The following is a 70,031-nucleotide window of genomic DNA, read 5'->3' on the forward strand; positions in this document are numbered from 1 at the left end:
AATATGTCACATCACTGATGACATCACTGCTCCCTAATGTCCCTAGGAGGCTGATGGCATGATATTTGCCCAGGTCAACCAGAGTAAAAACAATATTCCCCCATCTTCCCGACCATACAGGTATGGCTCTTCCCCCAGACACAACCACCCACACCCACCCAACACTCTACTGACCCTTACATCAACATCCAGACACACCCACTTACCGGAATCTACTGCCTCTCTTACATCAACATCGACACACCCACCCACCAGAATCTACTGCCTCTCTTACATCAACATCGACACACCCACCCACCAGAATCTACTGCCTCTCTTACATCAACATCGACACACCCACCCACCAGAATCTACTGCCTCTCTTACATCAACATCGACACACCCACCCACCAGAATCTACTGCCTCTCTTACATCAACATCGACACACCCACCCACCAGAATCTACTGCCTCTCTTACATCAACATCGACACACCCACCCACCAGAATCTACTGCCTCTCTTACATCAACATCGACACACCCACCCACCAGAATCTACTGCCTCTCTTACATCAACATCGACACACCCACCCACCAGAATCTACTGCCTCTCTTACATCAACATCGACACACCCACCCACCAGAATCTACTGCCTCTCTTACATCAACATCGACACACCCACCCACCAGAATCTACTGCCTCTTACCTCAACAGCTCAGCTGCCTGTTACATCAACAGCTTATAAGTTAAAGCCCTCTAAGCCCAGGGCAGAACAGCAACAGTCAAACATCTCAGTCTCTGGGTTTTAAGGAAGCTGCTGTCTCTCTCCCCAGCTCACTCAGACTGGGCAGATCTTCAAACAGGGGGTATGGACTGGACAGGAGTTTTGGAGACCATCTCCATCTTGCACCAAACGTTGAAGCGCAGGTTGCCCACGTGTTTGGCCTCGTCTATCAGAGCTCCTGAGACCAGTTGTGGTTCCTTTGGCAGGGCGTCCAGGGGGACTCCGGATGACAGAGCTGCTATGTCTCTGCTCAGACCTTCAATCTTCTCCCTCATCACCAGACTCTTCCGCTCCTTTTCCTCCATCAGTGCAGCCAACCTGGCCTCCTCTTCCTTTTGGAGAAACTGCTGAAGCTTCCTAAACTCCTCATTAATCTTCCTCTCTGTGTGTCGGGCCTGGTCCTTAACGTGTTCTGCTGTTTGATCACAGTTTCCTTTAACTTTATTCAACAGCTCCACTTTTTCCTTTAAGAGCTTCAGTGATTCCTGAAGTTCCTGCCGTTCAGTTTCATTGATGGATCCTTTAACTTTAAAGAGCTCCACTTTCTCCTTAAGTTCCTCCTTGTGATGCCATTCCGTTTCATTGACGGGTCCTTTAACTTTACTAAAGAGCCCCACTTTCTCCTTAAGTTCCTGCTTGTGATGTCGTTCAGCTTCATTGATGGGTCCTTTAACTTTACTAAAGAGCCCCACTTTCTCCTTAAGTTCCTGCTTGTGATGTCGTTCAGCTTCATTGATGGGTCCTTTAACTTTACTAAAGAGCTCCACTTTCTCCTTAAGTTCCTGCTTGTGATGTTGTTCAGCTTCATTGATGGGTCCTTTAACATTACTAAAGAGCCCCACTTTCTCCTTAAGTTCCTGCTTGTGATGTCGTTCAGCTTCATTGATGGGTCCTTTAACTTTACTAAAGAGCCCCACTTTCTCCTTAAGTTCCTGCTTGTGATGTCGTTCAGCTTCATTGATGGGTCCTTTAACTTTACTAAAGAGCTCCACCTTCTCCTTAAGTTCCTGCTTGTGATGTCGTGCAGCTTCATTGATGGGTCTGAAACTGTGGTTGGTGTGTGTTCTTGAAAGTACATAGAAAACACATACTGGCACACAAGCCACAACCAGACACACACACAGCACTACCAAGAGCTTGAGTCTCTTCTTCTTTGAGTGCAGACTGCTGAGGAGCTCAGATCCTGCTGAAGCTTTCTGATCGCTCTCCCGTAAGAGAGAGCCACAAAGGTTGTTGAAGACCATGTCTGGAGTGTGACAGCAAGAGTCATCCTTTTATAAACCAATAAGCAGGGAAGGATTTATGACATCACTCATCACTATTCAGTCTATGACATCACTGATGATGTATGGCATCATCAGTGGTTATGACATCGTCAGTGACACATTATTATGGATCACACGCCTCGTCTAGGTAAGACCCGGCTATTCTGCCTCTGATTGTGTTGGATTTAGGCACGAGGAGGTTGGGTTTAGGCATCACTGATGACATCACTCAGTGATAACATCATCACCGATGACATCACAATTTTTCGAGTGACATCACTGATTACATCACAATTGCTCAAATATGTAGAATACATCCCCACATTATGACATCGTTTGTGATTCATTCATAGTAGTGACCTAGCCACCAGGCCGCCATTTATGGCCTCATCACTGTCTATGAAATCATCAGTAATCTATGACATCATCGGTGAGTAGTGACCAGGCCTAGCTGTCTAGAACTGTATGACATCATCGACGACCTGGCCTCTTTTTTTTTTTTTTTTTCTTTCTTTCTTTTTTTCTTTCTTTCTTTCTTTCTTTCTTTCTTTCTTTCTTTCTTTCTTTCTTTCTTTCTTTCTTTCTTTCTTCTTATGTAAGTATCCAGATGGGAGACATGTGTAACCTTTTAGCAAGCTTTATTTACCACTCTGTATTACTTCCGGTCCATTCTCCTATATGTTCCCCACATCATCCATACATTACACATGTCCCTACACATATGACACCACTACATCTCCCTCCTTTAGTTGAGTGTCAGGGGCCGGTTGCACAAAGCACCTTAAGTTAAGATTTTCCGTAGAGTACAAGTTAAGGTGTCCATAAAATAAAATCGGCTGCACAAAACACCCTTAAACCTTGTGCTTATGTTTTCTTGAAAATGTTTAACCTTAAAGGGATAGTTTGGTTTGTTTGAAGTGGGGTCCTATCAGTCTGGACCCTGGGCGCAGCGTGTTACGAGACCCGGTAGCTACTCAGAGCAGCAGCCAAACCAGCTTTTTCTCTGTAAGTACGTGGGGTCAACAACTAAAACGTAATTTAGCCACCTAAAACAACGCCCACCTAAACAAATCGATATCTGTGTACATGCACGCTCTATTTTGACAATTTTCAGCGCTTTACTTTTCCGCCAAACAGCAGTTTCATTCGGCACTGCTTTTTCTCCCAACCGTACAACTATACCGTATTCCTCCGCTAAAAGCCTGCTGGATTATTCCGCAGATCAGCTGTTATTTTGGGTTATTTTATTTCTCCCAGCTTGTTATTGAAGACACAACAAATAGAATACACGAATGAAAATATGAGTGATTTTGATAGCGAGGATGATATGCCATTCACCTTGGTGACAAGAGGATACAATTATGAACCAGAGAGATACAGAAGAGGAACTTTTGCAGAGAGTGAACAGGCGGCACGGCGAGACAGATACGAGGAACTGCGCATATGCTGCCTAAATGCCGGGGTGCCCTGCAGACCTTTTTCACCATTCCCAGGATAAATTGGGGAAAACGTCCCAGTAAGTCACTGTTTTGTCTCTCTTCTAAGCCTTCCTGTTTTGTAAACCGCGGCTCTGTGGTCTGTGCAGGCTTTTAGCGGAGGAATACGGTAGTTGTACGGTTATGCCGTTATGTATGTCGTTAATATTATGTATGTCGTTATGTAGTTGTACGGTTATGACTGTTATGTAGCTAGTGTATCGAACTAGCTTCAAACAAACCGAACTATCCCTTTAACCCTAGAACACTAACGTCGGGTGATTTTCACCCGGACAATTGAATTCACGTGATTTTCATTGTCTTGCTGCTGTCTGAGGTGGGCGGGTCCTTAGGTACCTTCAGGATACTCACTGATGTCATTGAATGTAGGTTTGTTTCCCTGCTCCCATTCATGTTTTTTTCTACCGGCTACGTGTTCGGGTGATTTTCACCCGACGTTAGTGATAGAGGGTAAAATATCTTCGGGTTATGGTTAATGGTATTGTGGTGACTTTTTTTTTTTTCACCACACAAGTCCCATGAATGGGTGGACCCAAGGAGAAGTTGGGAGCTCCTGTTTTTTTTATTTTATTCTTTTTTTATTTTTTTTAGACGATTACCTAATTTTTCCCGAATTTGACATATTTTTATAGTGTTGCCCATAATAAACTTTTTTGTGTTTTTTGTGATATTTCACATTTAAAAACAAAAGAAGAGTACCTCAATTTGCCATGTATTGTTGTACTTTAAGATATTTTGATGAGAAGTATGTTTTATGGGGTATATTGCATCGGGTGAAATACACCCGACGTTAGTGATGGTGTGACTTTAAATCACGTTAGTGTTCTAGGGCTAAGGAGAAGATTTAAGGGTATTTTGCGCAACCAATTTTATTTTTTGCACACCTTAAATCGGACTCTAAGGAGAATCTTAACTTAAGGTGCTTTGTGCAACCGGCCCCAGACTTTCTTAAAATAGCTTATTTTGTTTTTACTGTAGGCTACTTGCAACTAAACCTGAACAATAAATGTGAATAGTAAACAGCGTTTAGCCATAGCATCTTTCTTCAGCTTAATTCTGTACTCTCCGTTCAGGCAACCCAGCCCTGTGGAGACTCTGGGCTACTACAACCTCTTCACGTCAGCCTCCAGCTCCATAACACTGTCAACTGGATAGAGAAGCCCGAGTGAAAGCCAAGCAGAGAAGTACCTATTGTATACTGGTTGTGTCCTGTCCTTGTATGGCTCCATTGAACTGACCTTTCACCTTCAGAGGTTTGCCGCTGGGCCCACACAATGGTTTCGTGGCTCTGGTGAGAGGCCCATGCTGTTCGCGGTTACTGGAATCACTGTCGCGTCCGCCCCTGTATCCAACTTGAAGGTTATGTCGTGGCCATTCACTTTCAGTGTCTTTTTAGGCTCATCTCCTGTGGTCACCGCTCCCAGGAAAAGAGCATCGTCGTCAGGGCTGGACTGGGACCAAAAAAGCTGCCATGTGTCAGACAGGCCCACAATTTCGAATCGGCCCAATTTTTCAAGCTCGCGCTCGCTTCGCTCACGCTCGCGTGGGTTGGGGATTTACTTATAAAGCCACATGTTATGACCCGGTCTAGGGGTTTTAGGTGTAATCATGGGTCGCGGAACCGCCCGGGCCACATGGGCCCGGGCCTGGGTACATTTCAGTCCCCCCCATTTTTTTTTTTTTTTTTTTTTCCAAATACATAATACATACTTTTTCACCAACCTGACCGGCCCACTAGCGAGCGGCCCACCGGCCATTGCACCGGTAGAATTACATTGCAGTCCAGCCCTGATCGTCGTCCTCTTCCTGTTCCTGTTCGAGAACCACTCTGCCTGATCGACAGACAACTGCAAGTGTGAGTGTAAATGTAAATGTGTAATCTCAGTCTATAAATTTCCACAATCTGTAAGCCTATTTAGACCATAGATTTAGAAACGCATGCTCAATGAATAATGATCTCTATCACTCATTATGTGTGTGGTTGCACTGATCGAATAATTCATATATAAAATAATGATAGCCTAATATAAAAGAGAAAACTGCTGAACTGAATTGAGACGATGCGGGCATAGTTTTCATTGATAAAAACTAGCCTATTTTTGCTCATATATTGGCATACAGCCTACAGGACACAGTTCCAGCTGAAACATGCAAGAGTAGCCTGCATATTTAGTATTGGGGCTATCCCATATTTATCCTATATCTATATTATATGTATAGGCTTTTCTGGCATGTAGGAGAATATCACCCTCACTCCATTTGAGGCTCCGTTTATGATATGCGCTGCGGTGATTAATAGTGATCATATTTCTCCACGCATCGTTGAGCTGTTAAGACAAAGTGGTAAGTAGGCTTAATTTAATTATGTAGCCTACAGAGCCACAAATGTTTTTCTTGTTCTATTCTCAGTTGACTGCAATCTATTTTTCATATGGCGATCTTATATGAATGGTGAGTGATGGTGAGTGACTCCAGAGAGCCGATTATATGGGACTGTCATGGATTTTGATCTTATCCTCTGAAGCTAACCTGGTCGGGACCAGGTTAGCTTTGCAGCGTAGGTTGCCATGGTGATTGAACTAGGTTAGAACTTAACTTGCTTTGTAGTAAGGCTAAACCAGGTTCAAACTCAAACTTACTCAGATAAAGCATTAATCTAGCTACGTAGTACAGGCCTCAGATTGATCCATAAGTAACAACATGACGGACTATTTTCTTCATGGGTTTCAGACACATCTAAAAACATCTAAAAGCTGAAAATCTTATCAGATGGGAGACCGTGGTCTAATTTGTGTTAGTGTAGGGGTCCTTGAGGTGAAAGAGTTTGAGAACCACTGCTGTATGGTATCTCACACACACACACACACACACACACACACACACACACACACACACACACACACACACACACACACACACACACACACACACACACACCACATAGAACAGTGAGGCAGGAAATCTATGGAGACGTCCAGGGATTTTGTGGGGATTGCACAATGCTTCTCGTAGTCTTGTTGTTTGTCTGAACCTGTGATTTTCATGTGATTTCATATATTTTTTGCACTGGAATGTTTGTAATGCATTTTTATATAGCTTGTGCTTTACTCATTGCGTCCTTGAAAAAGACTCTCAATTTCAATTGAAGGGGCTTTATTAGCATGACAGTTCACTAAACAATATTGCATATAACAGCAGATTAACCATCAATTAAATTATGAAAACATTAAATTAAAGTAACAGAAAAACAAATTCAATCCTCCCATGTACTGTGTATGTGCGCATGTGCTCTTGTATGTGTGTGTGTGTGTGTGTGTGTGTGTGTGTGTGTGTGTGTGTGTGTGTGTGTGTGTGTGTGTGTTGCTGCTGTGCCTCCACTGTCTCTCTCTCTCCCTCTCTCTCTCTGGCTGCGTCTCTCGCCCAACCCTCATGGCAGACCCTTATTCTATCATGGCAGCTGTGATGCTGTCGTCTTCCTCCACGTCCACACGGACCTTCTTGCCCACCAGGTGATGCATCTCTTCTGGAGCGATGCCCCTCGGCTCGCCCACCTTCACCGCAAACATGTCCAGGCTCAGCACCGAGCCTTTGGTGATGGCCACCTTGGCAACCACTGACTTGCCCAGCTGGAAAAGAAATGGAGAAGAGAGAACCAAAACCACCGATGGTTTAATAACTAATATTTGTTTGGCAGAGCGAAATGGTTTATGGCAGCTGTAAACCGTTGCTAGGCAGAGCGAAACGGTTTACGGCCATAGCAACAGACCCAAAACAGCTTTCCTCGCTACTTCAAGGGGCTTTCTACTCTCGCAAACCTCTCTCGTTATATTCTAATAGTTTGTTTGGAAGCAATTTTGTGGTTATGGCCGAAGTGGCTGCCGTAAACCGTTTTGTTTCACTTCCGGATCTGCCCGGCCCGCACACAGACTCTATAATCATCAAGACAGCACTCGTCCATTCACTCGGCTTTGGTCTCATCTACTATTATAGGTAAGATGTGAGACGTCAATGTTAAATTTAGACTGTTTAATAACAATCGAAAATCTTGCTCCGAGTTGCTTTAATATGAATCATATAATTAATATATTATGACTGGAAGTCCCTGGAACTGCTTCTCAGCTTAATATTAATAATATCAATAATATTTACCTCACTAGTGTTTAGACAAGGGACTGTGGAGGCTAACTGATAACTCCACTCAGAAATCCCATTGACTGCCCGACAAGGGAACCAGAAAGTGCATCACTTCTGGGTTAATTGGCCTACAAAACTACATCATCCCTGCTCTCTTGCCCGACCGGCTGGGAGAATGTGAGCAGGCGCAGGGGGACAGTTTGATATAGTAACACAAAATGTAATGAAATACTAAAGTGGACCCACCTTGTCATGGCAGGTCTTCTCACAGGGTAGCATCAGCTTGGTGGGCGTTCCCATCGCGGTCTCCACCAGCCGGATGGATCGGACCAGCTCAGCCAGCTCCGCGGGCTCCAGGGACGCCTCGTGGTCATTTCCCTTCCAGGTCTTGTCCAAAGTTACGTGGCGCTCGACGACCTTTGCCCCCATCGCCACAGCGGCCACCGATATGTAGATTCCCCGCTCGTGTCCAGAATATCCGATGGGGATGTCCGGGAATTCCCTCTGGTATTCCTTTGGGAGAAGAGAGAGTGGGTAAAAAATAAACTATTGCTCACTATTGCTTGTCTGTGGTGTGTGTTTTCGGTGCGGTCTATCCGTCTGTTGGATTGTTCCGATTTTTATGAAACTTGGTGGAAGTTAGCATAGCAGGGGCCAAGGAATAACCCATTTATTAGAACCCAATTTATCATAGGCCATAGTGAGAACTGCTGAGAACTGAAGCCAGGCCTCCAAACTGATATAAGATATGTGAAACATAAAGCAGATGCTTTGGATGCTTTGGAAGCTCTTAATGCTGCATATGAAGTAGTAAGCTCCATACAAGCAGAAAAAAACGGGGAAGCACGGGCCTTTTTTCTGCTTGTATGGAGCTTACTACTTCATATGCAGCATTAAGAGCTTCCAAAGCATCTGCTTTATGTTTCACATATCTTCTATGTAATAATAGTTGTATTTGTTTCCTATAGTACTGTTTCGTGGTGTATTTGGAAATAAACGTTTTGCTTAATTTGTTGGCTTAATTGATTGTTTCCGGATGCTACCTGTATATAATTGTGATTTCCGCCTTATGCATCACAACGCTTAAGAAGGCCTGTTGGCTGAAACGTCCGTTGTAAGGTCTCGATGACGGAATAAAACCTTGAAAGGACATTCATTGCGTGCTGGCGTTCCTTGTTTATTGACTATTACTTTTGTTCGTGCACCTGAATTTTTATTCTTATTTGGTGAGTGTGCTCACTACCTTTGCGAGCTCCGCTAGCAAGCAGTGTGTTTGGACTGTAAATACTGTATTTGTCATGCCCTGACATATAGTTGTTGGTGCCTTCTTGGCCAGGTCAGCATTGTAAAAGAGAGTTCTATCTCAATGCTTTTTATCTGGTTAAATAAAGGTAAAAAAGAAAAATAGTGAGATTGACCACTGGTTAGGGGCAGCGGCAATGTGTTGGACTGTGTTGGTGAATGGTGAAGAGACTGGACTGGATTGGTTTGCATTTGATATACTGTATATAGTGTTTTTATGCAAAGCACTTTACTGGCCTACATTCACCCATTCACACACAGCTGAGCCACACAGCTTGATTTATTGGGTCTTTTTGCAGCCCTCATAATGGTCATATGGAAAGAAGGCGATCATGTGAGGAGGTGAGGAGCTCAGTGATCTGGCGCAAATTTGGAGTTAAGCTAACTGCTCCTCCACATTTAGAGGAGTCAGTTGAGGCGGTTCAGGTGATCCCAAGCCCCTCACTTTTGCAGGTGACACATTCTATTCAATTCTATTCTATTCATCTCACCGTGATAACTTTGAGGTTGACATGCTCAGGGTCCAGGGGATAGGTGCTGGTACACTGCAGGATGGTGAAGTTCTGGTTGTGCTGCTTCACCATCTGGTAGACCCGACGCATCGTCTCCATGGACTGCATCCCGCTGGACACGACCATGGGACGGCCTGCCCCAGACAGACGGAAAGAAAGAAAGAAAGGAGGGGGCAGATAGAGAGCAGGAAGAGGAGAAATAGAAGGAGCCAACAGAGAGAGAGAAGAAGCAAAGGTGTTTTCAAAATGGGGGCCACCAAAGGAAGAAGAAAGAAAACGCTGCAAACTTCTGTCCGATAAAAACACTTGTGTCGTGTTCAAAGTTGGACACCCACTGTATGTTATCAAAAGTCCACTTGTCATTATTTAATATCTTGTCAGTCATTAGGAATTTTGTGACAAAGCCCTAATTTGAAAGAATGGATGAATATTACGATGGATATCTACAAGATGGAAAAACTAACTGCATTTGTCAACGATAGATTATAACAATTTACCTCAAGATGGGAATACTGGGTTCAATATATAACACCCATTAGATTTTACTTTTTTGGATGGCTGTTGTGGTTTTGTCTTTTCTTTTCTTCGTATATACTCTTTTCAAAACAAAATTCTATGACAGTATATCAAGAGTAAACGACAATGTATAAGTAATCCTGAGAGTTAATATATGCAATGTCTGGATACTCTGGATACACAATGCAAATATTTGATAATCTGTCAATAAAAAGTAAAAAAAAAAAAATAGTGACTAAGCAGGCAGCAGTGGTGAACGATATTTGATGCAGGGACTTTGTCATAGCCTATAGGTTGTACTGAATTTGCGTGCCAAGTTTTCAACATCATTATGACAGAAGTTATTGTAATAAATTATTATTATTACTTATTGGGCATAGGCAATATTTTCACACTGGGAAAGGAAAGGCATCCATGTATTGGATGTACATTGGGTGACATTTACAACAATGATGGTCTCAAATCATTTCAGGACCTTAAAGGCAGCTATGACCTACCGGACACTTCATTTTTCTTTTAGTTACAGCTTAGGGCATCCCTCAAAGCTCATGGTGGACACTTTCAAAACAACCCTCGAGACCCACCTCTTCACCATTAGTTACTTTTAGTTTAGTTACTTTAGCCATCCCTTGTTTTGTTTTGTTTGTTTTTGCCCCTCCTTTAATCCGATTGGATTAGAGGACACTTTTGATTGTGCCATACCGTGGAATTTAGTGTTCAAGTTATTATATAAAACAACACACATTTCTAATATATTTTTAGTTCAAAATAAGTTCATAATTTTTATCAACTAGAAAAATGTTAAAGATTTGGGGTATTGCTCAGACAGATGAATGTTGTTTTTGTTGTGCAGAATCTGAGTCAACAGAACACCTTTTTTGGTATTGTCATGTTGTGTCGGCTTTCCGGAGTGAGAACTAACTGAGCTGTCCACTGCTCTGCTCTCCACTGCTCTGCTCTCTACTGCTCTGCTCTGCTCGCTACTGCTCTGCTCTGCTGTCCACTGCTCTGTTCTGCTCTCTACTGCTCTGCTCTGCTCTCCACTGCATTGCAAGCCATTTTGAAGGGGAACCTGAGGAGGAATGCCGTTCCCCTCTTGTTATTACTGTTCCCTCTCAATGTTTACTCTAACTCCGTTCCCACCCGTTCCCCACATTTCCACCACTGGTTCAAAATACTTTGTAAAAAAAAGAACAAAGAAAAAAACCATTAAATTAACAATGTGAAGGTACATATGAAATCAAATATAATAGCCTACAAAAAAGCACAATGCCAGCAAAAACTCTCAATTGAGTTTATTGTCACCCAATACATTCAATGCTATATTTTTATTGCAAACAAATCTGTGTTCTTCTTGGTTTTGTTTTGTCAGACAAATAAGCAGTAAAGACTTGACTAGGAATGATTAAGGTTAGGGTAAGAATCATATATATATACGTATATATATATATATATATATATATATATATATATATATATATATATATATATATATATATATATATATATATATATATATATTGCTTCCATTTTATTTCCCAAAATTGTAGTTTGAGTGGTTCAACTATATGTAGTTAAACTACATGTAGTTCACTACTCCTCAACACTGCCTACTCCTCACCTCGCCTACTTTACTCACCACGCCTACAGTGGGTGTGTCTATGCACCCAAGCATCACCGAACCCAAGACTCCCTATTTAGTCTGCCGTCTGGTCTCAATTGTTTTCAGGAGAACAAAAACTCTCAGAAGCAGTTTCGCATTTTTTATTATTTCAAACGACACAATACTTTTCCAGCAACCGGTGTAACTGAAGGTAAGTTCAGCTACTTTTATACTCCTATATGTGTTGTCAAATAGTTTGTGCCCTAATTGTAGAGTAAAGTAGAATCAATGCACTAAAAAAATAGGACTATTGGTTGGGATACTTCTACAGAATATATTTTTGAAATTTCCTCCAAGAGGATTAAGAAATTATTTATTTTCCAAAGGAAAAAAACGATGTAACTTTCATAAAGAATGGAATAATGATTGAAGCATTGATACATGGTGTCTCATACCTTTTTTTGCAGTTCTCTCAAGATAGGGGAAGTTGTTGGCATCACAGGAGGCAACTTTGAAGAAAGGCACATCGAGCTCATCGAGAAACTCCATGGCCATCTGTGGGAATTATGGAATAACACACACACACACACACACACACACACACACACACACACACACACACACACACACACACACACACACACACACACACACACACACACATATATATATATACACTGTAGTATTGCTGTTCCATTAATCTTTTAGAAGAATGCAATGAAGTATTCTTTCTTGCTTAAAAAAAATAAAAAATAAAAAATAAAAAATCTGTCTTACCTCGTCCATCCCAGAGGCAGTGAGGGAAATGCCAATCTCATTTGCATACTTTTGCATCTCCCTGTACTGCTCATGGCTGAACTCCAAATGGCGCTTGTGGTCCCCGTAGTTTTTCCCCCAGGAGTGTTTGGAGTTGTAGGGCCGCTCCAGGGCTCGCCTGCTGAACTTGTGCTCCAGTTCACTCTTCTGGAACTTGGCACAGTCAGCACCACAGTCCTGAGATGATACAGAACACATGAGAGGAGAGGATCAGATAGGAGAGGTGAGGAAAAGGTGGTGAAACAACAGCACTGGTATAGCTTCTAAACAGACACCTCTCTCTCCCCTCCACCAGCTTACCTTTGCCATCTTGATCATTTTCTTGGCAATCTCAATGTCTCCTTGGTGGTTCTGTCCAATTTCAGCAATGATGAAGCACGGGTGGGAGCCGCCAATCATTCTACCAGGACACAGTTCAAATTGCAGAGGCATCCTGGTGATGTAGGACGTGAAGTGCCGAGTGAAATAAGAGAGTTGGTGCAAAAGTCTAAAGACCTGTGGGGTTAAATGGAGATGGAGATGTGGAGATGAAACTGGAGATGTCACAGGTGGAATGTCACAGGTGGAAGAGGCTTGAGTCATGTCACCGCTCCGTTTTTATACAGCCTCACCCCACACACACACACACACACACACACACACACACACACATACACACAATCTAGTGTTGGAAGATTGTCATCACATGGCGGAGCACTGCACTGAACAGGTTTTACATGTAGGACCCGCAGAGCCAGATTAACACCCCCAGGGGCCCCTGGGCACTGAAGCTCCCAGGGCCCCCCCCCCCCCTATACTGTTATTATGTAATTATTCAGTTTCTCAGATTCCGTTTCTCACTCACTCATAGGCGATTCAAGGCTTTGCCAACAGGGGTGGCACCATGCAGGATAAAAATATTAGTCTGACTGGGGGGTTTCTAGGGGGGGCTGTGCTGGACAAAGAAATGTTGTACATTTTAAAGTAAAATGCATGAATCTGATGCACTCTGAGAGCAAAATGAAGAGGCTAATCTTCACATTAATATCCTCTTCACTGTGCTGTGGCTTTACAATCATGAACAAATAATTGTCTAATAAACACAGGTGCAAGCAAAACACTAATGAGGGTTTCCAAATTCTAATCGTGGAAATGTGAAGCCCTCATTAGTGTTTTGCTTGCACCTGTGTTAACCCTGCCTTTTCGACAAAAAAGACCCCGTGAGAAGGGTCTACCATCCCAACTTAGTCTAGGGAATCTGTGAGAAAAAATGACCCAACCTTAAACAAATTGCAACAGAAATTATTTGTGTTGCATTCAGCTCTTGAAACCTTCCAATTTAACATACTGAAAATCCCAGAAAATCCCAGTAGTGGAACATTCTCAAAATTGGCATTGTCTCCACAAAGGAGGTGATGTTTTCGGTGCCGTTTGTCTGACCGTTTGTCTGTTAGCAGGAGGATTACGGCAAAACTACTGGGCCGATTTTCATGAAACTTGGTAGAAGGGTGTAGCGTGGGCCAAGGAAGAACCCATTACATTTTGGAGCGGATCTGATCCGGGTCGGCTCAATGGAGGGGGCGGGGCTAGGGAAAAGAGTCCGCTGATAGGGATAGGAAAGTCAGTAGAGAGTCTGGATTCGAGAGGTGGGTAGGGGGCATGGACAGGTGTATCGGGGGGAGTGTATGTGGGAGGTGGGAGGGGGTGTGGTCAGGAAAGGGGTGGGGCTAGGGAAAAGCTCTACCTACAAACATACTGTAACATAACAAAACAAAACATAAAAAATGTAAGTGTGGCTAATATGTTCTAATAGTTAGTGGAAAAGGGTGAGTTTTCATGCACATCTTGTTCCCTCAGACAGCCATCGCAAACCATAACTTCATAGTCATGTCATTCACGAGTCTCGCATTGGAGGCAATTTGATTTCGGCAAGGCACAGCGCAAGTTGTAGCTCAAACATGCAGACGAGTGGACAGGTAAGTCTCCATATCCGAAGGTTATGGGTAAGTTGACCGCCATTTATTGTCTGTTACCAATGACAGTCATTGTCTGTTACCATTCAAAGTAGGCTAGCTTAATAAGCACTTACCTATAATAGGTATAGCTTAATAATAGCTTATTAAGATACTTGTACTATCTGTTATTCATTTTCTTTTTGCAAATAAACAATAAACAAACATAAATAAACAATAAACACTTACTCTGGAGATGATGTAGCCTACCACTTGTGCTCTTCTCCCTACTTTTCTCCAACCACTTATAAAGCCTCAGCCAGGCGGTAATGCAACATAAAGGATGCCAACTGCCATAAAGCGCCACAGAAGGATTTATTACATCACTGATGACATCACAATTGCTCAAATGACATCACTGATGACATCACAATTGCTCAAGTGACATCACTGATGACATCACTGATACCTTACAATCGTGACATCACAATCGTGGCACACACACCCCCCGCCCACTTATTGGACCAACATCAGAACCATTGATGGCCACAACATATTCCATGTTATGGGCATTATAGCTGGAGTTACACCAGAGAGCCAAACCAGTACCTCTGATAGCTGTGACATAGCAGCAGTTGGACACATCAATATCCGAAATCAGAGACCCCCTGGCCTTTCATCCATGTCCTATGGGAGGATTGAGAATGCCACAGGTGTGTGATTCTCATGAACATGGTACAACTTATAGCAAAACTCAAAGATATCAAGTAGGATCTTAATCCACTAGGCATCATGCACGCTACGCGAGTTCGCCTGCCTTGCAGCTTGCTGAGCTAGCCCTGCAGCTCGCATAAGCAGCTGCTTTGCATTGGAGGCAATTTGATTTTGGCAAGGCACAGCGCAAGTTGTAGCTCAAACATGCAGACGAGTGGACAGGTAGGCTAAGTATTCTCCATATCCGAAGGTTATGGATAAGTTGACCGCCATTTATCGTCTGTTACCAATGACAGTCTTTGTGTGTTACCATTCAAAGTAGGCTAGCTTAATAAGCACTCAGCTAATAGCTTACTAATAGGTATAGCTTAATAATAGCTTATTAAGATACTTTCTAAGGTACTATCTGTTGTTATTCATTTTCTTTGTGCAAATAAACAATAAACAAACATAAATAAACAATTATAGCTGCTGCGCAGCAATGGGACGTGGCCGGGCAAGTCTCAAGGCTTTGAGCTAGAGTCCCCGAGTCAAGGCTGAAGTCTTTTAGCTATGATCCTCCAAGTCAAGTCTCACGTCTTTGGTCACAAGTCCAAGTCAAGTCTCAAGTCTCTTATGGATGAGCGTTCTATCATCTGCTTCTGCTGCATGCCATCCAGTCTGCTTACAACATTGCATAGCTAAAACTAAGGGATTCAAAGCAGGTTCAGGTTTCTTTGCAGCATGTAGCTTTTTCATCATCTGATTCCGTTTTTTGTTGCGAGGCATCTCACACCAATACAAGTAGGAATCAGTATATTCACAAACAAAAGTAGTAGTTACTTGCCTCACTGTTGTAGAGTGGATGAGGTACTGGCGGAGTTGATGTTAGATGGAGAGGGAGGCTGAGTGATTAATAGCCACCTGGGGAGTTTGTATCTCTTCGGTCCTACGCTGCAGGTCTGTGGGGTCACACAACTGATATACTGTACCAGCAGGAGCTGCTTTTTCCTCTTATGGACAGACTGGATACTTGCTGGTGGTGTTTTATGGGACTGGATGCTTGCGTGTAAAAACACACACTGCTTCCACTTATATAGGGTGAGCCAGGAAGTATTTATGACATCACTGATTACATCACGCTCGAGTGACATCACTGATGGCATCACAATTGCTCGAGTGACTGATGACATCACAAATACAACCTATTAAGATGCTCTTTAGGCTATACATTCAACATTTTGATGCACTGTGGGCTAAATTTTTGATCAATCGAAAATCTGTTTGAAACTTTTGTGTAGGACAGTCTAACGATGCAGATGCTTAAGTTTGGTGTGGTTTGAAGAAAAAATGTGGGAGTAGGGTTTAATTAGTTTGACAGTTTTTGCAGTTTTGCAGTCTTTAGACTTCATAATTGGCCATAGGTTGCAGTGTACAAAAGTGTCTCCTCACTTGGGCCCACATTTCGTTGAAAGTTGCAAAGTCGTAGCACATAGGCCTGATTTGTTATGAATTTTCAAAATTTTAAACTTTAGACGGTCGCTGTAGCGCCACCATCAGGACTATTGGCACCAAATTCGCGTCAACGAAGTTTGGCATGGGCCTGGACCTTTGTGCAAATTTGGTTTATTTTCATACATGGGAAGTCCAACTTCCTGGGAGAAGAAGAAGACTAATAATAGGGGCAAACACAATAAGTGGCCTTGCCGCTTCGCTGGCCCAGCCACTAATAAACACTTACTCTGGAGATGATGTAGCCTACCACTTGTGCTCTTCTCCCTACTTATACTCCAACCACTTATAAAGCCTCAGCCAGGCGGTAATGCAACATAAAGGATGCCAACTGCCATAAAACACCACAGAAGAAGGATTTATTACATCACTGATGACATCACAATTGCTCGAGTGAAATCACTGATGACATCACAATTGCTCATGTGACATCACTGATGACATCACAATTGCTCAAGTGACATCACTGATGACATCACTGATACATGACAATCGTGACATCCCAATCGTGGCACACACGCCGCCCGCCCACTTATGTTTCCTTTTAGGACAAGGCATCAATCAGTCTGCCAGAAAGCCATTAGAAGAAGAAGAAGAAGACTTTCAGAAAAGACCAACAGAAGAGGAGAGGGGATCGGGTGTTACAGAATGTAGGGAAACAGTGGATTGATAAATTCAGAAGGAGGAGGTAATGCAACATAAAGGATGCCAACTGCCATAAAACACCACAGAGGAAGAAGACCTTCAAGATTAATTTGCCCAAGATCTTCATGGTGCAGATGCCATATATCTGTAGCAAAAAACAAATACCTCAGACCTTTGATGAAGAACATGGTTGTCCAAAGAAAAAGAGCAGACAGCTATTTAGAACAGAATGATGATGAGCAAATTGCACTTGGAGACCTAACTGTGAAAACTTAACAATAGCTTGAAGTGATGATCAAATAATCATTACAGAAATCAATGGCAAACCAGAAGGGGTTACATTGAAGCCGAAGGCCTCAAATATTCTGAGTGCATGTTTGCATGCATCTAAGAAGGACAATAATGATGTTGATGAAGAAAAAGTGTGTCTTGTGAAAACCGCTGCCAGACTGGTAAAGACTGACATAAAAGATATCAAGATTCCCAGAGATGCATATCCCTCAAAATATATCATCTGCCAAAGGAAACGTGGAAACTCTTCAGCTTCTCCTCAAATAACTGTTTGCTGGCAAGAACTGTGAGTTAAACATAGCTGCAATAGGACAGGCCATGCGGGCAGCAAGGGCAAGGGTTCTCATCACACCATTACAGATAGGACTGACAAATGCATCACCAATTTGGATCTAGATTTTTGGTGAAAACACTTGGTAACCTTCGATTCTGTTCCTCATTTCGGGAGGTGAAAAAGTTGAGTCAAGTGCAGCTGCTTCTCAGGAACATACCTCCCTGGCAATGTTGAAGGCCACTCGCGCTCGCTTCGCTCATGCTCGCATGGGTTGGGGATTTACTTATAAAGCCACATGTTATGACCCGGTCTAGGGGTTTTAGGTGTAATCATGGGTCGCGGAACCGCCCGGGCCACACGGGCCCGGGCCGGGGTACATTTCAGTTCCCCCCCCCTCCCCCATTTTTTTTTTTTTTTTTTTTTTTCAAATACATAATACATACTTTTTCACCAACCTGACCGGCCCACTAGCGAGCGGCCCACCGGCCATTGCACCGGTAGAATTACATTGCAGTCCAGCCCTGATCGTCGTCCTCTTCCTGTTCCTGTTCGAGAACCACTCTGCCTGATCGACAGACAACTGCAAGTGCGAGTGTAAATGTAAATGTGTAATCTCAGTCTATAAATTTCCACAATCTGTAAGCCTATTTAGACCATCGATTTAGAAACGCATGCTCAATGAATAATGATCTCTATCACTCATTATGTGTGTGGTTGCACTGATCGAATAATTCATATATAAAATAATGATAGCCTAATATAAAAGAGAAAACTGCTGAACTGAATTGAGACGATGCAGGCATAGTTTTCATTGATGAAAAACTAGCCTATTTTTGCTCATATATTGGCATACAGCCTACAGGACACAGTTCCAGCTGAAACATGCAAGAGTAGCCTGCATATTTAGTATTGGGGCTATCCCATATTTATCCCATATCTATATTATATGTATAGGCTTTTCTGGCATGTGGGAGAATATCACCCTCACTCCATTTGAGGCTCCGTATATGATATGCGCTGCGGTGATTAATAGTGATCATATTTCTCCACGCATCGTTGAGCTGTTAAGACAAAGTGGTAAGTAGGCTTAATTTAATTATGAGCCACACATGTTTTTCTTGTTCTATTCTCAGTTGACTGCAATCTATTTTTCATATGGCGATCTTATATGAATGGTGAGTGATGGTGAGTGACTCCAGAGAGCCGATTATATGGGACTGTCATGGATTTTGATCTTATCCTCTGAAGCTAACCTGGTCGGGACCAGGTTAGCTTTGCAGCGTAGGTTGCCATGGTGATTGAACTAGGTTAGAACTTAACTTGCTTTGTAGTAAGGCTAAACCAGGTTCAAACTCAAACTTACTCAGATAAAGCATTAATCTAGCTACGTAGTACAGGCCTCAGATTGATCCATAAGTAACAACATGACAGACTATTTTCTTCATGGGTTTCAGACACATCTAAAAACATCTAAAAGCTGAAAATCTTATCAGATGGGAGACCGTGGTCTAATTTGTGTTAGTGTAGGGGTCCTTGAGGTGAAAGAGTTTGAGAACCACTGCTGTATGGTATCTCACACACACACACACACACACACACACACACACACACACACACACACACACACACACACACACACACACACACACACACACACACACACACACACACACACACACACACACACACACACACCACATAGAACAGTGAGGCAGGAAATCTATGGAGACGTCCAGGGATTTTGTGGGGATTGCACAATGCTTCTCGTAGTCTTGTTGTTTGTCTGAACCTGTGATTTTCATGTGATTTCATATATTTTTTGCACTGGAATGTTTGTAATGCATTTTTATATAGCTTGTGCTTTACTCATTGCGTCCTTGAAAAAGACTCTCAATTTCAATTGAAGGGGCTTTATTAGCATGACAGTTCACTAAACAATATTGCCAAAGTATATATAACAACAGATTAACCATCAATTAAATTATGAAAACATTAAATTAAAGTAACAGAAAAGCAAATTAAATCCTCCCATGTACTGTGTATGTGCGCATGTGGTCTTGTATGTATGTATGTGTGTGTGTGTGTGTGTGTGTGTGTGTGTGTGTGTGTGTGTATGTGTGTGTGTGTGTTGCTGCTGTGCCTCCACTGTCTCTCTCTCTCCCTCTCTCTCTCTGGCTGCGTCTCTCGCCCAACCCTCATGGCAGACCCTTATTCTATCATGGCAGCTGTGATGCTGTCGTCTTCCTCCACGTCCACACAGACCTTCTTGCCCACCAGGTGATGCATCTCTTCTGGAGCGATGCCCCTCGGCTCGCCCACCTTCACCGCAAACATGTCCAGGCTCAGCACCGAGCCTTTGGTGATGGCCACCTTGGCAACCACTGACTTGCCCAGCTGGAAAAGAAATGGAGAAGAGAGAACCAAAACCACAGATGGTTTAATAACTAATATTTGTTTGGCAGAGCGAAATGGTTTATGGCAGCTGTAAACCGTTGCTAGGCAGAGCGAAACGGTTTACGGCCATAGCAACAGACCCAAAACAGCTTTCCTCGCTACTTCAAGGGGCTTTCTACTCTCGCGAACCTCTCTCGTTATATTCTAATAGTTTGTTTGGAAGCAATTTTGTGGTCATGGCCGAAGTGGCTGCCGTAAACCGTTTTGTTTCACTTCCGGATCTGCCCGGCCTGCACACAGACTCTATAATCATCAAGACAGCACTCGTCCATTCACTCGGCTTTGGTCTCATCTACTATTATAGGTAAGATGTGAGGCGTCAATATTAAATTTAGACTGTTTAATAACAATCGAAAATCTTGCTCCGAGTTGCTTTAATATGAATCATATAATTCATATATTATGACTGGAAGTCCCTGGAACTGCTTCTCAGCTTAATATTAATAATATCAATAATATTTACCTCACTAGTGTTTAGACAAGGGACTGTGGAGGCTAACTGATAACTCCACTCAGAAATCCCACTGACTGCCCGACAAGGGAAGCAGTGCATCACTTCTGGGTTAATTGGCCTACAAAACTACATCATCCCTGCTCTCTTGCCCGACCGGCTGGGAGAATGTGAGCAGGCGCAGGGGGACAGTTTGATATAGTAACACAAAATGTAATGAAATACTAAAGTGGACCCACCTTGTCATGGCAGGTCTTCTCACAGGGTAGCATCAGCTTGGTGGGCGTTCCCATCGCGGTCTCCACCAGCCGGATGGATCGGACCAGCTCAGCCAGCTCCGCGGGCTCCAGGGACGCCTCGTGGTCATTTCCCTTCCAGGTCTTGTCCAAAGTTACGTGGCGCTCCACGACCTTTGCCCCCATCGCCACAGCGGCCACCGATATGTAGATTCCCCGCTCGTGTCCAGAATATCCGATGGGGATGTCCGGGAATTCCCTCTGGTATTCCTTTGGGAGAAGAGAGAGTGGGTAAAAAATAAACTATTGCTCACTATTGCTTGTCTGTGGTGTGTGTTTTCGGTGCGGTCTATCTGTCTGTTGGATTGTTCCGATTTTTATGAAACTTGGTGGAAGTTAGCATAGCAGGGGCCAAGGAATAACCCATTTATTAGAACCCAATTTATCATAGGCCATAGTGAGAACTGCTGAGAACTGAAGCCAGGCCTCCAAACTGATATAAGATATGTGAAACATAAAGCAGATGCTTTGGATGCTTTGGAAGCTCTTAATGCTGCATATGAAGTAGTAAGCTCCATACAAGCAGAAAAAAACGGGGAAGCACGGGCCTTTTTTCTGCTTGTATGGAGCTTACTACTTCATATGCAGCATTAAGAGCTTCCAAAGCATCTGCTTTATGTTTCACATATCTTCTATGTAATAATAGTTGTATTTGTTTCCTATAGTACTGTTTCGTGGTGTATTTGGAAATAAACGTTTTGCTTAATTTGTTGGCTTAATTGATTGTGTTTCCGGATGCTACCTGTATATAATTGTGATTTCCGCCTTATGCATCACAACGCTGAAGAAGACCTGTTGGCTGAAACGTCCGTTGTAAGGTCTCGATGACGGAATAAAACCTTGAAAGGACATTCATTGCGTGCCGGCGTTCCTTGTTTATTGACTATTACTTTTGTGCCGTGCACCTGAATTTTTATTCTTATTTGGTGAGTGTGCTCACTACCTTTGCGAGCTCTGCTAGCAAGCAGTGTGTTTGGACTGTAAATACTGTCTTTGTCATGCCCTGACATATAGTTGTTGGTGCCTTCTTGGCCAGGTCAGCATTGTAAAAGAGAGTTCTATCTCAATGCTTTTTATCTGGTTAAATAAAGGTAAAAAAGAAAAATAGTGAGATTGACCACTGGTTAGGGGCAGCGGCAATGTGTTGGACTGTGTTGGTGAATGGTGAAGAGACTGGACTGGATTGGTTTGCATTTGATATACTGTATATAGTGTTTTTATGCAAAGCACTTTACTGGCCTACATTCACCCATTCACACACAGCTGAGCCACACAGCTTGATTTATTGGGTCTTTTTGCAGCCCTCATAATGGTCATATGGAAAGAAGGCGATCATGTGAGGAGGTGAGGAGCTCAGTGATCTGGCGCGAATTTGGAGTTAAGCTAACTGCTCCTCCACATTTAGAGGAGTCAGTTGAAGCGGTTCAGGTGATCCCAAGCCCCTCACTTTTGCAGGTGACACATTCTATTCAATTCTATTCTATTCATCTCACCGTGATAACTTTGAGGTTGACATGCTCAGGGTCCAGGGGATAGGTGCTGGTACACTGCAGGATGGTGAAGTTCTGGTTGTGCTGCTTCACCATCTGGTAGACCCGACGCATCGTCTCCATGGACTGCATCCCGCTGGACACGACCATGGGACGGCCTGCCCCAGACAGACGGAAAGAAAGAAAGAAAGGAGGGGGAAGATAGAGAGCAGGAAGAGGATAAATAGAAGGAGCCAACAGAGAGAGAGAAGAAGCAAAGGTGTTTTCAAAATGGGGGCCACCAAAGGAAGAAGAAAGAAAACGCTGCAAACTTCTGTCCGATAAAAACACTTGTGTCGTGTTCAAAGTTGGACACCCACTGTATGTTATCAAAAGTCCACTTGTCATTATTTAATATCTTGTCAGTCATTAGGAATTTTGTGACAAAGCCCTAATTTGAAAGAATGGATGAATATTACGATGGATATCTACAAGATGGAAAAACTAACTGCATTTGTCAACGATAGATTATAACAATTTACCTCAAGATGGGAATACTGGGTTCAATATATAACACCCATTAGATTTTACTTTTTTGGATGGCTGTTGTGGTTTTGTCTTTTCTTTTCTTCGTATATACTCTTTTCAAAACAAAATTCTATGACAGTATATCAAGAGTAAACGACAATGTATAAGTAATCCTGAGAGTTCATATATGCAATGTCTGGATACTCTGGATACACAATGCAAATATTTGATAATCTGTCAATAAAAAGTAAAAAAAAAAATAGTGACTAAGCAGGCAGCAGTGGTGAACGATATTTGATGCAGGGACTTTGTCATAGCCTATAGGTTGTACTGAATTTGCGTGCCAAGTTTTCAACATCATTATGACAGAAGTTATTGTAATAAATTATTATTATTACTTATTGGGCATAGGCAATATTTTCACACTGGGAAAGGAAAGGCATTTATGTATTGGATGTACATTGGGTGACATTTACAACAATGATGGTCTCAAATCATTTCAGGACCTTAAAGGCAGCTATGACCTACCGGACACTTCATTTTTCTTTTAGTTACAGCTTAGGGCATCCCTCAAAGCTCATGGTGGACACTTTCAAAACAACCCTCGAGACCCACCTCTTCACCATTAGTTACTTTTAGTTTAGTTACCATAGCCATCCCTTGTTTTGTTTTGTTTGTTTTTGCCCCTCCTTTAATCCGATTGGATTAGAGGACACTTTTGATTGTGCCATACCGTGGAATTTAGTGTTCAAGTTATTATATGAAACAACACACATTTCTAATATCTTTTTAGTTCAAAATAAGTTCATAATTTTTATCAACTAGAAAAATGTTAAAGATTTGGGGTATTGCTCAGACAGATGAATGTTGTTTTTGTTGTGCAGAATCTGAGTCAACAGAACACCTTTTTTGGTATTGTCATGTTGTGTCGGCTTTCCGGAGTGAGAACTAACTGAGCTGTCCACTGCTCTGCTCTCCACTGCTCTGCTCTCTACTGCTCTGCTCTGCTCGCTACTGCTCTGCTCTGCTGTCCACTGCTCTGTTCTGCTCTCTACTGCTCTGCTCTGCTCTCCACTGCATTGCAAGCCATTTTGAAGGGGAACCTGAGGAGGAATGCCGTTCCCCTCTTGTTATTACTGTTCCCTCTCAATGTTTACTCTAACTCCGTTCCCACCCGTTCCCCACATTTCCACCACTGGTTCAAAATACTTTGTAAAAAAAAAGAACAAAGATAAAAAACATTAAATTAACAATGTGAAGGTACATAAATCAAATATAATAGCCTACAAAAAAGCACAATGCCAGCAAAAACTCTCAATTGAGTTTATTGTCACCCAATACATTCAATGCTATATTTTTATTGCAAACAAATCTGTGTTCTTCTTGGTTTTGTTTTGTCAGACAAATAAGCAGTAAAGACTTGACTAGGAATGATTAAGGTTAGGGTAAGAATCATATATATATACGTATATATATATATATATATATATATATATATATATATATATATATATATATATATATATATATATATATATATATATATATATATATATATATATATATATTGCTTCCATTTTATTTCCCAAAATTGTAGTTTGAGTGGTTCAACTATATGTAGTTAAACTACATGTAGTTCACTACTCCTCAACACTGCCTACTCCTCACCTCGCCTACTTTACTCACCACGCCTACAGTGGGTGTGTCTATGCACCCAAGCATCACCGAACCCAAGACTCCCTATTTAGTCTGCCGTCTGGTCTCAATTGTTTTCAGGAGAACAAAAACTCTCAGAAGCAGTTTAGCATTTTTGATTATTTCAAACGACACAATACTTTTCCAGCAACCGGTGTAACTGAAGGTAAGTTCAGCTACTTTTATACTCCTATATGTGTTGTCAAATAGTTTGTGCCCTAATTGTAGAGTAAAGTAGAATCAATGCACTAAAAAAATAGGACTATTGGTTGGGATACTTCTACAGAATATATTTTTGAAATTTCCTCCAAGAGGATTAAGAAATTATTTATTTTCCAAAGGAAAAAAACGATGTAACTTTCATAAAGAATGGAATAATGATTGAAGCATTGATACATGGTGCCTCATACCTTTTTTTGCAGTTCTCTCAAGATAGGGGAAGTTGTTGGCATCACAGGAGGCAACTTTGAAGAAAGGCACATCGAGCTCATCGAGAAACTCCATGGCCATCTGTGGGAATTATGGAATACACACACACACACACACACACACACACACACACACACACACACACACACACACACACACACACACACACATATATATATATATACACTGTAGTATTGCTGTTCCATTAATCTTTTAGAAGAATGCAATGAAGTATTCTTTCTTGCTTAAAAAAAATAAAAAATAAAAAATAAAAAATCTGTTTTACCTCGTCCATCCCAGAGGCAGTGAGGGAAATGCCAATCTCATTTGCATACTTTTGCATCTCCCTGTACTGCTCATGGCTGAACTCCAAATGGCGCTTGTGGTCCCCGTAGTTTTTCCCCCAGGAGTGTTTGGAGTTGTAGGGCCGCTCCAGGGCTCGCCTGCTGAACTTGTGCTCCAGTTCACTCTTCTGGAACTTGGCACAGTCAGCACCACAGTCCTGAGATGATACAGAACACATGAGAGGAGAGGATCAGATAGGAGAGGTGAGGAAAAGGTGGTGAAACAACAGCACTGGTATAGCTTCTAAACAGACACCTCTCTCTCCCCTCCACCAGCTTACCTTTGCCATCTTGATCATTTTCTTGGCAATCTCAATGTCTCCTTGGTGGTTCTGTCCAATTTCAGCAATGATGAAGCACGGGTGGGAGCCGCCAATCATTCTACCAGGACACAGTTCAAATTGCAGAGGCATCCTGGTGATGTAGGACGTGAAGTGCCGAGTGAAATAAGAGAGTTGGTGCAAAAGTCTAAAGACCTGTGGGGTTAAATGGAGATGGAGATGTGGAGATGAAACTGGAGATGTCACAGGTGGAATGTCACAGGTGGAAGAGGCTTGAGTCATGTCACCGCTCCGTTTTTATACAGCCTCACCCCACACACACACACACACACACACACACACACACACACACACACACACACACACACACACACACACACACACACACACACACACACACACACACACAATCTAGTGTAGGAAGATTGTCATCACATGGCGGAGCACTGCACTGAACAGGTTTTACATGTAGGACCCGCAGAGCCAGATTAACACCCCCAGGGGCCCCTGGGCACTGAAGCTCCCCCCCCCCCCCCCCCCCCCCCCCCGAACATTACACTCGGACACAAGAAGGGGGAAAACAAGATAAAAACAAAAAAAAAGAATTGTCCAAGTAAAATGCTGATTCTAAATATAACTGAATCGCTTTGTTTGACCAAGCAAATACAATTTTTAAAGGCATTTTACAAAATGTCTATGGAAAAATGAATGGCTGACCAGTCACCACCAGGGACACTGGAACTGTTTTTAAGTAGTGGGTGCTGCAAGGAAGGGACTGTGAAAAATTTACTTTTTTGGATGTTTGGATGTTTTTTTAGCCATTTAGAGGAATATCTCATTCTAAATTAACATTAGGAGTATACTGTTATTATGTCATTATTCAGTTTCTCAGATTCCGTTTCTCACTCACTCATAGGCGATTCAAGGCTTTGCCAACAGGGGTGGCACCATGCAGGATAAAAATATTAGTCTGACTGGGGGGTTTCTAGGGGGGGCTGTGCTGGACAAAGAAATGTTGTACATTTTAAAGTAAAATGCATGAATCTGATGCACTCTGAGAGCAAAATGAAGAGGCTAATCTTCACATTAATATCCTCTTCACTGTGCTGTGGCTTTACAATCATGAACAAATAATTGTCTAATAAACACAGGTGCAAGCAAAACACTAATGAGGGTTTCCAAATTCTAATCGTGGAAATGTGAAGCCCTCATTAGTGTTTTGCTTGCACCTGTGTTAACCCTGCCTTTTCGACAAAAAAGACCCCGTGAGAAGGGTCTACTGTCCCAACTTAGTCTAGGGAATCTGTGAGAAAAAATGACCCAACCTTAAACAAATTGCAACAGAAATTATTTGTGTTGCATTCAGCTCTTGAAACCTTCCAATTTAACATACTGAAAATCCCAGAAAATCCCAGTAGTGGAACATTCTCAAAATTGGCATTGTCTCCACAAAGGAGGTGATGTTTTCGGTGCCGTTTGTCTGACCGTTTGTCTGTTAGCAGGAGGATTACGGCAAAACTACTGGGCCGATTTTCATGAAACTTGGTAGAAGGGTGTAGCGTGGGCCAAGGAAGAACCCATTACATTTTGGAGCGGATCTGATCCGGGTCGGCTCAATGGAGGGGGCGGGGCTAGGGAAAAGAGTCCGCTGATAGGGATAGGAAGGTCAGTAGAGAGTCTGGATTCGAGAGGTGGGTAGGGGGCATGGACAGGTGTATCGGGGGGAGTGTATGTGGGAGGTGGGAGGGGGTGTGGTCAGGAAAGGGGTGGGGCTAGGGAAAAGCTCTACCTACAAACATACTGTAACATAACAAAACAAAACATAAAAAATGTAAGTGTGGCTAATATGTTCTAATAGTTAGTGGAAAAGGGTGAGTTTTCATGCACATCTTGTTCCCTCAGACAGCCATCGCAAACCATAACTTCATAGTCATGTCATTCACGAGTCTCGCATTGGAGGCAATTTGATTTCGGCAAGGCACAGCGCAAGTTGTAGCTCAAACATGCAGACGAGTGGACAGGTAAGTCTCCATATCCGAAGGTTATGGGTAAGTTGACCGCCATTTATTGTCTGTTACCAATGACAGTCATTGCCTGTTACCATTCAAAGTAGGCTAGCTTAATAAGCACTTACCTATAATAGGTATAGCTTAATAATAGCTTATTAAGATACTTGTACTATCTGTTATTCATTTTCTTTTTGCAAATAAACAATAAACAAACATAAATAAACAATAAACACTTACTCTGGAGATGATGTAGCCTACCACTTGTGCTCTTCTCCCTACTTTTCTCCAACCACTTATAAAGCCTCAGCCAGGCGGTAATGCAACATAAAGGATGCCAACTGCCATAAAGCGCCACAGAAGGATTTATTACATCACTGATGACATCACAATTGCTCAAGTGACATCACTGATGACATCACAATTGCTCAAGTGACATCACTGATGACATCACTGATACCTTACAATCGTGACATCACAATCGTGGCACACACACCCCCCGCCCACTTATTGGACCAACATCAGAACCATTGATGGCCACAACATATTCCATGTTATGGGCATTATAGCTGGAGTTACACCAGAGAGCCAAACCAGTACCTCTGATAGCTGTGACATAGCAGCAGTTGGACACATCAATATCCGAAATCAGAGACCCCCTGGCCTTTCATCCATGTCCTATGGGAGGATTGAGAATGCCACAGGTGTGTGATTCTCATGAACATGGTACAACTTATAGCAAAACTCAAAGATATCAAGTAGGATCTTAATCCACTAGGCATCATGCACGCTACGCGAGTTCGCCTGCCTTGCAGCTTGCTGAGCTAGCCCTGCAGCTCGCATAAGCAGCTGCTTTGCATTGGAGGCAATTTGATTTTGGCAAGGCACAGCGCAAGTTGTAGCTCAAACATGCAGACGAGTGGACAGGTAGGCTAAGTATTCTCCATATCCGAAGGTTATGGATAAGTTGACCGCCATTTATCGTCTGTTACCAATGACAGTCTTTGTGTGTTACCATTCAAAGTAGGCTAGCTTAATAAGCACTTAGCTAATAGCTTACTAATAGGTATAGCTTAATAATAGCTTATTAAGATACTTTCTAAGGTACTATCTGTTGTTATTCATTTTCTTTGTGCAAATAAACAATAAACAAACATAAATAAACAATTATAGCTGCTGCGCAGCAATGGGACGTGGCCGGGCAAGTCTCAAGGCTTTGAGCTAGAGTCCCCAAGTCAAGGCTGAAGTCTTTTAGCTATGATCCTCCAAGTCAAGTCTCACGTCTTTGGTCACAAGTCCAAGTCAAGTCTCAAGTCTCTTATGGATGAGCGTTCTATCATCTGCTTCTGCTGCATGCCATCCAGTCTGCTTACAACATTGCATAGCTAAAACTAAGGGATTCAAAGCAGGTTCAGGTTTCTTTGCAGCATGTAGCTTTTTCATCATCTGATTCCGTTTTTTGTTGCGAGGCATCTCACACCAATACAAGTAGGAATCAGTATATTCACAAACAAAAGTAGTAGTTACTTGCCTCACTGTTGTAGAGTGGATGAGGTACTGGCGGAGTTGATGTTAGATGGAGAGGGAGGCTGAGTGATTAATAGCCACATGGGGAGTTTGTATCTCTTCGGTCCTACGCTGCAGGTCTGTGGGGTCACACAACTGATATACTGTACCAGCAGGAGCTGCTTTTTCCTCTTATGGACAGACTGGATACTTGCTGGTGGTGTTTTATGGGACTGGATGCTTGCGTGTAAAAACACACACTGCTTCCACTTATATAGGGTGAGCCAGGAAGTATTTATGACATCACTGATTACATCACGCTCGAGTGACATCACTGATGGCATCACAATTGCTCGAGTGACTGATGACATCACAAATACAACCTATTAAGATGCTCTTTAGGCTATACATTCAACATTTTGATGCACTGTGGGCTAAATTTTTGATCAATCGAAAATCTGTTTGAAACTTTTGTGTAGGACAGTCTAACGATGCAGATGCTTAAGTTTGGTGTGGTTTGAAGAAAAAATGTGGGAGTAGGGTTTAATTAGTTTGACAGTTTTTGCAGTTTTGCAGTCTTTAGACTTCATAATTGGCCATAGGTTGCAGTGTACAAAAGTGTCTCCTCACTTGGGCCCACATTTCGTTGAAAGTTGCAAAGTCGTAGCACATAGGCCTGATTTGTTATGAATTTTCAAAATTTTAAACTTTAGACGGTCGCTGTAGCGCCACCATCAGGACTATTGGCACCAAATTCGCGTCAACGAAGTTTGGCATGGGCCTGGACCTTTGTGCAAATTTGGTTTATTTTCATACATGGGAAGTCCAACTTCCTGGGAGAAGAAGAAGACTAATAATAGGGGCAAACACAATAAGTGGCCCTGCCGCTTCGCTGGCCCAGCCACTAATAAACACTTACTCTGGAGATGATGTAGCCTACCACTTGTGCTCTTCTCCCTACTTATACTCCAACCACTTATAAAGCCTCAGCCAGGCGGTAATGCAACATAAAGGATGCCAACTGCCATAACACACCACAGAAGAAGGATTTATTACATCACTGATGACATCACAATTGCTCGAGTGAAATCACTGATGACATCACAATTGCTCATGTGACATCACTGATGACATCACAATTGCTCAAGTGACATCACTGATGACATCACTGATACATGACAATCGTGACATCCCAATCGTGGCACACACGCCGCCCGCCCACTTATGTTTCCTTTTAGGACCACCGCAAAAAAGATTAATTTGCCCAAGATCTTCATGGTGCAGATGCCATATATCTGTAGCAAAAAACAAATACCTCAGACCTTTGATGAAGAACATGGTTGTCCAAAGAAAAAGAGCAGACAGCTATTTAGAACAGAATGATGATGAGCAAATTGCACTTGGAGACCTAACTGTGAAAACTTAACAATAGCTTGAAGTGATGATCAAATAATCATTACAGAAATCAATGGCAAACCAGAAGGGGTTACATTGAAGCCGAAGGCCTCAAATATTCTGAGTGCATGTTTGCATGCATCTAAGAAGGACAATAATGATGTTGATGAAGAAAAAGTGTGTCTTGTGAAAACCGCTGCCAGACTGGTAAAGACTGACATAAAAGATATCAAGATTCCCAGAGATGCATATCCCTCAAAATATATCATCTGCCAAAGGAAACGTGGAAACTCTTCAGCTTCTCCTCAAATAACTGTTTGCTGGCAAGAACTGTGAGTTAAACATAGCTGCAATAGGACAGGCCATGCGGGCAGCAAGGGCAAGGGTTCTCATCACACCATTACAGATAGGACTGACAAATGCATCACCAATTTGGATCTAGATTTTTGGTGAAAACACTTGGTAACCTTCGATTCTGTTCCTCATTTCGGGAGGTGAAAAAGTTGAGTCAAGTGCAGCTGCTTCTCAGGAACATACCTCCCTGGCAATGTTGAAGGCCACTCGCGCTCGCTTCGCTCATGCTCGCATGGGTTGGGGATTTACTTATAAAGCCACATGTTATGACCCGGTCTAGGGGTTTTAGGTGTAATCATGGGTCGCGGAACCGCCCGGGCCACACGGGCCCGGGCCGGGGTACATTTCAGTTCCCCCCCCTCCCCCATTTTTTTTTTTTTTTTTTTTTTCAAATACATAATACATACTTTTTCACCAACCTGACCGGCCCACTAGCGAGCGGCCCACCGGCCATTGCACAGGTAGAATTACATTGCAGTCCAGCCCTGATCGTCGTCCTCTTCCTGTTCCTGTTCGAGAACCACTCTGCCTGATCGACAGACAACTGCAAGTGCGAGTGTAAATGTAAATGTGTAATCTCAGTCTATAAATTTCCACAATCTGTAAGCCTATTTAGACCATCGATTTAGAAACGCATGCTCAATGAATAATGATCTCTATCACTCATTATGTGTGTGGTTGCACTGATCGAATAATTCATATATAAAATAATGATAGCCTAATATAAAAGAGAAAACTGCTGAACTGAATTGAGACGATGCAGGCATAGTTTTCATTGATGAAAAACTAGCCTATTTTTGCTCATATATTGGCATACAGCCTACAGGACACAGTTCCAGCTGAAACATGCAAGAGTAGCCTGCATATTTAGTATTGGGGCTATCCCATATTTATCCCATATCTATATTATATGTATAGGCTTTTCTGGCATGTGGGAGAATATCACCCTCACTCCATTTGAGGCTCCGTTTATGATATGCGCTGCGGTGATTAATAGTGATCATATTTCTCCACGCATCGTTGAGCTGTTAAGACATACATTGGTAAGTAGGCTTAATTTAATTATGTAGCCTACAGAGCCACGAATGTTTTTCTTGTTCTATTCTCAGTTGACTGCAATCTATTTTTCATATGGCGATCTTATATGAATGGTGAGTGATGGTGAGTGACTCCAGAGAGCCGATTATATGGGTCTGTCATGGATTTTGATCTTATCCTCTGAAGCTAACCTGGTCGGGACCAGGTTAGCTTTGCAGCGTGAGTTGCCATGGTGATTGAACTAGGTTAGAACTTAACTTGCTTTGTAGTACGGCTAAACCAGGTTCAAACTAAAACTTACTCGGATAAAGCATTAAGCTAGCTACGTAGTACAGGCCTCAGATTGATCCATAAGTAACAACATGACAGACTATTTTCTCCATGGGTTTCATACACATCTAAAACATCTAAAAGCTGAAAGTCTTATCAGATGGGAGACCGCGGTCTAATTTGTCTTAGTGTAGGGGTCCTTGAGGTGAAAGAGTTTGAGAACCACTGCTGTATGGTATCACACACACACACACACACACACACACACACACACACACACACACACACACACACACACACACACACACACACACACACAGGCACACACACACAGGCACACACACACAGGCACACACACACACACACACACACACACACACACACACATACACACACACACACACACACACACACACACACACACACACACACACACACACACACACACACACACACACACACACACACACACACACACACACACCACATAGAACAGTGAGGCAGGAAATCTGTGGAGACGTCCAGGGATTTTGTGGGGATTGCACAATGCTTCTCGTAGTCTTGTTGTTTGTCTGAACCTGTGATTTTCATGTGATTTCATATATTTTTTGCACTGGAATGTTTGTAATGCATTTTTATATAGCTTGTGCTTTACTCATTGCGTCCTTGATAAAGACTCTCAATTTCAATTGAAGGGGCTTTATTAGCATGACAGTTCACTAAACAATATTGCCAAAGTATATATAACAACAGATTAACCATCAATTAAATTATGAAAACATTAAATTAAAGTAACAGAAAAACAAATTCAATCCTCCCATGTACTGTGTATGTGCGGATGTGGTCTTGTATGTGTGTGTGTGTGTGTGTGTGTGTGTGTGTGTGTATGTGTGTGTGTGTGTTGCTGCTGTGCCTCCACTGTCTCTCTCTCTCACTCTCTCTCTCTGGCTGCGTCTCTCGCCCAACCCTCATGGCAGACCCTTATTCTATCATGGCAGCTGTGATGCTGTCGTCTTCTTCCACGTCCACACAGACCTTCTTGCCCACCAGGTGATGCATCTCTTCTGGAGCGATGCCCCTCGGCTCGCCCACCTTCACCGCAAACATGTCCAGGCTCAGCACCGAGCCTTTGGTGATGGCCACCTTGGCAACCACTGACTTGCCCAGCTGGAAAAGAAATGGAGAAGAGAGAACCAAAACCACAGATGGTTTAATAACTAATATTTGTTTGGCAGAGCGAAATGGTTTATGGCAGCTGTAAACTGTTGCTAGGCAGAGCGAAACGGTTTACGGCCATAGCAACAGACCCAAAACAGCTTTCCTCGCTACTTCAAGGGGCTTTCTACTCTCGCAAACCTCTCTTGTTATATTCTAATAGTTTGTTCGGAAGTAATTTTGTGGTTATGGCCGAAGTGGCTGCCGTAAACCGTTTTGTTTCACTTCCGGATCTGCCCGGCCCGCACACAGACTCTATAATCATCAAGACAGCACTTGTCCATTCACTCGGCTTTGGTCTCATCTACTATTATAGGTAAGATGTGAGACGTCAATGTTAAATTTAGACTGTTTAATAACAATCGAAAATCTTGCTCCGAGTTGCTTTAATATGAATCATATAATTAATATATTATGACTGGAAGTCCCTGGACCTGCTTCTCAGCTTAATATTAATAATATCAATAATATTTACCTCACTAGTGTTTAGACAAGGGACTGTGGAGGCTAACTGATAACTCCACTCAGAAATCCAATTGACTGCCTGACAAGGGAAGCAGAAAGTGCATCACTTCTGGGTTGTGAGCAGGCGCAGGGGGACAGTTTGATATAGTAACACAAAATGTAATGAAATACTAAAGTGGACCCACCTTGTCATGGCAGGTCTTCTCACAGGGTAGCATCAGCTTGGTGGGCGTTCCCATCGCGGTCTCCACCAGCCGGATGGATCGGACCAGCTCAGCCAGCTCCGCGGGCTCCAGGGACGCCTCGTGGTCATTTCCCTTCCAGGTCTTGTCCAAAGTTACGTGGCGCTCCACGACCTTTGCCCCCATCGCCACAGCGGCCACCGATATGTAGATTCCCCGCTCGTGTCCAGAATATCCGATGGGGATGTCCGGGAATTCCCTCTGGTATTCCTTTGGGAGAAGAGAGAGTGGGTAAAAAATAAACTATTGCTCACTATTGCTTGTCTGTGGTGTGTGTTTTCGGTGCGGTCTATCCGTCCGTTGGATTGTTCAGATTTTTATGAAACTTGGTGGAAGTTAGCATAGCAGGGGCCAAGGAATAACCCATTTATTAGAACCCAATTTATCATAGGCTATAGTGAGAACTGCTGAGAACTGAAGCCAGGCCTCCAAACTGATATAAGATATGTGAAACATAAAGCAGATGCTTTGGATGCTTTGGAAGCTCTTAATGCTGCATATGAAGTAGTAAGCTCCATACAAGCAGAAAAAAACGGGGAAGCACGGGCCTTTTTCTGCTTGTATGGAGCTTACTACTTCATATGCAGCATTAAGAGCTTCCAAAGCATCTGCTTTATGTTTCACATATCTTCTATGTAATAATAGTTGTATTTGTTTCCTATAGTACTGTTTCGTGGTGTATTTGGAAATAAACGTTTTGCTTAATTTGTTGGCTTAATTGATTGTGTTTCCGGATGCTACCTGTATATAATTGTGATTTCCGCCTTATGCATCACAATGCTGAAGAAGACCTGTTGGCTGAAACGTCCGTTGTAAGGTCTCGATGACGGAATAAAACCTTGAAAGGACATTCATTGCGTGCTGGCGTTCCTTGTTTATTGACTATTACTTTTGTGCCGTTCACCTGAATTTTTATTCTTATTTGGTGAGTGTGCTCACTACCTTTGCGAGCTCTGCTAGCAAGCAGTGTGTTTGGACTGTAAATACTGTATTTGTCATGCCCTGACATATAGTTGTTGGTGCCTTCTTGGCCAGGTCAGCATTGTAAAAGAGAGTTCTATCTCAATGCTTTTTATCTCGTTAAATAAAGGTAAAAAAGAAAAATAGTGAGATTGACCACTGGTTAGGGGCAGCGGCAATGTGTTGGACTGTGTTGGTGAATGGTGAAGAGACTGGACTGGATTGGTTTGCATTTGATATATATAGTGTTTTTATCCAAAGCACTTTACTGGCCTACATTCACCCATTCACACACAGCTGAGCCACAAAGCTTGATTTATTGGGTCTTTTTGCAGCCCTCATAATGGTCATATGGAAGAAGGCGATCATGTGAGGAGGTGAGGAGCTCAGTGATCTGGCGCGACTTTGGAGTTAAGCTAACTGCTCCTCCACATTTAGAGGAGTCAGTTGAGGCGGTTCAGGTGATCCCAAGCCCCTCACTTTTGCAGGTGACACATTCTATTCAATTCTATTCTATTTATCTCACCGTGATAACTTTGAGGTTGACATGCTCAGGGTCCAGGGGATAGGTGCTGGTACACTGCAGGATGGTGAAGTTCTGGTTGTGCTGCTTCACCATCTGGTAGACCCGACGCATCGTCTCCATGGACTGCATCCCGCTGGACACCACCATGGGACGGCCTGCCCCAGACAGACGGAAAGAAAGAAAGAAAGGAGGGGGAAGATAGAGAGCAGGAAGAGGAGAAATAGAAGGAGCCAACAGAGAGAGAGAAGAAGCAAAGGTGTTTTCAAAATGGGGGCCACCAAAGGAAGAAGAAAGAAAATGCTGCAAACTTCTGTTCGATAAAAACACTTGTGTCGTGTTCAAAGTTGGACACCCACTGTATGTTATCAAAAGTCCACTTGTCATTATTTAATATCTTGTCAGTCATTAGAAATTTTGTGACAAGCCCTAATTTGAAAGAATGGATGAATATTACGATGGATATCTACAAGATGGAAAAACTAACTGCATTTGTCAACGATAGATTAGAACAATTTACCTCAAGATGGGAATACTGGGTTCAATATATAACACCCATTAGATTTTACTTTTTTGGATGGCTGTTGTGGTTTTGTCTTTTCTTTTCTTCGTATATATTCTTTTCAAAACAAAATTCTATGACAGTATATCAAGAGTAAACGACAATGTATAGGTAATCCTCATGGCCGTAGCTAGCTATGAGGACGGGGAGGTCCGGACCTCCCCTAATATTTCAGAGAAAAAAATAAAACAATCTGCATGGAAAAGCATGAAAAACACGGGATCTCTTTTATTTTGAAACGAAAGGCAGGTCAGGCAGGAAGTCATCTGACGCCGCGTCCGCGGTAACTTGATTCTGAGAGAGCAGCAGCATGGTGGTGAGTGATGACTCTCTGTCTGCCTGGTGAGATAATTGAAGGTGAGCGAGCTGCGAGACAGTGAGCGAGTGAACGACAGACAGTGAGTGACACTGACAGATTTTTTAGCAACAACCAAGAAAGCAAGTGTCTAGTCTGTCTCTTAAGTAATGTTACCTGTGTGACACGTTGGGATGCTACTGGCTAATCATGCATGATGCCAATTGCCAAGCTCCCGAAGTCAGGTATGCAGGTGGCTATATGCATGGTTTCAGTTTCATGACCCAATAAGTAACAAAAAGAGGTGGTGTAAAGTTAAAAACAACATAATATATTTTATTTTATTTTTCAATCGTTCCTATCAGGAATAAATAAATGTCCCTCTGTATGTTTTTTTTATTATCGATGATGACTTTGTGTGTTGTGTACGGCTTGGGTTGTGTACCTGTGTTTGTAGGTGTCATTTTGATATGAATTTGGCTAAAACAGTTTGTGTTTGTTAGTTACAATTATGTTGACAGGAGAGCTGAGCAGGTGGTGACATGAAAGAGAATATACTGAATAATGACATCACAACAGTATAATCCTAATGTTGATTTAAAATGATATATTACTCTAAATATGGCTAAAAAAGGGGGAAAAAAAAACTCAAATTTTTTTCGGCGGCGCCCTGACGGGCGCCACCGAATCCGCCTCCCCTTGCTGGACCTCCCCTATTTCGGAACCCTGGCTACGGCCCTGGTAATCCTGAGAGTTCATATATGCAATGTCTGGATACACAATGCAAATATTTGATAATCTGTCAATAAAAAGTAAAAAAAAAAATAGTGACTAAGCAGGCAGCAGTGGTGAACGATATTAGATGCAGGGACTTTGTCATAGCCTATAGGTTGTACTGAATTTGCATGCCAAGTTTTCAACATCATTATGACAGAAGTTATTGTAATAAATTATTATTATTACTTATTGGGCATAGGCAATGTTTTCACACTGGGAAAGGAAAGGCATCCATGTATTGGATGTACATTGGGTGACATTTACAACAATGATGGTCTCAAATCATTTCAGGACCTTAAAGGCAGCTATGACCTACCGGATACTTCATTTTTCTTTTAGTTACAGCTTAGGGCATCCCTCAAAGCTCATGGTGGACACTTTCAAAACAACCCTTGAGACCCACCTCTTCACCATTAGTTACTTTTAGTTTAGTTACTTTAGCCATCCCTTGTTTTGTTTTGTTTGTTTTTGCCCCTCCCTTAATCTGATTGGATTGGAGGACACTTTTGATTGTGCCATACCGTGGAATTTAGTGTTCAAGTTGATATATAAAACAACACACATTTCTAATATCTTTTTAGTTCAAAATAAGTTCATAATTTTTATCAACTAGAAAAATGTTAAAGATTTGGGGTATTGCTCAGACAGATGAGTGTCGTTTTTGTTGTGCAGAATCTGAGTCAACAGAACACCTTTTTTGGTATTGTCATGTTGTGTCGGCTTTCCGGAGTGAGAACTAACTGAGCTGTCCACTGCTCTGCTCTCCACTGCTCTGCTCTCTACTGCTCTGCTCTGCTCGCTACTGCTCTGCTGTCCACTGCTCTGTTCTGCTCTCTACTGCTCTGCTCTGCTGTCCACTGCTCTGCTCTGCTCTCTACTGCTCTGCTCTGCTCTCCACTGCATTGCAAGCCATTTTGAAGGGGAACCTGAGGAGGAATGCCGTTCCCCTCTTGTTATTACTGTTCCCTCTCAAAGTTTACTCTAACTCCGTTCCCACCCGTTCCCCACATTTCCACCACTGGTTCAAAATACTTTGTAAAAAAGAAAGAACAAAGAAAAAAAACATTAAATTAACAATGTGAAGGTACATATGAAATCAAATATAATATATATATATAAAAAAGCACAATGCCAGCAAAAACTCTCAATTGAGTTTATTGTCACCCAATACATTCAATGCTATATTTTTATTGCAAACAAATCTGTGTTCTTCTTGGTTTTGTTTTGTCAGACAAATAAGCAGTAAAGACTTGACTAGGAATGATTAAGGTTAGGGTAAGAATCATATATATATATATATATATATATATATATATATATATATATATATATATATATATATATATATATATATATATATATATATATATAGGTATATATATATATATATATATATATATATATATATATATATATATATATATATTTATATATATATATAAAGGTATATATATATAGGTATATATAGTAGTGAACTACATGTAGTTTAACTACATATAGTTGAACCACTCAAACTACAATTTTGGGAAATAAAATGGAAGCAATGAATATATATATATATATATATATATATATATATATATATATATATATATATATATATATATATATATATATTCATTGCTTCCATTTTATTTCCCAAAATTGTAGTTTGAGTGGTTCAACTATATGTAGTTAAACTACATGTAGTTCACTACTCCTCAACACTGCCTACTCCTCACCTCGCCTACTTTACTCACCACGCCTACAGTGGGTGTGTCTATGCACCCAAGCATCACCGAACCCAAGACTCCCTATTTAGTCTGCCGTCTGGTCTCAATTGTTTTCAGGAGAACAAAAACTCTCAGAAGCAGTTTCGCATTTTTGATTATTTCAAACGACACAATACTTTTCCAGCAACCGGTGTAACTGAAGGTAAGTTCAGCTACTTTTATACTCATATGTCGATATGTGTTGTCAAATAGTTTGTGCCCTAATTGTAGAGTAAAGTAGAATCAATGCACTAAAAAAATAGGACTATTGGTTGGGATACTTCTACAGAATATATTTTTGAAATTTCCTCCAAGAGGATTAAGAAATTATTTATTTTCCAAAGGAAAAAAACGATGTAACTTTCATAAAGAATGGAATAATGATTGAAGCATTGATACATGGTGCCTCATACCTTTTTTTGCAGTTCTCTCAAGATAGGGGAAGTTGTTGGCATCACAGGAGGCAACTTTGAAGAAAGGCACATCGAGCTCATCGAGAAACTCCATGGCCATCTGTGGGAATTATGGAATAACACACACACACACACACACACACACACACACACACACACACACACACACACACACACACACACATATATATATATATACACACTGTATATATAGTATTGCTGTTCCATGAATCTTTTATAAGAATGCAATGAAGTATTCTTTCTTGCTTAAAAAAAATAAAAAATAAAAAATCTGTCTTACCTCGTCCATCCCAGAGGCAGTGAGGGAAATGCCAATCTCATTTGCATACTTTTGCATCTCCCTGTACTGCTCATGGCTGAACTCCAAATGGCGCTTGTGGTCCCCGTAGGTTTTCCCCCAGGAGTGTTTGGAGTTGTAGGGCCGCTCCAGGGCTCGCCTGCTGAACTTGTGCTCCAGTTCACTCTTCTGGAACTTGGCACAGTCAGCACCACAGTCCTGAGATGATACAGAACACATGAGAGGAGAGGATCAGATAGGAGAGGTGAGGAAAAGGTGGTGAAACAACAGCACTGGTATAGCTTCTAAACAGACACCTCTCTTTCCCCTCCACCAGCTTACCTTTGCCATCTTGATCATTTTCTTGGCAATCTCAATGTCTCCTTGGTGGTTCTGTCCAATTTCAGCAATGATGAAGCACGGGTGGGAGCCGCCAATCATTCTACCAGGACACAGTTCAAATTGCAGAGGCATCCTGGTGATGTAGGACGTGAAGTGCCGAGTGAAATAAGAGAGTTGGTGCAAAAGTCTCAAGACCTGGTGGGGTTAAATGGAGATGGAGATGTGGAGATGAAACTGGAGATGTCACAGGTGGAATGTCACAGGTGGAAGAGGCTTGAGTCATGTCACCGCTCCGTTTTTATACAGCCTCACCCCACACACACACACACACACACACACACACACACACACACACATACACACAATCTAGTGTTGGAAGATTGTCATCACATGGCGGAGCACTGCACTGAACAGGTTTTACATAGGACCCGCAGAACCAGATTAACACCCCCAGGGGCCCCTGGGCACTGAAGCTCCCAGGGGCCCCCCTACCCATCCCTCCCCCCGAACATTACACTCGGACACAAGAAGGGGGAAAAAAAGATAAAAATAAAAAAAAAGAATTGTCCAAGTAAAATGCTGATTCTAAATATAACTGAATCGCTTTGTTTGACCAAGCAAATAATTTTTAAAGGCATTTTACAAAATGTCTATGGAAAAATGAATGGCTGACCAGTCACCACCAGGGACACTGGAACTGTTTTTAAGTAGGGGGTGCTGCAAGGAAGGGACTGTGAAAAATTTACTTTTTTGGATGTTTGGATGTTTTTTTAGCCATTTAGAGGAATATCTCATTCTAAATTAACATTAGGAGTATACTGTTATTATGTCATTATTCAGTTTCTCAGATTCCGTTTCTCACTCACTCATATAGGCGATTCAAGGCTTTGCCAACAGGGGTGGCACCAGCAGGATAAAAATATTAGTCTGACTGGGGGGTTTCTAGGGGGGGCTGTGCTGGACAAAGAAATGTTGTACATTTTAAAGTAAAATGCATGAATCTGATGCACTCTGAGAGCAAAATGAAGAGGCTAATCTTCACATTAATATCCTCTTCACTGTGCTGTGGCTTTACAATCATGAACAAATAATTGTCTAATAAACACAGGTGCAAGCAAAACACTAATGAGGGTTTCCAAATTCTAATCGTGGAAATGTGAAGCCCTCATTAGTGTTTTGCTTGCACCTGTGTTAACCCTGCCTTTCTGACAAAAAAGACCCCGTGAGAAGGGTCTACTGTCCCAACTTAGTCTAGGGAATCTGTGAGAAAAAATGACCCAACCTTAAACAAATTGCAACAGAAATTATTTGTGTTGTATTCAGCTCTTGAAACCTTCCAATTTAACATACTGAAAATCCCAGAAAATCCCAGTAGTGGAACATTCTCAAAATTGGCATTGTCTCCACAAAGGAGGTGATGTTTTCGGTGCCGTTTGTCTGACCGTTTGTCTGTTAGCAGGAGGATTACGGCAAAACTACTGGGCCGATTTTCATGAAACTTGGTAGAAGGATGTAGCGTGGGCCAAGGAAGAACCCATTACATTTTGGAGTGGATCTGATCCGGGTCGGCTCAATGGAGGGGGCGGGGCTAGGGAAAAGAGTCCGTTGATAGGGATAGGAAGGTCAGTAGAGAGTCTGGATTTGAGAGGTGGGTAGGGGGCATGGACAGGTGTATCGGGGGGGAGTGTATGTGGGAGGTGGGAGGGGGTGTGGTCAGGAAAGGGGTGCGGCTAGGGAAAAGCTCTACCTACAAACATACTGTAACATAACAAAACAAAACATAAAAAATGTAAGTGTGGCTAATATGTTCTAATAGTTAGTGGAAAAGGGTGAGTTTTCATGCACATCTTGTTCCCTCAGACAGCCATCGCAAACCATAACTTCATAGTCATGTCATTCACGAGTCTCGCATTGGAGGCAATTTGATTTCGGCAAGGCACAGCGCAAGTTGTAGCTCAAACATGCAGACGAGTGGACAGGTAAGTCTCCATATCCGAAGGTTATGGATAAGTTGACCGCCATTTATTGTCTGTTACCAATGACAGTCATTGTCTGTTACCATTCAAAGTAGGCTAGCTTAATAAGCACTTACCTATAATAGGTATAGCTTAATAATAGCTTATTAAGATACTTGTACTATCTGTTATTCATTTTCTTTGTACAAATAAACAATAAACAAACATAAATAAACAATAAACACTTACTCTGGAGATGATGTAGCCTACCACTTGTGCTCTTCTCCCTACTTTTCTCCAACCACTTATAAAGCCTCAGCCAGGCGGTAATGCAACATAAAGGATGCCAACTGCCATAAAACGCCACAGAAGGATTTATTACATCACTGATGACATCACAATTGCTCAAGTGACATCACTGATGACATCACAATTGCTCAAGTGACATCACTGATGACATCACTGATACATGACAATCATGACATCACAATCGTGGCACACACACCGCCCGCCCACTTATTGGACCATAACATCAGAACCATTGATGGCCACAACACATTCCATGTTATGGGCATTATAGCTGGAGTTACACCAGAGATCCAAACCAGTACCTCTGATAGCTGTGACATAGCAGCAGTTGGACACATCAATATCCGAAATCAGAGACCCCCTGGCCTTTCATCAATGTCCTATGGGAGGATTGAGAATGCCACAGGTGTGTGATTATCATGAACATGGTACAACTTATAGCAAAACTCAAAGATATCAAGTAGGATCTTAATCCACTAGGCATCATGCACGCTACGCGAGTTCGCCTGCCTTGCAGCTCGCTGAGCTAGCCCTGCAGCTCACATAAGCAGCTGCTTCGCATTGGAGGCAATTTGATTTTGGCAAGGCACAGCGCAAGTTGTAGCTCAAACATGCAGACGAGTGGACAGGTAGGCTAAGTATTCTCCATATCCGAAGGTTATGGATAAGTTGACCGCCATTTATCGTCTGTTACCAATGACAGTCTTTGTGTGTTACCATTCAAAGTAGGCTAGCTTAATAAGTACTTACTAGTTAGCTAATAGCTTACTAATAGGTATAGCTTAATAATAGCTCATTAAGATACTTTCTAAGGTACTATCTGTTGTTATTCATTTTCTTTGTGCAAATAAACAATAAACAAACATAAATAAACAATTATAGCTGCTGCGCAGCAATGGGACGTGGCCGGGCAAGTCTCAAGGCTTTGAGCTAGAGTCCCCAAGTCAAGGCTGAAGTCTTTTAGCTATACTCCAAGTCAAGTCTCATGTCTTTGGTCACAAGTCCAAGTCAAGTCTCAAGTCTCTTATGGATGAGCGTTCTATCATCTGCTTCTGCTGCATGCCATCCAGTCTGCTTACAACATTGCATAGCTAAAACTAAGGGATTCAAAGCAGGTTCAGGTTTCTTTGCAGCATGTAGCTTTTTCATCATCTGATTCCGTTTTTGGTTGCGAGGCATCTCACAACAATACAAGTAGGAATCAGTATATTCACAAACAAAAGTAGTAGTTACTTGCCTGTTGCCTCACTGTTGTAGAGTGGATGAGGTACTGGCGGAGTTGATGTTAGATGGAGAGGGAGGCTGAGCGATTAATAGCCACCTGGGGAGTTTGTATCTCTTCGGTCCTACGCTGCAGGTCTGTGGGGTCACACAACTGATATACCAGCAGGAGCTGCTTTTTCCTCTTATGGACAGACTGGATACTTGCTGGTGGTGTTTTATGGGACTGGATGCTTGCGTGTAAAAACACACACTGCTTCCACTTATATAGGGTGAGCCAGGAAGTATTTATGACATCACTGATTACATCACGCTCGAGTGACATCACTGATGGCATCACAATTGCTCGAGTGACTGATGACATCACAAATACAACCTATTATAAGATGCTCTTTAGGCTATACATTCAACATTTTGATGCACATGTGGGCTAAATTTTTGATCAATCGAAAATCTGTTTGAAGCTTTTGTGTAGGACAGTCTAACGATGCAGATGCTTAAGTTTAGTGTGGTTTGAAGAAAAAATGTGGGAGTAGGGTTTAATTAGTTTGACAGTTTTTGCAGTTTTGCAGTCTTTAGACTTCATAATTGGCCATACGTTGCAGTGTACAAAAGTGTCTCCTCACTTAGGCCCACATTTCGTTGAAAGTTGCAAAGTCGTAGCACATAGGCCTGATTTGTTATGAATTTTCAAAATTTTAAACTTTAGACGGTCGCTGTAGCGCCACCATCAGGACTATTGGCACCAAATTCGCGTCAACGAAGTTTGGCATGGGCCTGGACCTTTGTGCAAATTTGGTTTATTTTCATACATGGGAAGTCCAACTTCCTGGGAGAAGAAGACTAATAATAGGGGCAAACACAATAAGTGACCCTGCCGCTTCGCTGGCCCAGCCACTAATAAACACTTACTCTGGAGATGATGTAGCCTACCACTTGTGCTCTTCTCCCTACTTATACTCCAACCACTTATAAAGCCTCAGCCAGGCGGTAATGCAACATAAAGGATGCCAACTGCCATAAAACACCACAGAAGAAGGATTTATTACATCACTGATGACATCACAATTGCTCGAGTGAAATCACTGATGACATCACAATTGCTCATGTGACATCACTGATGACATCACAATTGCTCAAGTGACATCACTGATGACATCACTGATACATGACAATCGTGACATCCCAATCGTGGCACACACACCGCCCGCCCACTTATGTTTCCTTTTAGGACCACCGCAAGGCATCAATCAGTCTGCCAGAAAGCCATTAGAAGAAGAAGAAGAAGACTTTCAGAAAAGACCAACAGAAGAGGAGAGGGGATCGGGTGTTACAGAATGTAGGGAAACAGTGGATTGATAAATTCAGAAGGAGGAGGTAATGCAACATAAAGGATGCCAACTGCCATAAAACACCACAGAGGAAGAAGACCTTCAAGATTAATTTGCCCAAGATCTTCATGGTGCAGATGCCATATATCTGTAGCAAAAAACAAATACCTCAGACCTTTGATGAAGAACATGGTTGTCCAAAGAAAAAGAGCAGACAGCTATTTAGAACAGAATGATGATGAGCAAATTGCACTTGGAGACCTAACTGTGAAAACTTAACAATAGCTTGAAGTGATGATCAAATAATCATTACAGAAATCAATGGCAAACCAGAAGGAGTTACATTGAAGCCGAAGGCCTCAAATATTCTGAGTGCATGTTTGCATGCATCTAAGAAGGACAATAATGATGTTGATGAAGAAAAGGTGTGTCTTGTGAAAACCGCTGCCAGACTAGTAAAGACTGACATAAAAGATATCAAGATTCCCAGAGATGCATATCCCTCAAAATATATCATCTGCCAAAGGAAACGTGGAAACTCTTCAGCTTCTCCTCAAATAACTGTTTGCTGGCAAGAACTGTGAGTTAAACATAGCTGCAATAGGACAGGCCATGCGGGCAGCAAGGGCAAGGGTTCTCATCACGCCATTACAGATAGGACTGACAAATGCATCACCAATTTGGATCTAGATTTTTGGTGAAAACACTTGGTAACCTTCGATTCTGTTCCTCATTTCGGGAGGTGAAAAAGTTGAGTCAAGTGCAGCTGCTTCTCAGGAACATACCTCCCTGGCAATGTTGAAGGCCACTCGCGCTCGCTTCGCTCACGCTCGCATGGGTTGGGGATTTACTTATAAAGCCACATGTTATGACCCGGTCTAGGGGTTTTAGGTGTAATCATGGGTCGCGGAACCGCCCGGGCCACATGGGCCTTCAAGCCGGGCCTGGGTACATTTCAGTTCCCCCCCCCCCCCCCCCATTTTTTTTTTTTCAAATACATAATACATACTTTTTCACCAACCTGACCGGCCCACTAGCGAGCGGCCCACCGGCCATTGCACCGGTAGAATTACATTGCAGTCCAGCCCTGATCGTCGTCCTCTTCCTGTTCCTGTTCGAGAACCACTCTGCCTGATCGACAGACAACTGCAAGTGTGAGTGTAAATGTAAATGTGTAATTGTCGCGAGTGGAACTGTGGCTTATGACTTTGAGAGATTGGGCTCCTGCAGCCAGAAACATTTTTTGGTGTGTGGTGTATATTATTGTCCAGGCACTGTATTCTCTCGCTGACTTTATTCTCAGGTGATCCGCCCTCTGCCCCGGGACGCGAGTGATCAGCCTGCCCTTATAAGGAGGACGCCGACCGTCCAGGGGGGAAGACAAAACCCAGGAAGAAGGAGACGACGGGGAGAGCAGACTGGAGGAGCTGGCCGTATCGAGATGAAACCCACACACAACGCTCGCTAAGCCCGCCACAAAGGGACGGTCTGACCTATTCTCACTCAGTGAGTGTGTGGCGTGTCTTGGACGCGACTATGTTATTGAGTATTCCTGCTTCTGTGTCTCTTAAGTGAACGTGAGGAGCCGGCCGGACCAGATCGACGCCGATCTACTGCTGTGCTGAGACTGCTGAGCTGCTCTACAGGACGACCAGACACCCATACAAAACGCTCGCTAATCCCGCCACAAAGGGACGGTCTGACCTATACCTCCGTGAGTGTGTGGCGTGTCATGGGCGCAACTTGTTGCTGAGTGTTTCCTGCTCTGTGTTTTTAAAGTGACTCTGATCTACGATGGTGTTGCCGACGGTCCCCCGTCAGAGTGTCGGATCCCTGCCTGCTTGCTGTCCTCCGTCTGCCCGCTGCCTGCTTGCTGTCCTCCGTCTGCCCGCTGCCTGCTTGTTGTTCTCTGCCCGCCTGTTACCTGTGGCCGTGTGGACGTCCTCCGCCTCGACCTCCGCCGCCATCGCGCCCGGGCCTGCTCGTCTGCCCGCTGCCCGCTTGTTGTTCTCCGCCCGCCTGTTACTGGTGGCCGTGTGGACGTTCTCCGCCTCGACCCCCGCCGCCATCACGCCCGGGCCTGCTCGTCTGCTCGCCGTCGCTCCAGCCGGCTGAGCTGGGATCCATTGTTGGGGGCTATACCCAGCCTGCCTACTATGCTCGGATAAGTACTCTTACCACTTATATTATCCCAACTCACCGAAGGAACAGGGTGAACGTCAATTGTGAGTTGGGACGGACATTTTAAATCCTTTTCTCTTTTTGTTGTTCGTTTTATTTTCTCCTTCTGCTTAACACTACTAATGTAGCTCGCGCTCATTATAGGTCACGTGACACTGCAACTCAATATCTATGGGATTGCCCGTCCTAAGATCGCCCCCCTGTTAACGTTGTGTCCCGTTTGCTGTGCTGTTTGAAGTGGTCTTTTGCAGTTGCCTGCCATAATATAACAGGGTGAAATAATATTCTTATGCAGTGTGTCTGCCGTAATATATTGGTGTGCAGTGGTATTCAGATGAAATGTCTGTCTTTGCAGTGGAGTGTGCAATGTTAATTCCTGTTGCTGGGAATCTGTGTGCTGTGCTGTGTTAGATCTGTTCATGACGCACGTCCTCAGAGGGCCTAAATCGACCAGGAAAGCTAACCTAGGTATTTGAAACTGCAAGTGCCCATGTGATTTGATAAATGGATGCGATAGATTTATTTTTGTATTTTAACTGTTGAATAAAACATTGTATATTTTTGTACCGTAACTACACTGGTTGTTGTGATTCTTTGAAGTCCAGGAGATTTTATAGTTGCAATAGGTGACATAATCTCAGTCTATAAATTTCTACAATCTGTAAGCCTATTTAGACCATAGATTTAGAAACGCATGCTCAATGAATAATGATCTCTATCACTCATTATGTGTGTGGTTGCACTGATCGAATAATTATATAAAATAATGATAGCCTAATATAAAAGAGAAAACTGCTGAACTGAATTGAGACGATGCGGGCATAGTTTTCATTGATAAAAACTAGCCTATTTTTGCTCATATATTGGCATACAGCCTACAGGACACAGTTCCAGCTGAAACATGCAAGAGTAGCCTGCATATTTAGTATTGGGGCTATCCCATATTTATCCTATATCTATATTATATGTATAGGCTTTTCTGGCATGTAGGAGAATATCACCCTCACTCCATTTGAGGCTCCGTTTATGATATGCGCTGCGGTGATTAATAGTGATCATATTTCTCCACGCATCGTTGAGCTGTTAAGACATAAAGTGGTAAGTAGCCTACAGAGCCACAAATGTTTTTCTTGTTCTATTCTCAGTTGACTGCAATCTATTTTTCATATGGCGATCTTATATGAATGGTGAGTGATGGTGAGTGACTCCAGAGAGCCGATTATATGGGTCTGTCATGGATTTTGATCTTATCCTCTGAAGCTAACCTGGTCGGGACCAGGTTAGCTTTGCAGCGTGAGTTGCCATGGTGATTGAACTAGGTTAGAACTTAACTTGCTTTGTAGTACGGCTAAACCAGGTTCAAACTCAAACTTACTCGGATAAAGCATTAATCTAGCTACGGGCCTCAGATTGATCCATAAGTAACAACATGACAGACTATTTTCTTCATGGGTTTCATACACATCTAAAAACATCTAAAAGCTGAAAATCTTATCAGATGGGAGATTGCGGTCACACACACGCACGCACGCACGCACGCACGCACGCACGCACGCACGCACGCACGCACACACACACACACACACACACACACACACACACACACACACACACACACACACACACACACACACACACACACACACACACACACACACACACCACATAGAACAGTGAGGCAGGAAATCTATGGAGACGTCCAGGGATTTTGTGGGGATTGCACAATGCTTCTCGTAGTCTTGTTGTTTGTCTGAACCTGTGATTTTCATGTGATTTCATATATTTTTTGCACTGGAATGTTTGTAATGCATTTTTATAAAGCTTGTGCTTTACTCATTGCGTCCTTGAAAAAGACACTCTCAATTTCAATTGAAGGGGCTTTATTAGCATGACAGTTCACTAAACAATATTGCCAAAGTTTATATAACAACAGATTAACCATCAATTAAATAATGAAAACATTAAATTAAAGTAACAGAAAAACGAATTCAATCCTCCTATGTACTGTGTATGTGCGCATGTGGTCTTGTATGTGTGTGTGTGTGTGTGTGTGTGTGTGTGTATGTGTGTGTGTGTGTTGCTGCTGTGCCTCCACTGTCTCTCTCTCTCCCTCTCTCTCTCTGGCTGCGTCTCTCGCCCAACCCTCATGGCAGACCCTTATTCTATCATGGCAGCTGTGATGCTGTCGTCTTCCTCCACGTCCACACAGACCTTCTTGCCCACCAGGTGATGCATCTCTTCTGGAGCGATGCCCCTCGGCTCGCCCACCTTCACCGCAAACATGTCCAGGCTCAGCACCGAGCCTTTGGTGATGGCCACCTTGGCAACCACTGACTTGCCCAGCTGGAAAAGAAATGGAGAAGAGAGAACCAAAACCACAGATGGTTTAATAACTAATATTTGTTTGGCAGAGCGAAATGGTTTATGGCAGCTGTAAACCGTTGCTAGGCAGAGCGAAACGGTTTACGGCCATAGCAACAGACCCAAAACAGCTTTCCTCGCTACTTCAAGGGGCTTTCTACTCTCGCGAACCTCTCTCGTTATATTCTAATAGTTTGTTTGGAAGTAATTTTGTGGTTATGGCCGAAGTGGCTGCCGTAAACCGTTTTGTTTCACTTCCGGATCTGCCCGGCCTGCACACAGACTCTATAATCATCAAGACAGCACTCGTCCATTCACTCGGCTTTGGTCTCATCTACTATTATAGGTAAGATGTGAGGCGTCAATATTAAATTTAGACTGTTTAATAACAATCGAAAATCTTGCTCCGAGTTGCTTTAATATGAATCATATAATTAATATATTATGACTGGAAGGGACTGTGGAGGCTAACTGATAACTCCACTCAGAAATCCCATTGACTGCCCGACAAGGGAACCAGAAAGTGCATCACTTCTGGGTTAATTGGCCTACAAAACTACATCATCCCTGCTCTCTTGCCCGACCGGCTGGGAAAATGTGGGCAGGCATATATAGTAACACAAAATGTAATGAAATACTAAAGTGGACCCACCTTGTCATGGCAGGTCTTCTCACAGGGTAGCATCAGCTTGGTGGGCGTTCCCATCGCGGTCTCCACCAGCCGGATGGATCGGACCAGCTCAGCCAGCTCCGCGGGCTCCAGGGACGCCTCGTGGTCATTTCCCTTCCAGGTCTTGTCCAAAGTTACGTGGCGCTCCACGACCTTTGCCCCCATCGCCACAGCGGCCACAGATATGTAGATTCCCCGCTCGTGTCCAGAATATCCGATGGGGATGTCCGGGAATTCCCTCTGGTATTCCTTTGGGAGAAGAGAGAGTGGGTAAAAAATAAACTATTGCTCGCTATTGCTTGTCTGTGGTGTGTGTTTTCGGTGCGGTCTATCCGTCCGTTGGATTGTTCAGATTTTTATGAAACTTGGTGGAAGTTAGCATAGCAGGGGCCAAGGAATAACCCATTTATTAGAACCCAATTTATCATAGGCTATAGTGAGAACTGCTGAGAACTGAAGCCAGGCCTCCAAACTGATATAAGATATGTGAAACATAAAGCAGATGCTTTGGATGCTTTGGAAGCTCTTAATGCTGCATATGAAGTAGTAAGCTCCATACAAGCAGAAAAAAACGGGGAAGCACGGGCCTTTTTTCTGCTTGTATGGAGCTTACTACTTCATATGCAGCATTAAGAGCTTCCAAAGCATCTGCTTTATGTTTCACATATCTTCTATGTAATAATAGTTGTATTTGTTTCCTATAGTACTGTTTCGTGGTGTATTTGGAAATAAACGTTTTGCTTAATTTGTTGGCTTAATTGATTGTGTTTCCGGATGCTACCTGTATATAATTGTGATTTCCGCCTTATGCATCACAATGCTGAAGAAGACCTGTTGGCTGAAACGTCCGTTGTAAGGTCTCGATGACGGAATAAAACCTTGAAAGGACATTCATTGCGTGCTGGCGTTCCTTGTTTATTGACTATTACTTTTGTGCCGTGCACCTGAATTTTTATTCTTATTTGGTGAGTGTGCTCACTACCTTTGCGAGCTCTGCTAGCAAGCAGTGTGTTTGGACTGTAAATACTGTATTTGTCATGCCCTGACATATAGTTGTTGGTGCCTTCTTGGCCAGGTCAGCATTGTAAAAGAGAGTTCTATCTCAATGCTTTTTATCTGGTTAAATAAAGGTAAAAAAGAAAAATAGTGAGATTGACCACTGGTTAGGGGCAGCGGCAATGTGTTGGACTGTGTTGGTGAATGGTGAAGAGACTGGACTGGATTGGTTTGCATTTGATATACTGTATATAGTGTTTTTATGCAAAGCACTTTACTGGCCTACATTCACCCATTCACACACAGCTGAGCCACACAGCTTGATTTATTGGGTCTTTTTGCAGCCCTCATAATGGTCATATGGAAAGAAGGCGATCATGTGAGGAGGTGAGGAGCTCAGTGATCTGGCGCAAATTTGGAGTTAAGCTAACTGCTCCTCCACATTTAGAGGAGTCAGTTGAGGCGGTTCAGGTGATCCCAAGCCCCTCACTTTTGCAGGTGACACATTCTATTCAATTCTATTCTATTCATCTCACCGTGATAACTTTGAGGTTGACATGCTCAGGGTCCAGGGGATAGGTGCTGGTACACTGCAGGATGGTGAAGTTCTGGTTGTGCTGCTTCACCATCTGGTAGACCCGACGCATCGTCTCCATGGACTGCATCCCGCTGGACACGACCATGGGACGGCCTGCCCCAGACAGACGGAAAGAAAGAAAGAAAGGAGGGGGCAGATAGAGAGCAGGAAGAGGAGAAATAGAAGGAGCCAACAGAGAGAGAGAAGAAGCAAAGGTGTTTTCAAAATGGGGGCCACCAAAGGAAGAAGAAAGAAAACGCTGCAAACTTCTGTCCGATAAAAACACTTGTGTCGTGTTCAAAGTTGGACACCCACTGTATGTTATCAAAAGTCCACTTGTCATTATTTAATATCTTGTCAGTCATTAGGAATTTTGTGACAAAGCCCTAATTTGAAAGAATGGATGAATATTACGATGGATATCTACAAGATGGAAAAACTAACTGCATTTGTCAACGATAGATTATAACAATTTACCTCAAGATGGGAATACTGGGTTCAATATATAACACCCATTAGATTTTACTTTTTTGGATGGCTGTTGTGGTTTTGTCTTTTCTTTTCTTCGTATATACTCTTTTCAAAACAAAATTCTATGACAGTATATCAAGAGTAAACGACAATGTATAAGTAATCCTGAGAGTTCATATATGCAATGTCTGGATACTCTGGATACACAATGCAAATATTTGATAATCTGTCAATAAAAAGTAAAAAAAAAAATAGTGACTAAGCAAGCAGCAGTGGTGAACGATATTTGATGCAGGGACTTTGTCATAGCCTATAGGTTGTACTGAATTTGCGTGCCAAGTTTTCAACATCATTATGACAGAAGTTATTGTAATAAATTATTATTATTACTTATTGGGCATAGGCAATATTTTCACACTGGGAAAGGAAAGGCATTTATGTATTGGATGTACATTGGGTGACATTTACAACAATGATGGTCTCAAATCATTTCAGGACCTTAAAGGCAGCTATGACCTACCGGACACTTCATTTTTCTTTTAGTTACAGCTTAGGGCATCCCTCAAAGCTCATGGTGGACACTTTCAAAACAACCCTCGAGACCCACCTCTTCACCATTAGTTACTTTTAGTTTAGTTACTTTAGCCATCCCTTGTTTTGTTTTGTTTGTTTTTGCCCCTCCTTTAATCCGATTGGATTCGAGGACACTTTTGATTGTGCCATACCGTGGAATTTAGTGTTCAAGTTATTATATGAAACAACACACATTTCTAATATCTTTTTAGTTCAAAATAAGTTCATAATTTTTATCAACTAGAAAAATGTTAAAGATTTGGGGTATTGCTCAGACAGATGAATGTTGTTTTTGTTGTGCAGAATCTGAGTCAACAGAACACCTTTTTTGGTATTGTCATGTTGTGTCGGCTTTCCGGAGTGAGAACTAACTGAGCTGTCCACTGCTCTGCTCTCCACTGCTCTGCTCTCTACTGCTCTGCTCTGCTCGCTACTGCTCTGCTCTGCTGTCCACTGCTCTGTTCTGCTCTCTACTGCTCTGCTCTGCTCTCCACTGCATTGCAAGCCATTTTGAAGGGGAACCTGAGGAGGAATGCCGTTCCCCTCTTGTTATTACTGTTCCCTCTCAATGTTTACTCTAACTCCGTTCCCACCCGTTCCCCACATTTCCACCACTGGTTCAAAATACTTTGTAAAAAAAAGAACAAAGAAAAAAAACATTAAATTAACAATGTGAAGGTACATATGAAATCAAATATAATAGCCTACAAAAAAGCACAATGCCAGCATAGTGCCAGATAGTGCACTCTCTCTCTCTCTCTCTCTCTCTGTCTCGCTCTCTTTTCTCTGTCTCTCGTGCAGCTTAAACGCTGCTGGGCGGAGGAGATGATGCACTCTCTCTCCTTGTCTCTCTTCTTAGGTAGGTATTGCTGCTATAAATATTCTTTATATATTTTATATTCGAGATATATCTTTATTTATTTTTTACCTACCTATTTATGTGAGCTCAAATAGTCCTGGACTCTTATTACTTTTAAGTTCATGCACGTGTCTTTTACTACTTTTAAGTACATTGTACGTGTCTTTACTACTTTTAAGTACATCGTACAGATCCTTTGAGGTGTGTTTTTATTTTGTTTTTATTTTATTTTATCCTGTGTTTACTTGATCCTTTTTCTGCTGGAAAACTGCTGCCATGCTCCATGTTTGTTTTAATTTGTTCATGTTTTGTTTTTTCATGTATTCGCTATGCTTTTTATGTCTGCTGCACACAAATTGCCCTTCGGGGACAAATAATAAACTTGAATCTTGAATCTTGAATCTTGAAAACTCTCAATTGAGTTTATTGTCACCCAATACATTCAATGCTATATTTTTATTGCAAACAAATCTGTGTTCTTCTTGGTTTTGTTTTGTCAGACAAATAAGCAGTAAAGACTTGACTAGGAATGATTAAGGTTAGGGTAAGAATCATATATATATACGTATATATATATATATATATATATATATATATATATATTGCTTCCATTTTATTTCCCAAAATTGTAGTTTGAGTGGTTCAACTATATGTAGTTAAACTACATGTAGTTCACTACTCCTCAACACTGCCTACTCCTCACCTCGCCTACTTTACTCACCACGCCTACAGTGGGTGTGTCTATGCACCCAAGCATCACCGAACCCAAGACTCCCTATTTAGTCTGCCGTCTGGTCTCAATTGTTTTCAGGAGAACAAAAACTCTCAGAAGCAGTTTCGCATTTTTGATTATTTCAAACGACACAATACTTTTCCAGCAACCGGTGTAACTGAAGGTAAGTTCAGCTACTTTTATACTCATATGTCGATATGTGTTGTCAAATAGTTTGTGCCCTAATTGTAGAGTAAAGTAGAATCAATGCACTAAAAAAATAGGACTATTGGTTGGGATACTTCTACAGAATATATTTTTGAAATTTCCTCCAAGAGGATTAAGAAATTATTTATTTTCCAAAGGAAAAAAACGATGTAACTTTCATAAAGAATGGAATAATGATTGAAGCATTGATACATGGTGCCTCATACCTTTTTTTGCAGTTCTCTCAAGATAGGGGAAGTTGTTGGCATCACAGGAGGCAACTTTGAAGAAAGGCACATCGAGCTCATCGAGAAACTCCATGGCCATCTGTGGGAATTATGGAATAACACACACACACACACACACACACACACACACACACACACACACACACACACACACACACACACACACACACACATATATATATATATACACTGTAGTATTGCTGTTCCATTAATCTTTTAGAAGAATGCAATGAAGTATTCTTTCTTGCTTAAAAAAAATAAAAAATAAAAAATAAAAAATCTGTTTTACCTCGTCCATCCCAGAGGCAGTGAGGGAAATGCCAATCTCATTTGCATACTTTTGCATCTCCCTGTACTGCTCATGGCTGAACTCCAAATGGCGCTTGTGGTCCCCGTAGTTTTTCCCCCAGGAGTGTTTGGAGTTGTAGGGCCGCTCCAGGGCTCGCCTGCTGAACTTGTGCTCCAGTTCACTCTTCTGGAACTTGGCACAGTCAGCACCACAGTCCTGAGATGATACAGAACACATGAGAGGAGAGGATCAGATAGGAGAGGTGAGGAAAAGGTGGTGAAACAACAGCACTGGTATAGCTTCTAAACAGACACCTCTCTCTCCCCTCCACCAGCTTACCTTTGCCATCTTGATCATTTTCTTGGCAATCTCAATGTCTCCTTGGTGGTTCTGTCCAATTTCAGCAATGATGAAGCACGGGTGGGAGCCGCCAATCATTCTACCAGGACACAGTTCAAATTGCAGAGGCATCCTGGTGATGTAGGACGTGAAGTGCCGAGTGAAATAAGAGAGTTGGTGCAAAAGTCTAAAGACCTGTGGGGTTAAATGGAGATGGAGATGTGGAGATGAAACTGGAGATGTCACAGGTGGAATGTCACAGGTGGAAGAGGCTTGAGTCATGTCACCGCTCCGTTTTTATACAGCCTCACCCCACACACACACACACACACACACACACACACACACACACACACACACACACACACACACACACACACACACACACACACAATCTAGTGTAGGAAGATTGTCATCACATGGTGGAGCACTGCACTGAAGAGGTTTTACATGTAGGACCCGCAGAGCCAGATTAACACCCCCAGGGGCCCCTGGGCACTAAAGCTCCCCCCCCCCCCCCCCCCCCGAACATTACACTCGGACACAAGAAGGGGGAAAACAAGATAAAAACAAAAAAAAAGAATTGTCCAAGTAAAATGCTGATTCTAAATATAACTGAATCGCTTTGTTTGACCAAGCAAATACAATTTTTAAAGGCATTTTACAAAATGTCTATGGAAAAATGAATGGCTGACCAGTCACCACCAGGGACACTGGAACTGTTTTTAAGTAGGGGGTGCTGCAAGGAAGGGACTGTGAAAAATTTACTTTTTTGGATGTTTGGATGTTTTTTTAGCCATTTAGAGGAATATCTCATTCTAAATTAACATTAGGAGTATACTGTTATTATGTCATTATTCAGTTTCTCAGATTCCGTTTCTCACTCACTCATAGGCGATTCAAGGCTTTGCCAACAGGGGTGGCACCATGCAGGATAAAAATATTAGTCTGACTGGGGGGTTTCTAGGGGGGGCTGTGCTGGACAAAGAAATGTTGTACATTTTAAAGTAAAATGCATGAATCTGATGCACTCTGAGAGCAAAATGAAGAGGCTAATCTTCACATTAAATATCCTCTTCACTGTGCTGTGGCTTTACAATCATGAACAAATAATTGTCTAATAAACACAGGTGCAAGCAAAACACTAATGAGGGTTTCCAAATTCTAATCGTGGCAATGTGAAGCCCTCATTAGTGTTTTGCTTGCACCTGTGTTAACCCTGCCTTTTCGACAAAAAAGACCCCGTGAGAAGGGTCTACTGTCCCAACTTAGTCTAGGGAATCTGTGAGAAAAAATGACCCAACCTTAAACAAATTGCAACAGAAATTATTTGTGTTGCATTCAGCTCTTGAAACCTTCCAATTTAACATACTGAAAATCCCAGAAAATCCCAGTAGTGGAACATTCTCAAAATTGGCATTGTCTCCACAAAGGAGGTGATGTTTTCGGTGCCGTTTGTCTGACCGTTTGTCTGTTAGCAGGAGGATTACGGCAAAACTACTGGGCCGATTTTCATGAAACTTGGTAGAAGGGTGTAGCGTGGGCCAAGGAAGAACCCATTACATTTTGGAGCGGATCTGATCCGGGTCGGCTCAATGGAGGGGGCGGGGCTAGGGAAAAGAGTCCGCTGATAGGGATAGGAAGGTCAGTAGAGAGTCTGGATTCGAGAGGTGGGTAGGGGGCATGGACAGGTGTATCGGGGGGAGTGTATGTGGGAGGTGGGAGGGGGTGTGGTCAGGAAAGGGGTGGGGCTAGGGAAAAGCTCTACCTACAAACATACTGTAACATAACAAAACAAAACATAAAAAATGTAAGTGTGGCTAATATGTTCTAATAATTAGTGGAAAAGGGTGAGTTTTCATGCACATCTTGTTCCCTCAGACAGCCATCGCAAACCATAACTTCATAGTCATGTCATTCACGAGTCTCGCATTGGAGGCAATTTGATTTCGGCAAGGCACAGCGCAAGTTGTAGCTCAAACATGCAGACGAGTGGACAGGTAAGTCTCCATATCCGAAGGTTATGGGTAAGTTGACCGCCATTTATTGTCTGTTACCAATGACAGTCATTGTCTGTTACCATTCAAAGTAGGCTAGCTTAATAAGCACTTACCTATAATAGGTATAGCTTAATAATAGCTTATTAAGATACTTGTACTATCTGTTATTCATTTTCTTTTTGCAAATAAACAATAAACAAACATAAATAAACAATAAACACTTACTCTGGAGATGATGTAGCCTACCACTTGTGCTCTTCTCCCTACTTTTCTCCAACCACTTATAAAGCCTCAGCCAGGCGGTAATGCAACATAAAGGATGCCAACTGCCATAAAGCGCCACAGAAGGATTTATTACATCACTGATGACATCACAATTGCTCAAGTGACATCACTGATGACATCACAATTGCTCAAGTGACATCACTGATGACATCACTGATACCTTACAATCGTGACATCACAATCGTGGCACACACACCCCCCGCCCACTTATTGGACCAACATCAGAACCATTGATGGCCACAACATATTCCATGTTATGGGCATTATAGCTGGAGTTACACCAGAGAGCCAAACCAGTACCTCTGATAGCTGTGACATAGCAGCAGTTGGACACATCAATATCCGAAATCAGAGACCCCCTGGCCTTTCATCCATGTCCTATGGGAGGATTGAGAATGCCACAGGTGTGTGATTCTCATGAACATGGTACAACTTATAGCAAAACTCAAAGATATCAAGTAGGATCTTAATCCACTAGGCATCATGCACGCTACGCGAGTTCGCCTGCCTTGCAGCTTGCTGAGCTAGCCCTGCAGCTCGCATAAGCAGCTGCTTTGCATTGGAGGCAATTTGATTTTGGCAAGGCACAGCGCAAGTTGTAGCTCAAACATGCAGACGAGTGGACAGGTAGGCTAAGTATTCTCCATATCCGAAGGTTATGGATAAGTTGACCGCCATTTATCGTCTGTTACCAATGACAGTCTTTGTGTGTTACCATTCAAAGTAGGCTAGCTTAATAAGCACTTAGCTAATAGCTTACTAATAGGCAGAGACGGCTGGTATCAATGGGCTAGGGGGGCTAAGCCCCCCCTATCATTTCCAATAAAATGAGAAAAGTATTATTATTATTTATTCTTTACATACATTATATCAAACTTAGAATTGGTTGTTTATGTTGGTGTAACCTATAGAGCAGCAACAGCGCCATCTGTAGTCACAAGAAAATCAGCAAATTGGGCTAGCTTTGTCCAGCCCCAAGACACTAGTGTCAGGCTTCAATCACCTTCGTTATAAGTGATTGACAAGTGTCTGGCACGCCCCCCTTGAGCTGCCGCCGTCTACGGCCCATTTGGGCTAAACTCCTGCAGCCCACCAGACAGAGGAGGCTGGCCAACGAGACTCTTCACAACCAATGACAGCTCGAATGAGATTCACACACATGGACTACTTCCTCATCCATTTTCCTTCATGTTTGACGGGGGAAATTACAAGTGTAGAGACTGGAGGCACATTGGCACAAAGGGACACAACAAAATAGTAAGTTTTGTGTTACGTGGTTTGAACGCAGACAACAGCTGTTGCTCGTTAAGAGATCAAAGGGAAAAGACGTGGACAGCTCTCGCTCTCTCTCTTCTCTCTATCTCTCTTTCGTTCTCTCTCTCTCTCTCTCTGTCTCTCTCTTTCGTTCTCTCTCTCTCTCTTTCGTTCTCTCTCTCTCTCTCTCTCTCTCTCTCTCTCTCTCTCCTCAATCGTTGTCTGATAAAGACGGTCTGAAATCTGTGGGAATGTGTTGGTTTTGAATGTAGTCTGTTCTATCATGTAGCCTATCACACCATTCTTGCATACTGTATCTTGTTTTTGTTAAAATGGTATGTGCTAATGTGTAGCCTACAGAGCAAAATAGTCAAATTGTGTGTGTGTGTGTGTGTGTGTGTGTGTGAGAGAGAGAGAGCGAGAGTGTGTGAGAGAGAGAGAGAGAGAGTGAGTGAGTGATACAGAAGGTTTTGCATCAGGCAAGTGTTGTTGCTGCAATTTGGTATCTCGGATGCTGCTCGGATGCTATTGATGGTTATAATTTTTTAGCCCCTCCACCCAATATCACCACCAGCCGTCACTGCTAATAGGTATAGCTTAATAATAGCTTATTAAGATACTTTCTAAGATACTATCTGTTGTTATTCATTTTCTTTGTGCAAATAAACAATAAACAAACATAAATAAACAATTATAGCTGCTGCGCAGCAATGGGACGTGGCCGGGCAAGTCTCAAGGCTTTGAGCTAGAGTCCCCAAGTCAAGGCTGAAGTCTTTTAGCTATGATCCTCCAAGTCAAGTCTCACGTCTTTGGTCACAAGTCCAAGTCAAGTCTCAAGTCTCTTATGGATGAGCGTTCTATCATCTGCTTCTGCTGCATGCCATCCAGTCTGCTTACAACATTGCATAGCTAAAACTAAGGGATTCAAAGCAGGTTCAGGTTTCTTTGCAGCATGTAGCTTTTTCATCATCTGATTCCGTTTTTTGTTGCGAGGCATCTCACACCAATACAAGTAGGAATCAGTATATTCACAAACAAAAGTAGTAGTTACAAAAAAATCACTACAAGAGTGAAGGTAGCAGCACTCCAAAAATTAAGATGCAAGACTTCAGATTTCCATTTTTCTTTTTTTATTGAGGGCTAACGCGTTTCGGCATGTGCCTTCATCAGAGCATGATGCTCTGATGAAGGCACATGCCGAAACGCGTTAGCCCTCAATAAAAAAAGAAAAATGGAAATCTGAAGTCTTGCATCTTAATTTTTGGAGTGCTGCTACCTTCACTCTTGTAGTGATTTTTTTGATACTAATTCCAGTAGCTGAGCACCCACAGCCAAGGAGGCAATCTGAGGAAGCGCACCTGTTCTACATCTCAACAAAAGTAGTAGTTACTTGCCTCACTGTTGTAGAGTGGATGAGGTACTGGCGGAGTTGATGTTAGATGGAGAGGAAGGCTGAGTGATTAATAGCCACCTGGGGAGTTTGTATCTCTTCGGTCCTACGCTGCAGGTCTGTGGGGTCACACAACTGATATACTGTACCAGCAGGAGCTGCTTTTTCCTCTTATGGACAGACTGGATACTTGCTGGTGGTGTTTTATGGGACTGGATGCTTGCGTGTAAAAACACACACTGCTTCCACTTATATAGGGTGAGCCAGGAAGTATTTATGACATCACTGATTACATCACGCTCGAGTGACATCACTGATGGCATCACAATTGCTCGAGTGACTGATGACATCACAAATACAACCTATTAAGATGCTCTTTAGGCTATACATTCAACATTTTGATGCACTGTGGGCTAAATTTTTGATCAATCGAAAATCTGTTTGAAACTTTTGTGTAGGACAGTCTAACGATGCAGATGCTTAAGTTTGGTGTGGTTTGAAGAAAAAATGTGGGAGTAGGGTTTAATTAGTTTGACAGTTTTTGCAGTTTTGCAGTCTTTAGACTTCATAATTGGCCATAGGTTGCAGTGTACAAAAGTGTCTCCTCACTTGGGCCCACATTTCGTTGAAAGTTGCAAAGTCGTAGCACATAGGCCTGATTTGTTATGAATTTTCAAAATTTTAAACTTTAGACGGTCGCTGTAGCGCCACCATCAGGACTATTGGCACCAAATTCGCGTCAACGAAGTTTGGCATGGGCCTGGACCTTTGTGCAAATTTGGTTTATTTTCATACATGGGAAGTCCAACTTCCTGGGAGAAGAAGAAGACTAATAATAGGGGCAAACACAATAAGTGGCCCTGCCGCTTCGCTGGCCCAGCCACTAATAAACACTTACTCTGGAGATGATGTAGCCTACCACTTGTGCTCTTCTCCCTACTTATACTCCAACCACTTATAAAGCCTCAGCCAGGCGGTAATGCAACATAAAGGATGCCAACTGCCATAAAACACCACAGAAGAAGGATTTATTACATCACTGATGACATCACAATTGCTCGAGTGAAATCACTGATGACATCACAATTGCTCATGTGACATCACTGATGACATCACAATTGCTCAAGTGACATCACTGATGACATCACTGATACATGACAATCGTGACATCCCAATCGTGGCACACACGCCGCCCGCCCACTTATGTTTCCTTTTAGGACCACCGCAAAAAAGATTAATTTGCCCAAGATCTTCATGGTGCAGATGCCATATATCTGTAGCAAAAAACAAATACCTCAGACCTTTGATGAAGAACATGGTTGTCCAAAGAAAAAGAGCAGACAGCTATTTAGAACAGAATGATGATGAGCAAATTGCACTTGGAGACCTAACTGTGAAAACTTAACAATAGCTTGAAGTGATGATCAAATAATCATTACAGAAATCAATTGCAAACCAGAAGGGGTTACATTGAAGCCGAAGGCCTCAAATATTCTGAGTGCATGTTTGCATGCATCTAAGAAGGACAATAATGATGTTGATGAAGAAAAAGTGTGTCTTGTGAAAACCGCTGCCAGACTGGTAAAGACTGACATAAAAGATATCAAGATTCCCAGAGATGCATATCCCTCAAAATATATCATCTGCCAAAGGAAACGTGGAAACTCTTCAGCTTCTCCTCAAATAACTGTTTGCTGGCAAGAACTGTGAGTTAAACATAGCTGCAATAGGACAGGCCATGCGGGCAGCAAGGGCAAGGGTTCTCATCACACCATTACAGATAGGACTGACAAATGCATCACCAATTTGGATCTAGATTTTTGGTGAAAACACTTGGTAACCTTCGATTCTGTTCCTCATTTCGGGAGGTGAAAAAGTTGAGTCAAGTGCAGCTGCTTCTCAGGAACATACCTCCCTGGCAATGTTGAAGGCCACTCGCGCTCGCTTCGCTCATGCTCGCATGGGTTGGGGATTTACTTATAAAGCCACATGTTATGACCCGGTCTAGGGGTTTTAGGTGTAATCATGGGTCGCGGAACCGCCCGGGCCACACAGGCCCGGGCCGGGGTACATTTCAGTTCCCCCCCCTCCCCCATTTTTTTTTTTTTTTTTTTTTTTCAAATACATAATACATACTTTTTCACCAACCTGACCGGCCCACTAGCGAGCGGCCCACCGGCCATTGCACCGGTAGAATTACATTGCAGTCCAGCCCTGATCGTCGTCCTCTTCCTGTTCCTGTTCGAGAACCACTCTGCCTGATCGACAGACAACTGCAAGTGCGAGTGTAAATGTAAATGTGTAATCTCAGTCTATAAATTTCCACAATCTGTAAGCCTATTTAGACCATCGATTTAGAAACGCATGCTCAATGAATAATGATCTCTATCACTCATTATGTGTGTGGTTGCACTGATCGAATAATTCATATATAAAATAATGATAGCCTAATATAAAAGAGAAAACTGCTGAACTGAATTGAGACGATGCAGGCATAGTTTTCATTGATGAAAAACTAGCCTATTTTTGCTCATATATTGGCATACAGCCTACAGGACACAGTTCCAGCTGAAACATGCAAGAGTAGCCTGCATATTTAGTATTGGGGCTATCCCATATTTATCCCATATCTATATTATATGTATAGGCTTTTCTGGCATGTGGGAGAATATCACCCTCACTCCATTTGAGGCTCCGTTTATGATATGCGCTGCGGTGATTAATAGTGATCATATTTCTCCACGCATCGTTGAGCTGTTAAGACATACATTGGTAAGTAGGCTTAATTTAATTATGTAGCCTACAGAGCCACGAATGTTTTTCTTGTTCTATTCTCAGTTGACTGCAATCTATTTTTCATATGGCGATCTTATATGAATGGTGAGTGATGGTGAGTGACTCCAGAGAGCCGATTATATGGGTCTGTCATGGATTTTGATCTTATCCTCTGAAGCTAACCTGGTCGGGACCAGGTTAGCTTTGCAGCGTGAGTTGCCATGGTGATTGAACTAGGTTAGAACTTAACTTGCTTTGTAGTACGGCTAAACCAGGTTCAAACTAAAACTTACTCGGATAAAGCATTAAGCTAGCTACGTAGTACAGGCCTCAGATTGATCCATAAGTAACAACATGACAGACTATTTTCTTCATGGGTTTCATACACATCTAAAACATCTAAAAGCTGAAAGTCTTATCAGATGGGAGACCGCGGTCTAATTTGTCTTAGTGTAGGGGTCCTTGAGGTGAAAGAGTTTGAGAACCACTGCTGTATGGTATCACACACACACACACACACACACACACACACAGGCACACACACACAGGCACACACACACACACACACACACACACACACACACACACACACACACACACACACACACACACACAGGCACACACACACAGGCACACACACACACACACACACACACACACACACACACACACACACACATAGAACAGTGAGGCAGGAAATCTATGGAGACGTCCAGGGATTTTGTGGGGATTGCACAATGCTTCTCGTAGTCTTGTTGTTTGTCTGAACCTGTGATTTTCATGTGATTTCATATATTTTTTGCACTGGAATGTTTGTAATGCATTTTTATATAGCTTGTGCTTTATTCATTGCGTCCTTGATAAAGACTCTCAATTTCAATTGAAGGGGCTTTATTAGCATGACAGTTCACTAAACAATATTGCCAAAGTATATATAACAACAGATTAACCATCAATTAAATTATGAAAACATTAAATTAAAGTAACAGAAAAACAAATTCAATCCTCCCATGTACTGTGTATGTGCGGATGTGGTCTTGTATGTGTGTGTGTGTATGTGTGTGTGTGTGTTGCTGCTGTGCCTCCACTGTCTCTCTCTCTCACTCTCTCTCTCTGGCTGCGTCTCTCGCCCAACCCTCATGGCAGACCCTTATTCTATCATGGCAGCTGTGATGCTGTCGTCTTCTTCCACGTCCACACAGACCTTCTTGCCCACCAGGTGATGCATCTCTTCTGGAGCGATGCCCCTCGGCTCGCCCACCTTCACCGCAAACATGTCCAGGCTCAGCACCGAGCCTTTGGTGATGGCCACCTTGGCAACCACTGACTTGCCCAGCTGGAAAAGAAATGGAGAAGAGAGAACCAAAACCACAGATGGTTTAATAACTAATATTTGTTTGGCAGAGCGAAATGGTTTATGGCAGCTGTAAACTGTTGCTAGGCAGAGCGAAACGGTTTACGGCCATAGCAACAGACCCAAAACAGCTTTCCTCGCTACTTCAAGGGGCTTTCTACTCTCGCAAACCTCTCTTGTTATATTCTAATAGTTTGTTCGGAAGTAATTTTGTGGTTATGGCCGAAGTGGCTGCCGTAAACCGTTTTGTTTCACTTCCGGATCTGCCCGGCCCGCACACAGACTCTATAATCATCAAGACAGCACTTGTCCATTCACTCGGCTTTGGTCTCATCTACTATTATAGGTAAGATGTGAGACGTCAATGTTAAATTTAGACTGTTTAATAACAATCGAAAATCTTGCTCCGAGTTGCTTTAATATGAATCATATAATTAATATATTATGACTGGAAGTCCCTGGACCTGCTTCTCAGCTTAATATTAATAATATCAATAATATTTACCTCACTAGTGTTTAGACAAGGGACTGTGGAGGCTAACTGATAACTCCACTCAGAAATCCAATTGACTGCCTGACAAGGGAAGCAGAAAGTGCATCACTTCTGGGTTAATTGGCCTACAAAACTACATCATCCCTGCTCTCTTGCCCGACCGGCTGGGAAAATGTGAGCAGGCGCAGGGGGACAGTTTGATATAGTAACACAAAATGTAATGAAATACTAAAGTGGACCCACCTTGTCATGGCAGGTCTTCTCACAGGGTAGCATCAGCTTGGTGGGCGTTCCCATCGCGGTCTCCACCAGCCGGATGGATCGGACCAGCTCAGCCAGCTCCGCGGGCTCCAGGGACGCCTCGTGGTCATTTCCCTTCCAGGTCTTGTCCAAAGTTACGTGGCGCTCCACGACCTTTGCCCCCATCGCCACAGCGGCCACCGATATGTAGATTCCCCGCTCGTGTCCAGAATATCCGATGGGGATGTCCGGGAATTCCCTCTGGTATTCCTTTGGGAGAAGAGAGAGTGGGTAAAAAATAAACTATTGCTCACTATTGCTTGTCTGTGGTGTGTGTTTTCGGTGCGGTCTATCCGTCTGTTGGATTGTTCTGATTTTTATGAAACTTGGTGGAAGTTAGCATAGCAGGGGCCAAGGAATAACCCATTTATTAGAACCCAATTTATCATAGGCCATAGTGAGAACTGCTGAGAACTGAAGCCAGGCCTCCAAACTGATATAAGATATGTGAAACATAAAGCAGATGCTTTGGATGCTTTGGAAGCTCTTAATGCTGCATATGAAGTAGTAAGCTCCATACAAGCAGAAAAAAACGGGGAAGCACGGGCCTTTTTTCTGCTTGTATGGAGCTTACTACTTCATATGCAGCATTAAGAGCTTCCAAAGCATCTGCTTTATGTTTCACATATCTTCTATGTAATAATAGTTGTATTTGTTTCCTATAGTACTGTTTCGTGGTGTATTTGGAAATAAACGTTTTGCTTAATTTGTTGGCTTAATTGATTGTGTTTCCGGATGCTACCTGTATATAATTGTGATTTCCGCCTTATGTATCACAACGCTGAAGAAGGCCTGTTGGCTGAAACGTCCGTTGTAAGGTCTCGATGACGGAATAAAACCTTGAAAGGACATTCATTGCGTGCCGGCGTTCCTTGTTTATTGACTATTACTTTTGTGCCGTGCACCTGAATTTTTATTCTTATTTGGTGAGTGTGCTCACTACCTTTGCGAGCTCCGCTAGCAAGCAGTGTGTTTGGACTGTAAATACTGTCTTTGTCATGCCCTGACATATAGTTGTTGGTGCCTTCTTGGCCAGGTCAGCATTGTAAAAGAGATTTCTATCTCAATGCTTTTTATCTGGTTAAATAAAGGTAAAAAAAATAATAAGAGTGAGATTGACCACTGGTTAGGGGCAGCGGCAATGTGTTGGACTGTGTTGGTGAATGGTGAAGAGACTGGACTGGATTGGTTTGCATTTGATATATATAGTGTTTTTATCCAAAGCACTTTACTGGCCTACATTCACCCATTCACACACAGCTGAGCCACAAAGCTTGATTTATTGGGTAGTCTTTTTGCAGCCCTCATAATGGTCATATGGAAGAAGGCGATCATGTGAGGAGGTGAGGAGCCCAGTGATCTGGTGCGACTTTGGAGTTAACTGCTCCTCCACATTTAGAGGAGTCAGTTGAAGCGGTTCAGGTGATCCCAAGCCCCTCACTTTTGCAGGTGACACATTCTATTAAATTCTATTCATCTCACCGTGATAACTTTGAGGTTGACATGCTCAGGGTCCAGGGGATAGGTGCTGGTACACTGCAGGATGGTGAAGTTCTGGTTGTGCTGCTTCACCATCTGGTAGACCCGACGCATCGTCTCCATGGACTGCATCCCGCTGGACACCACCATGGGACGGCCTGCCCCAGACAGACGGAAAGAAAGAAAGAAAGGAGGGGGAAGATAGAGAGCAGGAAGAGGAGAAATAGAAGGAGCCAACAGAGAGAGAGAAGAAGACAAAGGTGTTTTCAAAATGGGGGCCACCAAAGGAAGAAGAAAGAAAATGCTGCAAACTTCTGTCCGATAAAAACACTTGTGTCGTGTTCAAAGTTGGACACCCACTGTATGTTATCAAAAGTCCACTTGTCATTATTTAATATCTTGTCAGTCATTAGGAATTTTGTGACAAAGCCCTAATTTGAAAGAATGGATGAATATTACGATGGATATCTACAAGATGGAAAAACTAACTGCATTTGTCAACGATAGATTATAACAATTTACCTCAAGATGGGAATACTGGGTTCAATATATAACACCCATTAGATTTTACTTTTTTGGATGGCTGTTGTGGTTTTGTCTTTTCTTTTCTTCGTATATACTCTTTTCAAAACAAAATTCTATGACAGTATATCAAGAGTAAACGACAATGTATAGGTAATCCTGAGAGTTCATATATGCAATGTCTGGATACTCTGGATACACAATGCAAATATTTGATAATCTGTCAATAAAAAGTAAAAAACAAAATAGTGACTAAGCAGGCAGCAGGGACTTTGTCATAGCCTATAGGTTGTACTGAATTTGCGTGCCAAGTTTTCAACATCATTATGACAGAAGTTATTGTAATAAATTATTATTATTACTTATTGGGCATAGGCAATGTTTTCACACTGGGAAAGGAAAGGCATCCATGTATTGGATGTACATTGGGTGACATTTACAACAATGATGGTCTCAAATCATTTCAGGACCTTAAAGGCAGCTATGACCTACCGGACACTTCATTTTTCTTTTAGTTACAGCTTAGGGCATCCCTCAAAGCTCATGGTGGACACTTTCAAAACAACCCTCGAGACCCACCTCTTCACCATTAGTTACTTTTAGTTTAGTTACTTTAGCCATCCCTTGTTTTGTTTTGTTTGTTTTTGCCCCTCCTTTAATCCGATTGGATTAGAGGACACTTTTGATTGTGCCATACCGTGGAATTTAGTGTTCAAGTTATTATATAAAACAACACACATTTCTAATATCTTTTTAGTTCAAAATAAGTTAATAATTTTTATCAACTAGAAAAATGTTAAAGATTTGGGGTATTGCTCAGACAGATGAGTGTCGTTTTTGTTGTGCAGAATCTGAGTCAACAGAACACCTTTTTTGGTATTGTCATGTTGTGTCGGCTTTCCGGAGTGAGTTCTTGAACTGAGCTGTCCACTGCTCTGCTCTCCACTGCTCTGCTCTCTACTGCTCTGCTCTGCTCGCTACTGCTCTGCTGTCCACTGCTCTGTTCTGCTCTCTACTGCTCTGCTCTGCTGTCCACTGCTCTGCTCTCTACTGCTCTGCTCTGCTCTCCACTGCATTGCAAGCCATTTTGAAGGGGAACCTGAGGAGGAATGCCGTTCCCCTCTTGTTATCACCGTTCCCTCTCAATGTTTACTCTATCTCCGTTCCCACCTGTTCCCCACATTTCCACCACTGGTTCAAAATACTTTGTAAAAAAAAGAACAAAGAAAAAAAACATTAAATTAACAATGTGAAGGTACATATGAAATCAAATATAATGGCCTACAAAAAAGCACAATGCCAGCAAAAATATGCCTCTCAATTTAGTTTATTGCAATAGTTGACACCCAATACATTCAATGCTATATTTTTATTGCAAACAAATCTGTGTTCTTCTTGGTTTTGTTTTGTCAGACAAATAACAGGTAAAGACTTGACTAGGAATGATTAAGGTTAGGGTAAGAATCATATATATATATATATATATATATATATATATTCATTGCTACCATTTTATTTCCCAAAATTGTAGTTTGTGTGGTTCAACTATACGTAGTTAAACTACATGTAGTTCACTACTCCTCAACACGCCTACTCCTCACCTCGCCTACTTTACTCACCATGCCTACAGTGGGTGTGTCTATGCACCCAAGCATCACCGAAACCAAGACTCCCTATTTAGTCTGCCGTCTGGTCTCAAATGTTTTCAGGAGAACAAAAACTCTCAGAAGCAGTTTTGCATTTTTGATTATTTCAAAGACACAATACTTTTCCAGCAACCGGTGTAACTGAAGTTAAGTTCAGGTACTTTTATACTCCTATATGTGTTGTCAAATAGTTTGTGCCCTAATTGTAGAGTAAAGTAGAATCAATGCACTAAAAAAATAGGACTATTGGTTGGGATACTTCTACAGAATATATTTTTGAAATTTCCTCCAAGAGGATTAAGAAATTATTTATTTTCCAAAGGAAAAAAACGATGTAACTTTCATAAAGAGTGGAATAATGATTGAAGCATTGATACATGTGCCTCATACCTTTTTTTGCAGTTCTCACAAGATAGGGGAAGTTGTTGGCATCACAGGAGGCAACTTTGAAGAAAGGCACATCGAGCTCATCGAGAAACTCCATGGCCATCTGTGGGAATTATGGAATAACACACACACACACACACACACACACACACACACACACACACACACACACACACACACACACACACACACACACACACACACACATATATATATATATACACTGTATATATAGTATTGCTGTTCCATGAATCTTTTAGAAGAATGCAATGAAGTATTCTTTCTTGCTTAAAAAAAATAAAAAATAAAAAATCTGTCTTACCTCGTCCATCCCAGAGGCAGTGAGGGAAATGCCAATCTCATTTGCATACTTTTGCATCTCCCTGTACTGCTCATGGCTGAACTCCAAATGGCGCTTGTGGTCCCCGTAGGTTTTCCCCCAGGAGTGTTTGGAGTTGTAGGGCCGCTCCAGGGCTCGCCTGCTGAACTTGTGCTCCAGTTCACTCTTCTGGAACTTGGCACAGTCAGCACCACAGTCCTGAGATGATACAGAACACATGAGAGGAGAGGATCAGATAGGAGAGGTGAGGAAAAGGTGGTGAAACAACAGCACTGGTATAGCTTCTAAACAGACACCTCTCTCTCCCCTCCACAAGCTTACCTTTGCCATCTTGATCATTTTCTTGGCAATCTCAATGTCTCCTTGGTGGTTCTGTCCAATTTCAGCAATGATG

At 42.4% G+C, this 70,031-nt stretch overlaps 5 protein-coding genes across 5 annotated transcripts in view; all 5 read right to left on the reverse strand.

The window, feature by feature from the left end:
* Positions 1–6,791: 6,791 nt before the first annotated feature.
* LOC310774457 (N-acetylneuraminate-9-phosphate synthase-like) lies at positions 6,792–12,840 on the reverse strand (the record flags this gene model as incomplete). The annotated part of the gene is made up of 6 exons (XM_083634528.1): positions 6,792–7,151; positions 7,906–8,172; positions 9,453–9,607; positions 12,048–12,147; positions 12,370–12,585; positions 12,709–12,840. The coding sequence occupies 6 exons, from the start codon at positions 12,838–12,840 to the stop codon at positions 6,966–6,968; spliced, it is 1,056 nt and encodes a 351-aa protein (XP_083490654.1). The 3' UTR covers positions 6,792–6,965.
* Positions 12,841–19,803: 6,963 nt separating this feature from the next.
* Positions 19,804–25,833, reverse strand: LOC310775552 (N-acetylneuraminate-9-phosphate synthase-like; the record flags this gene model as incomplete). Its single annotated transcript, XM_083635720.1, has 6 exons — positions 19,804–20,148; positions 20,899–21,165; positions 22,449–22,603; positions 25,058–25,157; positions 25,363–25,578; positions 25,702–25,833. 6 exons carry the CDS (start codon positions 25,831–25,833, stop codon positions 19,963–19,965), a joined length of 1,056 nt encoding a protein of 351 aa, XP_083491846.1. The 3' UTR covers positions 19,804–19,962.
* Positions 25,834–33,163: 7,330 nt separating this feature from the next.
* Positions 33,164–40,355, reverse strand: LOC310775059 (N-acetylneuraminate-9-phosphate synthase-like). Its single transcript, XM_083635150.1, has 6 exons — positions 40,114–40,355; positions 39,775–39,990; positions 39,474–39,573; positions 35,679–35,833; positions 34,136–34,402; positions 33,164–33,437 (listed from the first exon to the last, which is right to left on the reverse strand). The coding sequence occupies exons 1-6, from the start codon at positions 40,243–40,245 to the stop codon at positions 33,252–33,254; spliced, it is 1,056 nt and encodes a 351-aa protein (XP_083491276.1). The 5' UTR covers positions 40,246–40,355; the 3' UTR covers positions 33,164–33,251.
* An 8,897-nt stretch (positions 40,356–49,252) lies between these two features.
* LOC310776145 (N-acetylneuraminate-9-phosphate synthase-like) lies at positions 49,253–55,544 on the reverse strand (the record flags this gene model as incomplete). Its single annotated transcript, XM_083636318.1, has 6 exons — positions 49,253–49,453; positions 50,124–50,390; positions 51,674–51,828; positions 54,764–54,863; positions 55,074–55,289; positions 55,413–55,544. 6 exons carry the CDS (start codon positions 55,542–55,544, stop codon positions 49,268–49,270), a joined length of 1,056 nt encoding a protein of 351 aa, XP_083492444.1. The 3' UTR covers positions 49,253–49,267.
* An 8,564-nt stretch (positions 55,545–64,108) lies between these two features.
* LOC310774521 (N-acetylneuraminate-9-phosphate synthase-like) overlaps positions 64,109–70,031 on the reverse strand; it is a 6,098-nt gene continuing 175 nt past the window's right edge. Inside the window, exons 1-6 of the mRNA XM_083634604.1 lie at positions 69,959–70,031; positions 69,620–69,835; positions 69,301–69,400; positions 66,746–66,900; positions 65,207–65,473; positions 64,109–64,452 (exon numbers count right to left, since the gene is read on the reverse strand). The exon at positions 69,959–70,031 is cut by the window's right edge and continues 175 nt beyond it. Coding sequence (XP_083490730.1) covers positions 64,267–64,452; positions 65,207–65,473; positions 66,746–66,900; positions 69,301–69,400; positions 69,620–69,835; positions 69,959–70,031 — 997 coding nt within the window. The 3' untranslated portion in view covers positions 64,109–64,266. The remainder of the gene's footprint in view (positions 64,453–65,206; positions 65,474–66,745; positions 66,901–69,300; positions 69,401–69,619; positions 69,836–69,958) is intronic.

Source organism: Poromitra crassiceps (assembly GCF_964638095.1).
Source record: "Poromitra crassiceps genome assembly, chromosome: 4".
NCBI lineage: Eukaryota > Metazoa > Chordata > Actinopteri > Beryciformes > Melamphaidae > Poromitra > Poromitra crassiceps.

Coding starts and splice junctions, on each gene's coding strand:
- LOC310775059 (XM_083635150.1), bottom strand. CDS start 40,245: ATGCCTCTGCAATTTGAACTGTGTCCTGGTAGAATGATTGGCGGCTCC. Junction 34,403..35,678: donor TCAACCTCAAAGTTATCACG/GTGAGATAAATA, acceptor CTTCTCCCAAAG/GAATACCAGAGGGAATTCCC. Junction 33,438..34,135: donor AGAAGACCTGCCATGACAAG/GTGGGTCCACTT, acceptor TTTCTTTTCCAG/CTGGGCAAGTCAGTGGTTGC.